This window comes from Mangifera indica, chromosome 19 (assembly GCF_011075055.1).
Source record: "Mangifera indica cultivar Alphonso chromosome 19, CATAS_Mindica_2.1, whole genome shotgun sequence".
NCBI classification, from domain to species: domain Eukaryota; kingdom Viridiplantae; phylum Streptophyta; class Magnoliopsida; order Sapindales; family Anacardiaceae; genus Mangifera; species Mangifera indica.
Window position 1 is genome coordinate 1,972,001 of NC_058155.1, and position 58,797 is coordinate 2,030,797.

General features: G+C 32.7%; 3 protein-coding genes across 3 annotated transcripts; 1 reads left to right on the plus strand and 2 right to left on the minus strand.

Annotated features, from left to right (window-relative positions):
* The first annotated feature begins 24,987 nt into the window (after window positions 1-24,987).
* On the plus strand, window positions 24,988-26,112 carry LOC123203416. The gene is made up of 3 exons (XM_044619778.1): window positions 24,988-25,187; window positions 25,305-25,635; window positions 25,684-26,112. The coding sequence occupies exons 1-3, from the start codon at window positions 24,988-24,990 to the stop codon at window positions 26,110-26,112; spliced, it is 960 nt and encodes a 319-aa protein (XP_044475713.1).
* An 8,079-nt stretch (window positions 26,113-34,191) lies between these two features.
* On the minus strand, window positions 34,192-35,787 carry LOC123203564 (chalcone synthase 2-like). Its single transcript, XM_044619987.1, has 2 exons — window positions 35,610-35,787; window positions 34,192-35,186 (listed from the first exon to the last, which is right to left on the minus strand). The coding sequence occupies exons 1-2, from the start codon at window positions 35,785-35,787 to the stop codon at window positions 34,192-34,194; spliced, it is 1,173 nt and encodes a 390-aa protein (XP_044475922.1).
* Window positions 35,788-55,387: 19,600 nt separating this feature from the next.
* Window positions 55,388-58,352, minus strand: LOC123203618 (GDSL esterase/lipase At1g33811). The gene is made up of 5 exons (XM_044620058.1): window positions 58,079-58,352; window positions 57,750-57,874; window positions 57,371-57,619; window positions 56,447-56,705; window positions 55,388-55,743 (listed from the first exon to the last, which is right to left on the minus strand). The coding sequence occupies exons 1-5, from the start codon at window positions 58,341-58,343 to the stop codon at window positions 55,526-55,528; spliced, it is 1,116 nt and encodes a 371-aa protein (XP_044475993.1). The 5' UTR covers window positions 58,344-58,352; the 3' UTR covers window positions 55,388-55,525.
* Between the last annotated feature and the right edge of the window lie 445 nt (window positions 58,353-58,797).

Genomic DNA, 58,797 nt, shown 5'->3' on the forward strand with positions numbered 1-58,797 from the left:
TTTTCTTGTTATTTGTTGTGGTATCTTGGCGCTTGGTTGGTAGAGCACCTTCGACAAAATCATTTTGCCTCATAAGTCTTCTTTGCTCTTGAGCTTGCAAAGTATTCAAAACTTCCGCCAAAGTGATCTTGGACAAATCTTTTGTGTTTTCCAAGGAGGTTATTGAAGCTTTATAAGTTTCTAGAATGGTTACAAGAATTTTTTCGACAATCCTAGGATCAGGAAATTCAGTATGAAATAACCTTACCTTGTTAGCTATGCTAAGCAATCTATTAAAGTATTCTTTGATTGTCTCTAATTTTTTCATTTTTTGTAGCTCAAATTTTCTTATTAGGTTTAGTACCTTCATGCCTTTTATTCTGTCATCTCCGCCAAATTCTTACCTTCATGCCCTTTATTCTGTCATCTCCTTCAAATTCTTTCTTCAGAAAATCCTAGATTTCTTTTGCTATTTTGGGAGACATAATTCGTGAGAATACGGTTGTTGAAACAGTAGTAAACAAACAAGCTTTGGCCTTTGATTTTCAGGTTCTTCTTTCCTTGTGATTCTTGATTTGAGCCATGGTGGGATTATCCGGCAGTGGAGGAACTACATAATCTTCTTCCAAAGCTTCCCAAAGATCTAGAGCTTCTTGGTAAGCTTCCATTCGAATAGCCTACATGTTGTAATTTTCCCCATCAAAGACTGAAGGTGCCAATGCAGAGAAGGTTGAGTCTCCTTCTGTGTTTAACATTTTTGTGTTTATGAGTAGTGTTTGATAGTCCTAACACTCACAAATCCCTCAAGAAATAAAGCTTTGATAGCAATTGTTGGATTTAGAAGAAGAACAAAAAATGAATGAAAATGAACAAAGTTGATGCAGCAGAGAAAACACCAAAAAAATTGATGTGTTTCAGTCGAGATCTTATTTTTTATTCAACTATCAGCTCATATATATAGCTGATTTACAAACTAAAAGTTGGTAAAGTTTACTAAAATAAAGCAAGTCAGCTTGATTATGATCCTGAAAATTGTAGCACATCTAACAAATTCCTTTAGAATAGGAATACAATTGACTAGGCAAGTTTATTTAAATATCTAGAGCAAAAATTAAAAAAAAAACAAAAGTCACGTGCATTCCATAAAGTAAATATTTAACAGCTTTAACGTGTTTTTTACTCTAATTGTTAAAATGACTTAAGCCATTCAAACTTGGATACCCATTCATTTTTACTTTTCTTTCCAATGTGAGACTTATATATGTCAACATTACCACTACTAATGCAACCAAACAACTAGGGGAAAGTCAGGTTACAGGGACAATATGCACCATACTTGCCATGCATAACATCATATACTCTAAAGCTGACAACAAGTAGATTGAAGCAACGACTGATCTGTTTTACAAAGTCCTCTATCTTGTCAACTAACAAGTTTTAACTAACCTTATATTTAACAATATCAAAGTTCGGACATCTAGCAAACAAGTATAGCTAGAAAGATTGTGAAGTTTCAGTTTGACTCATTCATATCTATTAGATGCTTACCTTAACTTGTAGATCATATAAGGCATACAACACAACAACTGTACTTTCTTGTGTCCTAGATATTGGCCTCACTACCTTCCCCCCATGGGCTGCAAAAGCAACTTTCACTAAACTCAAAACAAATATTTCCAACAATATAAGATGAATTCATTCTAGGATTTACAATGCCAAATCTATTTCATAACATTAACTTACAAATGAAAATACAAATGAAGATCCCATAAATCCATATAAAAGTCTTAGCATTAGGAAATTTTTTGGTTAATGATGAATCACGAAGAAACTAATTTGCATCAAATGAGAAATTCACAAGCATGCGATGATCATTACAATTTTCCTTAATATAGATTATAATGGGAACCAAAACCAAGGAGTGTGTGCTGGTCAAGGTGGCAATTCAAGTGCGAGGGATCCATTGCACATATAAGAAGGCCCGATGACAAAAGCAGGAGCCAAAAGGATGCGTGAGACACTTAATGGGTTGATTCAAAATACATTCACTTCAAATGCATAAAATATTATGAAATAAGCAAATTTGAGCTTGAAGGAGAATCAAGGCCTTGTAAACCTTATCCAAGTTTGTGAAGAGTCTGAAGGAGGCATGTGTGCTCACAACAAGGTTAGACCAGGCTTGTACATGCATAAAGAGTGAAAGGCCCATGCACACATTGAAATTATATAGGTCATGCGTTACTTATTTTATTTTATGTAATGAGTAGAACTTACTTATTTTATTTATATTAGGATTATTATTTTTCTTTATTATCCTATTTAGATTAAAATTATAATTATCTTATTAAGATTAGTAATATTGTTATCTTATTCAAATTAGAATTATTATTCAAATTAAGATTGTTGTTATCCTAAAGACTATAATTGTCATTATTCTAAAGATTAAAATTATTATTATTCTAGATATTAGATTTATTATAATTCTATTTAGACTAGGACTATAAATAAGTATGTAAGCCTTAGGGCAAATCATTCATATTTGCATAATGAAATTATGATATCTTTTCTCTTGGTTCTTTTAAGGACTTGTGAACTTATCAAGAATATTTTCATGTGGTGTTCAAATTTGACTTATCACTCTCCTTCTTATATGTTCTTAAGTGTGACATCAACTTATATCTTAGTTCGTGTATGTTATAAACATTAGGTTAAGATTTTGTTTAATTTGAAATCTTATTTAGCTTTTCGGGATTCCTAGGTTTTTTATTTACATATAGGGTCTGATAGTTCATCTATAAGATTCATATCATGTTTGAGCACAAAAATGAACTCAGTTTGAATGAGTCTAAAATGAACTCAACTCAAGCAAACTTGAGCTCAAACTTTAGGGGTCCTTAGCTAACCAAGCTTGTAAGCTTAGAAAATTTGGATACGAATAATCTAAAACAACATCTTTTTGACTAACACATATCAAAATGATATCGTTTCAATTATTTTTTGCTCGGCTACAGTACCGAACTGATCTCAAAACTCAATTGAAGTTAAAACTCAAGCTCAACTCCTCTGAAGTGAGCCAAACTTGAATAACTTTGAAGCAAACTCGACGAACTTTAGCTTAGGCAAGCTCAACTTCAGTTCGGCTCAAATCAAAACCTAACTGTGTTAAAGTGAATTATGATGTAATGTTGGCAAGATATGACATAGTTGAGCTTCGGTTGAAGTTAAAACTCAAGCTCAACTACCCTAAAGTGAGCCAAACTTGAACAACTTTGAAGCAAACTCGACGAACTTGAGATTAGGCAAGCCCAACTTAAGTTCAGCTCAAATCAAAACCTAGCTACGTCAAAGTGAATTATGATGTAATGTTGGCAAGATATGACATAATTAAGCTTAAAGTTATCCGAAATCTTTACAAGATGCACCAAAATCCCCAACTTTGCTACTAAGTTGCCTAAAATAAAATTTTAAGTGGCTCTACTATCTAGCAAGAAGATTACAACTTCCTTCCCTTTCAACTGTCCATCAAACTTTCTATTTTTACATGGCAATTGGTAATGGTAAAATTATACATAGTAAGCATGGTGCATAGTGCCTTCTATATCCTAACTTTCTCTTTTTGTGTGATTGAATTGGTAATGGTACAATTTATTCAAACAAGCACGTATTTTTTCATATTCCATATAGAGAAATGGAAAAAGAATAAAGGATACGCTTCTATAATGAGTTCCCCAGAAACACCATATATATTCATTGAGAAACAAACCATAATATAAGAACATTTAAGTACATTTACCTAGGAAATACATCTTTAATGTAGCTCTCTATGTCAGTGCAAATTTCATTTCTAAATATTAATATCAAAGATTTTGTCTTCTGATAGGTAGTTGAAAAAGCCATGTCATCAATTACCATGCCCTTATTTTAGCTCGTAACAAACTCATTTGTCTCTTTCAACTGCCTTCTTTATGCCTGTAAGGCCTTTGCACTTCGTACGTGATAGAAAACTACAAAAAATTTAATCAAATAGAAAACTATAGAATGTATAAACACACAAGTAGAAGGAATTTTATTGACGAAACTTTCACAGGGCAAGTGTTTACTATCCTATAAAAGAACATTAATAAAAACCATAAGAAATATACTGGCAGTAAAGGTGTTAGCTTTCTCCCTTTTTTGGTTGTAAAGCCCCTTTAAAGAATTATTGAATTATTGTTTGGCTTTGTTCTCTCAATCTTAGTTTGGTTGTCTAGCCTTATCGTTATCTGCCCTGATGTCTGGATTTCAACTGCAATTATATGCCCTAATGCCTTGATTTTTGCTGCCATTATCTGCCCTATTTTCCTTTTTTTGTTGTCTTTAAATTGCCTCCTGATTGTTTATTACTTTTTCTAGATGTTGTGTCTGAGATCTTCCTATTTTAACTCATTTGCTTTTCCCTTTATATAGGTACATAATTAAAGGCCTAACAATACCCCCAATGGGAGTCACCTTTTCCTCAAGGTGAAATGTCGGACGCCGTTCTTTGATCATCTGAAACGCCTCCCAAGTGTTTTCCTAAGATGGCAAATCCCTCCATTGGATTAATACTAGTAATTCATTTGAGTACTATCGAACTTCTAACACGTCTTGTGGTTACAACTTGAGTTCCATATCTTTCGTATGATAAGCTATAAGTGGCTGAGTGGTAAACGTTTGTTCAATTACCCTCTTGAGTTGTGACACGTGGAACATTGGTGTATTCTAGCATATGGAGCAAGGTCTAGTTTGTATGTGACATTTCCCACTTTGCCCATCATTTTGAATTGTTTGTAAAACCACGGACTTAATTTATCATTTGGACATTTAGCCAAAGACCACAATCGATACATTTAGCCAAGGATCGCGTGGTGGGGGGTTGTGTGTGAGATTTCAGTATGTGGTGGTCCTTTCACATTCCTTGTATGTCAATGGTCATTGTGTGTTAATCCACAAATTAGTCACAACTATATTAAAGTCGTTCGATTGAAACTTTTGTCGCATCATTGCATGATGTACGATTACCATTGCACAATATGTCGGCTTGCAAGTAGAAAATGGCCCATTTGAATAGTGTTTCCACCTAATACCATTTTGACTCTGAGCATTGAGATGGATGCAGTAGTAAAGTACTAGAGAATACACAACGCCAACCTTTAAGGTTCCAACGAAAGGCCTTACCAACTGAGTTACCACTGACCAATTGCTACAAGGCAGTCCTAGACCTAAAAATCTAATGTGGGTGATTTATGATCAGAATAAGAATACAGTTATGGATGTCACTAAGATTTTTGCCCAGGTTGTAGCGTAAAACAACAACATCACTTACTGCACCCAATTTAGAGCAACTCATCACAGTCAATACAGGAATAATAAAGCTATTCACCATATGTCGGGCCAACGGTAAACCTTTCAAGCTCAAAGTATCCATCACAGGTGGACAACACCATATTGAGCAAACTTGCCATTCATCATTCTTGGGTTTTGATTTACGCCCAAGCTAAACCGGTATCTTTGATCTACGTCATAGTGAATTATGATAAAATATTGGCAAGAAATGAAATAATTTAGCTTACAGTTGTCAACCTAGTTGTATAGTCTATTGTCAACATGTTCAGATCTGGGTTATACAAGAATTTTGAAAGACAAGAATTTTATACAGTTACTGTTGTTCCATCAAAAACATTCCCAACCATGTTTATAGTTGCCAAAGTCATCAACCCACCAAATGCACCTGAGTGCATGGGATCAGCAACTAATGTGAACGGTACTTGGGTTCTGGTGGTTTTCTGTAAGGCTAGATTCGAGTTTGAGCTTTAGGGGTGTTCAATGCACCAAGTGTGAGCCTAAAAAATTTATATACAAATCAACTAATACGTACCAAAACGAGATCATTAGAGTCCTTTTTGTTTGGCTATAATACCGAACTAAGCTTTAAGCTCGATTCAAACTCAAACTCAAACTAATTCCTTTCAAGCAAGCTTACCTCAAACAACTTTGTGAAGAGCTTAAGTTCAACTCTACTCAAGTCAAGTCGAGCTTGACTTGACTCAAATCTAACCCCAGTTTTGCAAATATAGATTTCCACATCCTCCACAATAAACCTGCTAAAATATTTCCCTTTTGTGACTTACAAATACAATATTCAAGCTGCTATCACAATATTTTCTCAACCATACCGACATCAATATAGTAATTTATTTATCTATTTCATTGCATATAAAATATCTAGAATGGATTTGCTCTCATTACAAAGAACACCAACATAATCACCAATGGTAAAACGAAAAAAGTAGCCTAATTACAATTCTAGTGAAACAATTCTACAAATATTCAGATTCAATCGTTATTTAGCATCAAGAGTGACACATTCCCGATTGTTTTCTAGTGACATGAATCTATTACCAACTTCTGTGATTTCAGTAATTGTCCAACATTCTTTTTGTTTCAAACCACCAAAACAATTTTTCTCTACCAAACAAAAAGAGAATAAGAATTGATACAGAACAAAATCCCAAACTCCAAATAATAGCTATACCATAGTTGTTAAAGGCCAAAAACACCTAAATGCAATGAGGGTTCCATTACCTAAGTGAAAAATTGGGGCAAAAACGTTGCTTTTGGAACAAACATGTACTTTAATCGAAATTTAAGTTTTCATCTTTATCATCAAAGGTCACTTCTTCTTCCTCATCATCAAATTTTTCAACTTCAACTTCATCCATCTCTTCATCAAAACATTCTCAATGATCAAAGGACTTGTATTCTAGATCTCTTTATTCTTAAACATTGGCTTAGGGTTAAGATTAAAAAAAGAAGAAATTTGGCCTTTTCTTTTCTCTTTTTTTTTTTGCTAAGTGAATTTTGCCTTTTTTGGCTGTTACAATGAGTGAGTTGTAAATAAGAGTTATAAAAAAAAAAAAATTTTAAAACCATATTTATATTATTAGGTTTAGTTAAAAGCGTGCTTTGTTGAAACTTTTTACTTCTTCTAAAGTGCAAGAAAAGCTCGTTTAAGTTGTACTTTTGGACTTTTGCTCGCCTTATATGTATAGAGGTGATGGACCTATTGCCATGAGAAGCTTCTTGCCTAAGCTTGCTTTTAACAACTATGAGCTATACTTCAGGCAACTCGACTCAAATTAATTGAGATAATTAATAATGTAACAAGAAAAGTAGAAGAGCAACATAACAGTAAGAGAAGGTAATTTCATTCATCAGTTGCAATACTCATTAACACTACATAGTTCAATACAATGTTCGCAGTATGAAAGCTGAAATTCAAAATGAAACAAATACTGAAAGCTGGCTTTTGAGAGGTCACTCCTCTCCAAAATGAATCCAACTAATGATTTTCCAAAATATTTCCCTGCCTTACTCCCCTCTACACTTCTCAGTTTATTCACACTACCAAAACTGTTTCTTGATTCTTTCCACTCATAGTTTACCACACGTCATCCCCTTGAGCTACTAAAATTGATAACTTTGGACCACCATATTTTCCATATCTTAGGTTGTCATTTTGTTGCATTACAAGTATAATAAATTAGGACTAGGAATAAATATCATTAAATTTTTATAGGATATTCTATTATTTACATAATTTTTATTTTGTAGGAGAGGATGAGAAAATCCAAAGGAAAATTGCTAAATTAAGGAAAAAGGTTGGACAAGTTTCATAATTGCATTAAGAAAATTAGATACGTAACTTAGGAATAGGAAATAAATCAAAGTGTTCAACATCAGCGCGAATCAGGAAGGACGCAAAATTGGCACTAGGTAAATCTAGAAACAATCTAGGATTCCTACTTCTGCTAAGGAAAGAGGACACTATAAAAGCCCTACAGTAGGAACAATAAGGGATCTCTAGATGCCTCCCAACTTCCTTAATATTGATCCTCAAGTAGTCAACACAACAATCGCTCTCTGAATTTCCATGCACCACCAAGAATTAGAAAGTTCAATGCACGGTAGCAATACATCTAGAGGTGACAACCAACAAATTGAGCACGTACAACAAAAGTACATTTTTTCTACCTCAAGTTTACAATGATTTTATATAATTGCTTTTGTGATTTTGTTTTATATATGCGTGGCAAATTCTCTTCATTCTATGAACTAAGAGGGATGTTTCAATCCTTATGAGCTTGTAGTACCTTATATTTTATATTTTAATAATATCGTTGATGTTTGATCTAATAAATAGAACTTAAACACTTATGTTGAGTTTAGGGCTTGACTTTGCACATGTTAGTAGGCTTACATGGACTATCAAAAGATAGGTACAAAGTTAGCACATGCATTCTTTAAACTTGAAACCTTAATACTGGAAATAGGCCAAATCTCTATGAAGTCATTGGAGTCACAAAACATAAAGGGTACATATTATCCAAGTATCACAAAAGTAGGTACCTGTTTGATACTTACACATTTGGTCAACCTCACAAAGAGAACTAGAGTAATTTAGGATATCCAACTATCAACATATCATGATTACGATAGGAGTTCAATATCATCTACAAGTTTGTAAGGGATTCTTGATGAAATCTTATTTCTTGGAAACATTCATTATACGAGTTTAGTATAGTGATGTAGGTGTGATTGTTAGTTGCATTAATTAGTCAAATTCATAGCAGTTTCATCATTTGAAGTAGTTATATTCGTGTTTCTATATTTTAGTCTTATACAACTAGATCTCTTTAGCTAATAAAGACCTCGAAGTGAAATGAACAAGTGGTCAATTTTCAAATTTATATGGGATCAATATCTATTATATTACTTGACAATTTGTGCACTTGTGAGCAAGACACAACACTCTTTCTTTTTTGTATCTCTCCCCCTTCGGCCTGTGTGCATAAACCTTGGTTATAATGGTTTTATCAAAGAGGCTAACATTCTCCTACTCCACATTTTCTTAAATTCTCAACTACTATTAATTAGTCTTTTTTGCTCTATTTTATTCTCTCCATAATTGTCAGGTCCTTTCATGGCTTGCCACATCCCTCCTCCAAGCTTTATGATTTTGCTCTAAAGTGATTGCCATGTGTTTCTTCCTTCTTACTGCCACTTGTAATTTCCAATCCTATCTTTGAAAGATTATCTTGTCTTTGTTTTTACTTTTTGCAAGATACATAACCATGGGTCATAATACTACCCCGCTTATCTAAAGGTACCTTGTCCTTAAGGTGAAAATGAGGAAACAAGCATTTAAAGGCTATGAAAAACTCCTATGAATTCTCATAGTCTGATAAGTTTTTCCACTTAACAAGAATCTTTAATTCCCTTTAAGAAGAACAATAGTAGTCAATGTTTGGAACTCAACTTAATCCTCTTCGATTAAGCACTCCAACAAGGGTTAACTAGCGATGGTTGAGCCAACTTATTTCTTCAACTAAGATACATGGAAAGTGGATGGATTCTCTCTGTCGAATGTAGCAACAAAGATGAATGAGAGGAAAAGGAAGTGGAAAAAACATGAAGGAAGAAGAAAATTTTCAGAAAAAGAAGACAAAAGACAAAAGATAAAGAGAAGGAATAAAAGAGAGAGAGAAAATTAGAAATAAAAGGAATAAAAAAAGATAAGACAACTATAGGAAAAAGGTTGTGTAAAACAACTAGTCAAAAGAAAATGTTTAGATAGGGAGAAGAGTTGGCAGGTGGCAAAATAGTGAAAAAAAAGTCAATGGGAAACAACAAGGAAAAAAAGAAGGTAGAAACAGTTGTTAGACAATGGCAAAGGGCAGAAAAAAGAAAGAATAGGAGAAGTATGAAAAAACAAGTGATGAAAAAATAATCAAAAAAGAAAAACAGAAAAGAATTTAAAAAATATATATATATAAGGAAAAAAAACCCACCTTAAAGACAAGATGGTTTTTTAAAGGGAGAGAAATGTTAGAATTGGGACATTTGTCTCATTTAAGATAGATTTTATTATGAAAGGGTATCTAGGTTCCAAATAGGAGAGAAAAAAAATTAGATATTTAGTTTTGAAGCAACCACTTGTGGTTAATTGTGAGAGGTCTCCAACATCTCAAACCATTGAAAAATAGGAGGTCTTGGACTCCTTGAATTATCTAAATTATCTTTGTAACTCCCTATTAATAAAATAATTTTTATTTTATTATGCAATAAAAAAATATGATGTAGTCGTGCAAGTTTCAATCCACTGAACCATCATATCAAGAATGTTTATTATCCGTAACCACAAAAGGATGAAGTTCTAACTCATTGTGACAAAGGCCTTATAAATATCAACCTTTAAAACACACTAAATAGGAGAACTCCTAAGATGATAATCATGCAAAAGCTCCTTAGTCAACAAAATATTATATGAAATTTGTCTCTTTGAAACAAGCATCAATGGTTAATGTTTGGACTTGAGCCTTAGAGGGTATAAGTAATTAAGTCAGGTTAAATACTTGGGTCCTTAGGTAAAACTAAGTAATCGAGGTTTCATGTTAGGCATTGATCACCTAGTTTTCCTCTTCAATCTCATGCTCCCTTCCAAATGCTTCCTCCAAACTTTTAGGACTAAAGAGTTTCTCTTTTGCTATGATCTCTTCTTTCAATTTGTTCATAAATGCTTCTAATAAAATCTCCTTTGATTTCTCACTCAACAATGCCAAAATTAATTCAAAGTAGTATTAGAATTATCCCTCAAATTTGTTCTACTAGAGAGACAATAACTTATACAAAAAGTTGTCTTATGATAGTCAAAATCACTTAAGCATACTTAGCATTAGATCATTCCATCTCATAAAAGATTGTCAAGATTTTATCCATCATAGCCAATCAACGCAATACCCTCCATTAACACTATCACTGTTGTCAGCTTCTTCTGTTTCGACAATGGAAAAAGTTGTTTGAGATTCTTATACAACTCTCACAAGTTCTTGTAGTCCTGAAGGTTATACCATTACTCAATTCACTTTAAAAGGAGTACTATAGTCCAAAGCCTTTCTCAATTGTATTTTTAATTCAACTTCATCACTTAGGTAGTGCGGTAGGGCCTAATCCACTTCTTTGGTTATGATTTATTGAATACATGATGTATTTTAGATTTCATGGAAAGATCCAACTTGTAAGCAACCTTGTCCACTCTTTCCACTATTTCATATGGGCTATAGAAAGAGAGACTTAGTTTTCCATTCGGATTAAAGGCTAACAAACAAAAATGATATGGTTATAATTTGAGAAAAATACATAATCTCCAACTTCAAACTCTCTTTCCTTTCTATCTTTATCCGTTAACCTTTCTATCCTACCTTGAGCTTTTTAAGATTATCTTTAAGTTTATCTAAGATCAAATTCCTCTTTTTTATCATGGTTTTAACCTTCTTAATCTTGGATTCATCCTTTACTAATCGTAAAAAGGGTGGCGACTCTCTTCCATAAACCACCCTAAAAGGGGTCATTTCTGTAAACCCATAAAATGTGGTATCATACAAATACTTTGCCCATATGAGTCATTAAGGCCATTTTCAAGGTTTCCAAATACAAAAACATCTAAGGTAAGTTTTCAAGGCTTATATTCACCACCTCTGTTTGTTTATTGATTCGCAAGTGATATGTTGAACTAAACTTCAACATGGTACCTAAAGAACTCTATCCAAATATGTTTCATAAGTAACCAGTCTCTATCTATCACTATAGTGCATGGAAACACATGGAAATGTACCATCTCTTTAATACAAATTTTAACCATATCATTTGTCATAAAATGGATGATGAATTGATATGGCATAATTGTTTATGGTTAACTTATCCACCACCACTAACATAGTGTCCTACTTTCGACAAAACCAAAATAAAATCTATGGAAGGTCATTCCAAACTCTTAACAAAATTTGAAGGGGTTGTAACAACCGTGCTAGTGTGGTTGTTTCATACTTTACTCGCTAACATATTTCACATTCGACTATGAACTTCTTTATATCAGTCTTCATTGCTTCCTAAAATAAAATTAAAGCAACCCTTTTGAAAAAAAAAAAAAAAACTCAAATAGCCTCCACATGGTAATGAATGAAATTCCTTCAAAAACTAAGGCATGTATTTAAAGTCCCTAAGAATCATTACTAGGTCTTTGTACAATAAGCTACCATTCATAAGAACGAGGCTCACCCAACAATTTTTTAATTATCCTCTATAACTTCTTGTTTTGGGTAACTTCATGATTAATGCCTTCTATCCCTACAACTTTGATAACCGAGACAACCCTCAATTTATTTTCAAATTTTGGATTTTGAGACAAGGCATCTACCACATTGATTTCACATCAAACTCAATACAAAATTTCAAAATCATATCTTAACATTTTTATGAACCACTTTTGTTGATCATGCCCTACTAATAGTTGGTTTGTCAAAAATCTCAAACTCTTTTAATTTGTTAGCACCTTGAAATGTCATCTCAAAAAATATTGTTGTGACTTTTGCAACGCCAAAAAAATCGTCATTAATTTCCTCTCATGCACTGATTTCCTTTTGTTTCATAGGGACAAAGCCTTACTAAGGAATGATATGGGTTTACTTTCTTATAACAACACCACTCTAAACCAAGATCCAGAAACATCCGTTTCCATTGCTAATTCCTTAGAAAGTCAAACATGGCTAATACCAAGACTATCACTATAGCTTTTTGCAAGGCCTTGATTGTCCTTTGAGCTTCCTCTTTACATTTAAATCCACTTTTCTTCAACAAATTAGTCAAGGCCTTTGTAATTCTACCATAACCTTGTACAAATCTTTGATCAACCCTAAGAATCCCTATAAGTCTTATAAATCTCGTGGCTCTTTCATGTCTTGAATCTTTTCTTAGGTCTGCTCTTTTATGCCTGAATGTTCAATCATAACCTGCCTAAACAAACACTCCATCTAATTTTCCATCAATTGATGAGCTTTGAGTAGATTCAACACCTTCCATAAATGCCTTAAATGGGCCTCATGCCCTCTATTGTATACCAAAATATCATTGAAGAACATAAACAAGAACTTATGCAACTAAGACCAAAATATCTCATTCATCAAGCTTTGGAATGTGATAAGGGTGCTTGATAGTCTAAATGACACTAACAATTCATAATGGTCATCATGTGTTCTAAAAGAAGTTTTACCTTGATTTCAAGACCAATTGACTAAAAATTATTACCCCTATTAACTCTTTTATAAGCTTGTCTATTGTTTGAATTGAAAATTTTTCAATAATGGTAACTCGGCTCAAGGCATTAATCAACACAAAACCTTCATCCTCTATCTTCCTCACCAACAACATTGGACTTGAAACTAGGCTCACATAAGGCTTAATCACCTTGCCAATAACATATCTTATATAATCTTCTTGATCTCAGTTTTTTGAAAATGGGTTTATCGAATGGTTATACATTAGATGGTTGGGCTTCTTATATCATTCGTGTGGCATGATCCCACCTTCTTTTTGGTGGGAGGCCATAAGGCTCACTAAGCAACATATCAATTTCCTCTAATAAATCTGCCCTTTCAGGTCATGATTCCCCTAGTCCTTATCCCTTTAGCACTATTACCCTTTCCAATTCCAAAATCCCTTCCTTCTATTCCATATGTTTTCATCATTGTTCTAGTGAAGATTCAAGTATGGTTAATGATAGATCTCTTCTTAATTCTACACGTTTGCCTCCCAATCGAACTTTAGAGTCTGATTCTCCTAGTTAGGTTTTACCCTTCCCAAACTAAATAACCAATTGATTATGAGAATAACATTATTGCTCCCAAATTAAAATGTAAAAAAATTATGGGAAATAGATATACCTTGAAACAATAATTCAATTTTTTCGCATCTTTTAAGTGTGTTGATTTTTTTATCATCTATTAATACTACAACAAACTTCATAAGATGCATTGGAATCCCCAATGTTGAACTAGTTAGATCATTCAATAAAAAGAATCCCTATCAGTCAATCCATCGCACCAAAGTGCTTGAAATAGAATCTTAAAGAATCACTGATAAATCTTACTACACTACCATTAACACACAACATATATTTAACATAACATGCTACTTTTCAAGCATGACTAGGATTACCAATCTATTACCAAAATAAGAACTGATAACCAATATCACAACATTCAAGTACCATGACCAAGATTTTATTCCTTCTCCCTTAAAGCAAAATCCAGGAACACAACAATTAAGATAATTTGAAATACAACCAAAGGGACATTTTAGTCATTCCAATAAATGATATTTATACAAAAAATATTATAAGCTCATAAAGTAGAAACTTATTGATTACCTGTTCTAGAGCTTCTGACATGTAGTAATGAGCTCAAAAGGAAGTGTTATCAATTATTTGAGTATTGTAGCAATCTCTTATAGCACTATAGGCATCGATTTTCCACTTTCATTGTAAAGAAGTAGCTATGACTTGTTAGAAATAGATTTCAATCAAAATATAGTTAATACGGTCTACATTCCTATATAAAAAAAAGGTATGTTAATTTATAATCAATCAACACACTAATAAATAAACAATTTTCTCAGCATCCATATAGAACCTAAGAGTAAAAACTCCCTCATTTTTTTCTCTCCTCAAATAAGATGCCAAATAAGGATTTCAATTTCAAATAAAATAAAAATACAAAACAAAAGATGTTTCAAACAAGCTTTGATGGTGTCGGAGTTCAATTAATACAATTAAAAAATAAAACACAAAAAACATAAAAAGCAAAGATTGGATCAAAGACCTCTAGCAATGACTTTGATGGTGATGAAGTTTGCATCATCACCACTTTTTTCGATGATGACACATAAGACAACTTCGTCAAATACACTCCTTGTCCTAAACCAAAAAAAAATCCACACAAACCCTCATATTATCAGTCAAAACAACCAAGAAACAATCATCATAAAATACAAAGCAAAATGTTGAATGTGTCTCAAACAGTCAAAGGGGTAGAAAGGTCTTTTTAGCATCTATGGTTTTTAAGAAAATTTGTGGATTAAATAGAGGCAGTATGGTCATTGTTGGGGGCTTTAACCTAGCTATAAAGTGTTTCTATTCTTCTTTCTAGAAGTGTTGATGAAAACCTAAGGATAAGAAAATTCTCTTTTATTTTTCTCTCAAGTCCAATGGAATTCTCTCTCATGGTGGTGCTTAGGTTGCCATCGATGAAGTCCAATCAATCAAGTTTGATCATCCAATGAGAATGTTCTCATTCTTTTGTTAAGTGTATTCTCAGTTAAGTTAATATTGCATTAATCTTGTAATTTTAGATGATCTATTATACTCGAATTGTTTTTTGGTGGATTAACTAGAAGAATATCTCTACCTTAGATATAGGATTTCATTTACTAAATTTGAACCAAGTAAATTCGTGTATCTTTGTTTCTTTTATTTTGTATCTTGCTATTGTTTGGGAAATTGACAATATTCTTAGGTGAAAATCATAACAAGTGGTATAAGAGCAACTTAACTTTGCCGATTTGCTCTATTCTTGATGTTTCTGATTGTTGTTGTATTTCCTTGTCTCTTTTGTTTGTTACTATTTAATACATAAAAAAAGAAAGAAGTAAAATCTTTCATACTTTACTACTGTTTTGTGTTAGTCTATAGTATACTTGGTACTATGTCCCTTTTCTAGTTTTATTTTTTTGTAGGAAATAGTATTTTAGTTACCATGGGACAAACAAGAATTGATATAGAACAGTTTGGTGGCAAGATTGACTTCAATATATGGAGGAAGAAAATCAGAGTTGTGTTAATTCACCAAAAATATGCAAAGTCTCTCAATGGTTTGGAAGTTTAACCCTTTGAAATGTCTAATGCTGATAAAGCTGAGGCATTAGAAACTACTTACAGTCTTTTAATACTACATTTGTCTGATAATATTCTTAGGCAAATTGATCAAGAAACACTGCTGCAAAACTATGGTTAAAACTTGAGTTACTTTATATGACTAAATCCTTTACTAGTAAAATTTACTTAAAAGAATGGCTTTTTGGTTTTAAAATGGATCCTAATATAGGATTTGAGGAAAACTTGGATGAGTTTAATAAGATTGTTATAAATTTAGCTAAAATTGATGAAAAGATTTCAAAGAAAAATTAAGTTATAATCATATTAAACTCACTTCCTACGACTTTTAAATATGTAAAAGCTGCTATTAAGTATGGTAGGGATTCCTTGTCCTTTTATGATGTGTTAGAAGCCCTAAGATCAAAGGATTTAGAAATCAAGTTTGAAAAGAAAACCATAGGTGAGGGGTTACAAGCTAGAGGAAGAACTGAAAAAAAATTAAATCATAGAGATAAAAGGAACACCAAGTCTAAATCTAAAACAAAAAGAGTTTGTTGGTATTGTCATAAAAAAGAGCATATGAAATAACACTGTCCTAATAGAAGAAAATGAATTCTAACATTAACTTTAATAATCTGGACACGTAAATTTATCTGATGGTTATGATAATGCTGAAGTGTTAGTGTTGATTGAGTGAATGTCGAGAGATGAATGGGTAATGGACTCAGGATGTACCTTTCACATGACACCTTGGAGAGATTGGTTTCTAGACTTAAAACAAGTAAATAGGGGAAAGATTTTAATGGGTCATGATGAGTCATGTGATATGACAGGTATAGGCTCTATAAAGTTCAGAATGTTTGATGGAACTATTAGAATTTTAGGAGATATTAGATAGGGGCCAAAACTTAGGAGAAATTTAATTTCTCTAGGTTTATTAGATACCACTGGTTATTCATATAAGTCTGAAAAAGGAACTCTGAAAATTATGAAAGGTAATCTAGTGGTTATGAAAGCTAGGCTAGTTAACGGGTAGAATATTTTAGAAGGGTATGTTGTAGGGGATAATCTAGCTTCAAAATCTGAAAAACTTGATGAAACTTTTCTATGGCATAGAAGATTAGGACATATAAGTCAAATAGGACTGTAACATCTCTATGAACAAAATCTAATTAATTCTAAAAGAATTGGTATATTAGATTTTTGTGAGAACTGTGTGTTAGGCAAGTCACAAAGGTTAAAGTTTATTACTGTCTCTCATAAATAAAAGCAGATTTTAGAATATATACATTTAAATTTATAGGGCTCCCCTTAGGTACCAAGTTCCCTTTCTAATGCTCATTATTTTCTGATATTTGTTGATGATTTTTCTAGAAGGGTTTGGGTTTACTCTTGCGACACAAAGATCATGCTCTTGAATCTTTTAAAAAGTGAAAAATTCTAGTTGAAAATCAAACAATTGAAAAGATTAAATTCTTAAGAACTAATAATGGACTTGAGTTCTATAATAAACTATTTGTTGATTTTTGTGAACAAGCTACTATTTTGAGGCATAGAACATGTACTGACACTCCAGAACAAAATAGCCTTGCTAAAAGAATGAACAGAATAATTTTCAGTAAAGTTAGATGCATGTTAGTTGACTCTGGCCTTAGTAAAAAATTGTGGGCAAAAGTTGTCTCCACAGCTTGTCATTTGATTAATAGGTCCCTCTCTTCTACTCTAAATTTCAAAACTCTCATGGAGATGTGGTAAAAAAGGCCACCTAACTTAAATCATTTGAGACCTTTTGGTTGCTTGGCATATGTGCATGTGAATCAAGGTAAACTAAATCTCTGGGCCTTAAGGGCAGTATTTTTAGGCTATCCTATGGGTACAAAAGGGTATAAACTTTGGTTAATTGAAGAGTTTAAGTGTGTGATTAGTAGAGATGTGATGTTTAATAAGTCTGCTTTTTATAAAGACCTATTTAATGCTAGTGCACAATCTAAATATGTCCACATTAAGCTGGAGAATTCTGATTTGAGTACTAATAGTATGTCTCAATCTGGTGATGATGCTGGTTTGGGCTCGAATCCATTTCATGTTTCAAAATATGAAGATGAGTGTTTAAACCAGCAATCATCATAGGGTCAGTTCTCTTTAGACAATGATAATGATCTCTCTAATTATCAATTAGTAAAAGATAGGACTAGGAAAGCTACCAAATTACCTTCGAGATATACTCAAGTAGATATGATTTCTTATGTTTTTCAAATTGGAGATTCTATTGAATTGAATAAACCTCTTAATTACAAACAAGCTTGTATGAGTAAGCATAAAATTGAATGGCTTAAGGCTATAGAAACTAAAATGAGTTCTCTACAGAAAATTAACACTTGGGTCCTTGTTAAAAGACCTGCTCATCAAAAAGTGATAGGATGCAAGTGGAGGAAGCCTGGTATTCCTAGGGTGGAAATTAGTAAATTCAAAGTTAGGGCTAAGGGTTTTTCACAAGTTGAAAGTGTAGAGTACCATAAAAATATTTTCTCTTGTGATTAAACATTTTTCAATAAGATTGATATTATTAGCTGTGGTTTTGTTCAATATGGAACTAGAGCAATTAGATATAACTACAGCTTTTCAAATTGGAGATTCTATTAAATTGAATGAACCTCTTAATTATAAACAAGCTTATATGAGTAAGCATAAAATTGAATGGCTTAAGGCTATGGAAACTAAAATAAGTTCTCTACAGAAAAAAAAACACTTGGGTCCTTGTTAAAAGACCTGTTCATCAAAAAATGATAGGATACAAGTGAGTTTTTAAAAGGAAGCCTAGTATTCCTAGGGTGGAAATTGACAGATTCAAAGCTAAGGTTGTAAATAAGGGTTTTTCACAAGTTGAAGTGTAGACTATCATGAAATATTTTCTCTTGTGGTTAAACACTCTTTAATAAGATTGATATTATTAGTTATGGTTTTGTTCAATATGGAACTAGAGCAATTAGATGTAACTACTACTTTTCTACATGGAAATCTAGAAGAATAGATTTATATGGAGCAACCTAAGGGATTTAATGCACTAGGTAAAGAAGATATGGTATGTTTATTGAAAAAATCTCTTTATGGTCTAAAATAGTCACCAAGACAATGGTATAAAAGGTTTGATGACTATGTGCTCTCTATTGGTTTCTCTAAATGTAGTTTTGATCATTGTGTTTATTATTATAAGAATGATAAAAACTGTTATGTCTATTTGCTCATTTATGTTGATGATATATTGATTGTTTCAAAAATATGAATGAGTTGATTAAATTGAAACAATTGTTGGGAAATGAGTTTGAAATAAAGGACTTAGGTCCTGCAACGAGAATTCTTGGTACGAATATAAAAAAGGATAGAGTTAAAGAGATTTTGACTCTTTCCCAATCTAAATATATTAAAAAAATCTTGAATTGATATGGTATGACTACTACCAAACCTGTGAACACCCTTATAGGTGCCTATTTCAAACTAAAATCCATTATACATGAGTTACCTACTGATGAAATTGAATACATGAGATGCGTGCCTTACTCAAACATTGTAGATAGCATCATGTATGCCATGATAGGAACTAAACCGGATATTACTTATGCTATTAGTCTTATGAGTAGATTTATGAGTAATCTTGCTAAAGATTATTGGAATGCTGCCAAATGGTTAATAAGATGCTTAAAGGGGTCTTGTAATGTTAGTTTAAACTATTGTTTTGATAAGACTAACATGTTTCTTATGCAAGGTTATTATGATTCTAATTATGCTACAAATTTAGATAAGAGAAGGTCATTAACAGGTTACATTTTCACTTTTGGTAGGAATGTGGTGAGTTAGAATAGTAGTTTGTAACATATTATGGCTTTATCTACTATAGAAGCAGAGTATATGGGTTTAACTGAGGCTATAAAGGAGGCTTTATGGCTTAAAGGCATAACAAATGAGCTTGGCTTGGTGGATTCTGCACCTACTATGTGTTGTGATTCTCAAAGTGCCATTTATTTGTCCAAAAATAGTGTTTTTCATGGGAGAACAAAGCACATAGATGTTAGGTTGCACTTTGTGAGAGAGATTATTAGTACAGGTCAAGTTAAGCTTAAAAAGATTGCATCTGAAATTAATCTTGCAGATGTGTTGATAAAGCTTGTACCAATTAACAAGTTTAAGTCAGTCTTAGACTTGTTAAATGTTGGTGAAGTCTAGTGTAATAGGATGCAATAAGGTATTTCTCTGGTCAATATTTGTCTATTTTTGACAAGGTAGAGTTTGTTGAATGTGTCTTAAACAGTCAAAGGGGTAGAAAGGTATTTTTAGCATCTATGGTTCTTTAGAAAATTTTGAATTAAATAGGGGCAGTATGGTCATTGTTGGAGGTTTAACCTAGCTATAAAGTGTTTCTATTCTTCTTTTCTAGAAGTGTTGATGAAAACCTACGGATAAGAAAATTCTCTCTTACTTTTCTCTTCAGTCCAGTGGAATTCTCTCTCACGGTGGTGCTTGGGTTGTCATCGGTGAAGTTTTGTTAGTCGAGTTTGATCGTCCTGTGAGAATGTTCTAATTCTTTTGTTAAGTGTATTCTCAGTTAGGTTAATATTGCATTAATGTTGTAATCTTAGATGATCTGTTGTACTTGAATTGTTTTTTGGACTTTGATATAGTGGATTGATTAGAGGAATACCTCTGCCTTAGATGTAGGATTTTATTTACGAAATCTGAACCAACTAAATTTGTGTATCTCTGTTTCTTTTATTTTGTATCTTGCTATTTTTTGCGAAATCAATAATATTCTTGGGTGAAAATCATAACAAAAACCAAATACATAAAAATATAAATAGAGATTGAGACTTATAACACTTTGTTTAAATACTAGCGTCGAAGACGAACATAGGATAGGAGAGATACTAGAGAGAAGACGAGTTCCTGTCGACCATTGTCAATGCTCTAATGAAGACAAATAGTTTGATGCACTAACGATCCGAAGGTAAGCTCCGAAGAGTTCGTCCAGATTTCAAGTGCTAGAGAGGAGACATTTGCGACGCTGTAGTGGAGATGACTTTTGACATTGGACTTATCAACAGAGGATCGAAACATTTGCAAGTTCTAGAAATTAGGGATCTTGATTGGAAATTTTCAATTAAAAAAATTAACTGATTATAATTTAAATTTTGGCCTTTGATTTTCTCTTAATTTAAAAGGATTTCGATTTTCATTTAATTTAAAATTTGATTTAAGTTTCAATATGATTTTAGGAGAAAATTAAAATTTTGTCCCCTTAAATTATTATTTTGGAATAAAAATAAAATTATCCCTAAAACTATTATTTTGGGTCGAAAATAATAATATACTTAAAAATAAAATTTAAGTCCCTAAAATTATTATTTTGATATGACATTAAAAATGTTCTTAAAAATAAATTTTATCTGACAAAATTAAGATTTCATCCTTAAAAGTAACAATTTGTAAAAATCGTTTCTAAATATTTTGACCCTAAATTAAATATTTGTTGCAGTGATTTCATTACTTGAAGGAGATCCTAAAATAATTATTTAGGAATAAAATTAAGATTTTGACTCTAAAAGTAGCATTTTGAAATGAAATTAAAATGGTCTCTAATCTAAAATTATAATTTTGAGACAATATTAAGAATACCCTTAAAAATATATTTTAACTTATTGAGAACGAAATTAAGATTTTGTCCTCTAAAATAATCATTTAAGGATAAAATTAAGATTTTATTTCTAAAAATAACAATTTGAGACGAAATTAAAATGTCCCTAAAAAATAGTCCAACTTTTTTGGAACAAAATTAAAATTTCATTCACTAAAATGATTATTATGGAATAAAAACAAAATTGTCATTAAAATTATAATTTTGGGACGATATTAAAAAATGTTAAAATAAATATTAAGTTATTGGGGGCAAAATTAAGATTTTATCACTAAAACTAATATTGTAGGCGAAATTAATATTGTCCTTGAAAATAAAATCTATGTTTTTGGGATGAAATTAAAATTTTATCCATAAAAGTAACATTTTGAGACAAAATTAAAATCATCCATAAAAATAAATCCTATGTTTTTTGGGACAAAATTAAGATTTTGTCTCCTAAAATTATCATTTTGAGACAAAAATAAAATTGTCCCTAAAAGTGACATTCTAGGATGAAATTAAAATTATACGTAAAAATAAATCCTATGTTTTTTGGATGAAATTAAAATTTTCTCTCTAAAAGTAATATTCTAAGACGAAATTAAAATCGCCCTTAAAAATAAACTCATTTTTGGATATAAAATTTTAATTTCGTTCCCTAAAATTATTATTCTGAGACAAAAGTAAAATCGTCTCTAAAAGTGACATCCTTGGACGAAATTAAAATCGTCTTTAAAAATAAATCTTATATTTTTTGGGATGAAATTAAGATTTCGTCCCTAAATGTAACATTTTAGGATGAAATTAAAATCGTCCCAAAAAATAAATCCTATTTTTTGAAGATAAAATTTTAATTTCGTCCCCTAAACTTTTTTTTATAAGAGAAAAATAAAATTGTCTTTAAAAGTGATTTCTATGATAAATTAAAATCATCTATAAAAATAAATCCTATATTTTTTTAGATAAAATTAAGATTTCATCTCCTAAAATTATCATTTTGGGACAACAATTAAATTGTCTCTAAATTTATTATTTTGGGGGGACATTAAAAATATCCTTAAAAATAAATTTTAACTTATTGATACAAAATTAAGATTTTGTCTCTTAAAATAATCATTTTGGAACAAAATTAAAATTTCATCTTTAAAAATAACATTATGAGACTAATTAAAATCGTCCTTAAATATTTTGTCCATAAATTTAATATTTGTTGCAGTGAACTCTGCTACTAAGTTACTTGAAATAAAATTATGGGTAGCTTTGCTATCTAGCAAGATTACAACCGACTCTGCTATTAAGTTGCCTGAAATAAAATTATAGGTGGCTTGACTATTGAGCAAGATTACAATTTTCTTCCCTTCCAACTAGCTAACAAACTTCTTGGTTTTACATAGCAATTGGTAAAGACTGATTGGAATCACTCACAAAATTTGATTCTGTTCAGCGTGTGTTGGGTAATATGCAACATATGGCTATCAGTAGTGGAAGGTGCAACAGAGTTTGCTGAGATATTTGTAAGACTAGTTATGGAGGATCCAACCATGGTTGGTGTTGGTGGTTTCTAGTTGTTTTTCATGCTTTAAGGATTATGATGCCTCTGGTTTTGGTCGCTGTTTAGTCACGAGAACCACGGCTTTGATACCATGAAATGAGAATTTCTCACTTATTTACTAATTAATAGGGAAGATATATAAGATTACTTCCTAAAATTAGAGCACTAATTTTAAGGGATGAATTTACAAGGATTAATAGAATTAACTAGGAAACAAGTCAGAAATAACTAATTGCCTAAGATAATTATATCCCAATCCCAACATCTAGTAACATCAAGACACTTAGGCAAATAACTAATTATGTGGCTATATGATCAATCCAGACTTCTAGAATTCTACTTCAGGCCCATAAACTGAAGATTAAAGAAAATGCTAATCAAATCTGGTTGAAATCAAGCTATGTTTGGATTTTGCTTCTTGTGGATCAAATTTATGACTTACATCCAAACTTGCGGCACCAAATTATTCTTGAAGCCTATTGCTATTAATTCAAGCATATCTTTATTCAATAATCTGATAGATTACTTGTCAAAGTCCAGATTACTTTTAAAGGTACATAACAACTAATAGTTATACAAAATCATGAATACTACTGTTTGAATACCAAGTACAATATAATAACAATAAGTTCCACAATATACATAAAAGTTGCTTACCCTGGATTACTTCAAATGATGTTGAATTTTTGCTCTAAGTAGCAAGTTTTTTTCTCAAGAGCTTGGATACCTCCTTTACATGTTGGGATCTTGCATGGACATATGCCAAACTTTTTTAAGCAGATGAACCATTTTTAAGGACACTAGGAGTCACACGTACTTTTTGCATTGCCCCTCACCCTGAGTTCAACATTGAATTTAGATTGTAGAAGTGCTAACAAGAGGATTCTACTTTTACCATTGACGGCTTAAAAGATGAAAAGCTGCATGAGGGAGAACTAAACCCATTTTCACTTTATGCACTATGAGATGAATGCGATGTTTTACATTTTCTAAAAACTTTATATATTAAAATTTAAAAAGAAAAAATTTCAATGAAACTACTAAGGAGAATATAAAAGTACCTTCAATCTTCACCTTCCCATAAGTCTTCTAAGGTTTCGTAGTAGCTTCTTTGCAGACTAACTCAGGAGAAGTTTTTTCCAGTAATACTTTATGTAACCAATGATGTCAAGGGGTAAAGAATAATATGGTTAAAATAGGCACTTCAAGAAAAAAAACAAATTCATGTGGGTACTACTAAACAATACCAGAATTTTCAAGCACAAAATAATTCAATTCACGTGAGAAATGCAAAGAACTATCAAGAAATTATAATTTATTTCAGCATATATTTAATTTTGGTCATCTTGTCTTGGTACAACCATCTTCAATATGCAAAAGAATTGGAATAACACAAGAAACTTGTGTCCAAGATATACATATATATGTACACATATATATTTGTGTGTGTGGGCGTGTGTGTGTGTATACACATATACACATATATGTATGTATGCATAGTGGTCAACTTTATTGACTAAACGCTATTTCTAATGAAGCTGAGTGAAGTATGCAGCTGCTGGAATTTATTTTTGATATATTGAAGATGTTGACAAACTTTCTTATCCATTTTTAGTTGTTTTAGTTTGTATTTAGTTGGAATGTAACCAATGCAGTCTTGGAGTTGTTAGAGCAGGTAAGTTTTTGGTTTGCTTTGTAAGAAATTGGATGGCTTAGCTTAATTTGAGCTACTGTGTACTTGTATTAAGTAAGATAGGATGTATATAAATATATTATTGAAATGATGGAAAGCAGAGAAGTGACTTTTTACAGCCAAAAAGACTTCTTCCGTTCCAGCTCTGTTTTTTCTTCTTTTCTCTGCTGTTTTTGCGTTTTTTCATGCTTTCTTGGCATACAAATCTCCATTAAAAACCAACAATTGGTATCAGAGCCTTCTGTCTTTGTAAGGACCTGTGTCAAGGAAGATTTGTAGAAGTGTTAGAAAGAAGGAACTCAGCAGTAACTATGTCTTCCAGTAACTTTACAGGAGTGACTGCACCAGTTTTTTCTGGTGAAAACTATGCAGCCTGGGCAGTAAAAATGAAAGCCTATTTGAGAGCTTCCGATTTGTGGGATGTAGTTGAAGTGGATAAGCAACCAAATCCACTGCTTGAGAATCCAACACTGAACCAGATTAAACATCACTCTGAGGAGACAGCAAAGAGGTATAAAGCTTTGTCTTGTATCCATTCTGCTGTTTCAGAAATTATGTTTGCAAAAATCATGGTCTGTGAAACAGCAAATGAGGCATAGGATAAGCTAAAACTAGAGTTCCATGGCAGTGAAAAATCAAAGCAAATGCAGATTTTCAACTTGAAAAGAGAGTTTGCTTTACTAAGAATGAAAGATGGAGAATCAGTCAAAGGTTTCATTGATAGATTGATGAAGATAGTGAACCAGCTCACTTTTCTTGGAGAAATCACTTCTGAAAGTAAGGTTGTGGAGCAAGTGTTAGTAAGTTTACTAGAAAAATTTGAAGCAAAGATTTCCTCCTTGGAAGATTCAAAGGATATGAGCACTATGACCATTTCAAAATTGTCTAATTCATTGCAAGCTGTGGAATTGAGACAAGCCTTTAGAGATAATGTTACAGTCTCTGAAGGAGCATTTACAGTAGCCCAATCATCAAAAACATAGGCTGGTTTCAGTTCAAACAAGTAGTATGTTAACAAGAAAGGAAAGGAGAAGAAGGATGGATATGTTAAGAGGCAAAGAGGAAAGAAAGGCAGATTCTCACCTTGTCTGCACTGCAAAAAGACTAGCCATACAGAAAAGTATTACTGGTATAGACCTGAGATTCAGTGTAGAGGATGTAAGGAGTTTGGTCATATGGAAAAGGTGTGCAAGAACAAAGGAAAAACAACTCAGCAGCAAGCTAAAGTTGCTGAAAATTTGCAAGAGAAACAGGAGCATTCTGAAGAGCAGTTGTTTACTGTAGACTGCCATAATGCTCAATTTCATCCTCGAAATTGGCTACTGGACAGCGGATGCACTAATTATATGACTTTTGATAAAAGCCTTTTTATCAACCTTAGAAAGAGCAAAATTTCCAATGTCAAAATTGGAAATGGAAAGCTGTTGCAAGTGTAAGAAGTGGGCACAGTGGCTATCAAAACAATTTCAGGTACAAGATTGATCAATGTTGTGCTACTTGTTCCTAATATTGCCCTTAATCTACTGAGTATTAGTCAAATGTTAGAAAATAATTATTCTCTAAAATTTGACAATAAAAAATGTCATGTGTATGACTCAAAAGGAGTAGAAGTAATGATGGTAGATATGATGCATAGAAGTTTTTGCTTAGAGCTAAATGATGTGAATGCTCAAGCACTTGTTAGTAGTGATGATGAATCAATTAAATGGCATAAAAGATTGGGCCATTTTCATGAACATGGACTCAAATTGATGACTGAGAAAGAACTTGCTGTTGGAATGCCAAAGGTGGCAATGATGAGGAAAATTTGTGAAACTTGTCAATTGGGAAAGCAAACAAGGTTTGCTTTTCCAAGGAATGAAGCATAGAGAGCCAAGGAGAAGCTCCAGTTAGTGCACACTGATGTGTGTGGCCCTATGTCAGAAAATTCCTTAAATGGCAGTAAGTATTTTGTATTGTTCATAGATGATTTCAGTAGGATGTGTTGGGTGTATTTCATTAAACAAAAATCTGAAGTTATTGATGTGTTTGTGAACTTCAAGAAGTTTGTAGAGAATGAATGTGGATGCAAACTAAGAATGATAAGAAGTGACAATGGAGGAGAGTATACTAATGAAAAATTTGAGAAATTTTGCAAAGAAAATGGTATCTAACACCAGCTCACTGTCCCATATACTCCTCAACAAAATGGGTTGAGTGAGAGGAAAAATAGAACTATTATGGAAATGGGAAGATGTCTTTTGTTTGAAAGCAATCTGCCAAAGAAATTTTGGGCAGAAACAGTAAATACTGCAGTCCATTTGCTCAATAGGCTGCCAACAAAAGCATTAAAAGATAGAACACCTTATGAAGCTTGGTTTGATTCAAAGCCAAATGTAAGTTATGTAAGAATATTTGGTTGTGTTTGTTAGACTTTTATTCCAGAAGTGAAGAGAGAAAAATTGAGCAAGAAGGCTGAGTTAGGTATATTAGTGGGCTATAGTGACAAGTCCAAGGCATATAGAGTACATCATCCTTCAAATGGTAAAATTGGCATTCACAGAGACTTAAAGTTTGATGAAGAATCAGTATGAAATTGGGAAATAAATGCAGCCCAAAGGAAGATAAAAGAGGAGCCAATTGTGCACAATGAAAGAAAAACAGAAAGTGAGCAGCAAAATAGTAGTGATGATGAAGATAAAGCAGTCAAGATGAAATCACTTGCTGATATTTATAGCAGGTGTAATTTGGCAATGACTGAACCTGCCAATTATGAAGAAGCTGCAAAGTTTTCTGGTTGGAGGGCAGCCATGCAAGAGGAGATAAAAATGATACAGAAAAATGAAACCTGGAAATTGGTTGAAAGGTCACTTGATAAACATGTTTTAGGTGTCAAGTGGATTTACAGGACAAAACTAAATGTTGATGGTTCTGTAAACAAGTTAAAGGCAAGGCTTGTAGTGAAAGGTTATGCACAAAATGAGGGTGAAGATTATTCTGAAACCTTTGCACCAATTGCAAGGTTTGATACTATTAAACTTCTAATTGCATTGGCTACTCAAAAGGGCTGGTTTCTTCATCAATTAGATGTCAAGTCAGCTTTTCTCAATGGTGACTTGAATGAAGAAGTGTACATAGAGCAAGCTCCTGGGTTTGTGAGAAAAGGAGATGAAAGGAAAGTGTGTTTGCTGAAGAAAGCCTTATATGGCCTGAAACAGGCTCCAAGAGCCTGGTATAGCAGAGTAAACACTTATTTGGTGAAGCTTGGTTTTGTGAAAAGCTTGAATGAAGCTACATTATATGTGAAGTCAGAAAATGATGATGTGTTAATAGTGTCCTTTTATGTGGATGATCTTTTAATTACAGGTAGCAATGCAAATCTAATCACTTGGCTGAAACTGGAAATGCAAAATGCATTTGAAATGACTGACTTATGAAGACTCAATTTCTTCCTTGGCATTGAAGTTTTGCAATCAGAATCTAGGATTTTCATTAGCCAACAGAAATATGCTAAGGAATTAGTGAAAAGGTTTGGTATGGAGATTGCAAAAGGGGTTGACAATCCTCTTATAGTAAGTCAGAAACTGAAAAAGAATGATGGATTTCCAGAAATTGAATCTGCTGTCTTCAAAAGTTTGATAGGATGTTTGTTTTATCTAACAGCAACTAAACCTAATATAATGTATGCAACAAGTTTGCTTTCAAGGTTTATGCAAAGACCAAGCCAAGAACATTTTAAAGCAGCAAAAAGGGTCCTCAGGTATGTTAAGAACTCTGCTGATCTTGGAATATTATACAGCAGAAATTTGGAGGTCAATTTACATGGGTTTGTTGATAGTGACTGGGGTGGCTCAATGGATGATTTAAAAAGCACCTCTGGTTACATTTTCTCTCTTGGATCAGGATCAATCTGCTGGAATTAAAGAAAACAAAGTGTTATTGCTCAATCTACTGCAGAAGCAGAATATATAGCTGCTACTTCTGCAGTAAATCAAACCATTTGGTTGAGAAAGATATTAGGTGATTTGCATGAAAAACAAATGAATGCAACACCTATTTATTGTGACAACAAGTCTGCTGTGGCTATAACTAAAAATCCAGTTTTTCATGGCAAAACAAAGCATATTAAGATCAAGTATCATGCAATAAGGCAAGTTGAAGAAGAATTTGAAATCCAGCTAATTCATTGCAGTTCAGAAGAGCAATTGGTTGACCTGTTGACAAAGGTTGTTAGCACAAATAAATTTGTTCAGCTAAGGAACAAATTGGGAATGGTAAGTAAGTTTGTCAAGGAGGAGTAATGAAGCTGAGTGAAGTATGCAGCTGCTGGAATTTATTTTTGATATATTGAAGATGTTGACAAACTTTCTTATCCATTTTTAGTTGTTTTAGTTTGTATTTAGTTGGAATGTAACCAATGCAGTCTTGGAGTTGTTAGAGCAAGTAAGTTTTTGGTTTGCTTTGTAAGAAATTGGATGGCTTAGCTTAATTTGAGCTGTTGTGTACTTGTATTAAGTAAGATAGGATGTATATAAATATATTATTGAAATGATGGAAAGCAGAGAAGTGACTTTTTACAGCCAAAAAGACTTCTTCCGTTCCAACTCTATTTTTTCTTCTTTTCTCTTCTGTTTTTGCGTTTTTTCATGCTTTCTTGGCATACAAATCTCCATTAAAAACCAACAATTTCTACCATTTTGCCAGTAATTAAACTGTTGTCCAAGCCTCCTCTACTTGGGTACATCGTAAAAAAGATACTAACCCTTCACCTCTTTGTCCATAAACAGTTGGAAGATAAAGAACTCCTTGTTGAGGTCCTATAATGTGGCTATAATATTTGTGTTGTCACATTCACGTCTCTACTTGTTATGACCTATAGTTGTAACTGTATATCACAAGCAATATGCATGAAAGCTACAAGATTCTTCCCCCAAAAAGTAATGACATTTCAAAATTTTAAAAAAACTGTGAATCTTATTCACCTACACCATAATATTTTAAAATTTCTAAAACCGATTGAACCCATCTTACATATCAAAAATATATGAAAAGAAAAAAAAGGTCGAAGAGCATTCACCCAAATTCACTTCGCAACAGTGCCCACTCATTATTCAAGAAGTAAGAAACTTCTTTCTCACAATCCTTTGCTCATGAGTTTAAGCACAAACGAATACATGCATCATAGAAAATGACAGCACACCATGGACATGGCCCACTGAGAACAAAGCATACAGAAAAAAAAGAAGAGGAAATTAAAAATAACCTGAGAATTGGATGGTATTTACAGTGCATTTGATAGTATTTGAGTTAAGGTTCATAAAACGCGTTAAAAATCCTGAGTCAACAAATTTGCCTCTTACTAGTATAGCAATCTAACCGACCTTGCATGAAAAGTGGGTAAACGAGTACGCAAGGAACTTGTGAATAAATCTAATCCGATGCCATAATCAGTCCTAGATGCAATTGCAATTTAGTCACACCATTCAAGAAAATGAAAGCAAATACACAATTATGAACACGCACAGTCTAGTAGATAAGTCAAGAATCTCATATCGAGTGCTACCTCGTGTGGGATAGCAACAAGAGTACTTTACGTTTTTGGATAATTTATAATTTCATATTCACTTGAATTTGCAGAATAAGGTCACTCCGCCCTCTAACTGTTGTGCTCACCAACTTGTTCTATTTTTGAACCAGTGTCAACAAAGGGAGGTGCACTAGAAATGCCAAAATAAGAATGTTTCAAATACTGTCATTGTCAGCCACCCAACTCCTGCAAGCACATTTTCATCTGAATACAACAGCACGTCAAACTTCATATGGATCCAAATAGCTAAAAAGGAGAAATTATTCCATATGCATGTTAACATAAGTTCAACAAAGTCTTACACTAGCAGTCTTTAAGTGATAAAACACAACTAATTCAATACATCTTCTGTCTACTAACCGTTCGATGCAGAGCCAAGAACCAAAAACTTGTAATATATGCCTGAAAAATTTAGTTTGGTGACGTCTCTTAGTTATCGCACATCATTACTTAATTGGCCAAAATTTTCTTTTCTTGATTTTGATTTATTGTTCAAATTATGTAGTATTTCAATTATTTATTAAATTTAAACATTAATTACCTTTTCTAATTACGAATTGGGAACAGAAATTGGTTAGTCTATCAATAATTTAATAGTTAACATAATTATCCGAAAGCATTTTCACCAGTTTTAGGGTTAAAAAAGTTTAGTATGATAATGTTTTGCTAGTGAACCTAAACCAATAATTAACCCCCCAATTTACCACAGTATGTGTACAAAAAGTTCCAATGGGTCGTAACACAACCAAATGTCTCCTAAAATTCTTCATCTCTATATCACCGTCGGAAGCTCAAAAAAGAACTGATAACAAAGCTTAGCTTCCCCAAAGCACGTACCAATCAAATAATTTCTATTACATTATATCTCCAACCTAGATTATAAGCTCTGCATATGGTGAGGAGAAAATTAGTAAGAGCAAATTAACAAGTTCTCTGCTATAAGCATGTTCAACATATAGAGCAGTACAAACAACCATTCAACATGTAGATGCCTTGTTTATATCGTCGGGCATTGGATACTTATATCAAAGAAAATAACTTCATTTCAGCTCCTTTGTGAGTAGTTTCTATTTTCTATTACCAATAAGTCACTCATATTTTCGCCATAAACTGTCCAGATAATGTTCATCAATTCTTATATAATTGTAATTCCACACATTCATATTTACATGCTTACAGTTTGACTCACATTTGTAACAAATGTTAAATGTAGCTTATACGAGACTCATTCGGCTTGATATTGCTTTTACTATAAATCAGGCCACTCAACACTTATCTGCTCTTACCCATAGGGACATACGTGCAGTCAAACACATTTTCCGCTATATTAAGGGCACCCTATATCATGGTCTCACATTTCATCATGACTCTACTACTCATCTCCTTGCCTATTCTGATGCTGACTGGGCTATTGATGTTTCAACACGTCGCTCTATCACTGGTGGTTGTGTGTTTCCTTGGTCATAATATTGTTTGTTGGACTGCCAAGAAATAGGCTACTACGTCCTACTCTAGTGCTAAGTCTGAGTACCAGGCACTCGTACATGTGATTGCTAATATTCGGTGGTTTTGTTATCTTCTACGAGAGCTCGACATTCCACTACACCCATCTCCACTTATGCTTTGTGACAATTAGTCTGCCTTGCATATGGTTGGCAATCTAGTGTTTCATGCTTGCACACGGCATATCGACATCGACCTGCACTTCATTCGTGATTTAGTTTCCCATGGGGCCATTCGACTTCAACATGTCCCTACCTTTTCTCAGCTTGTTGATATCTTTGTCAAGAGATTGTCTCGTGAACGTTTTCTTTCCTTATGTGTTCAATTACAACTTCAAGTGCTACCACAGCAAATGCGAAAGGTTGTTAAATAATATTTACTTTCCCTTTCGATCTGATTTTGATTCTTATTGGATCTAATTCTGATTTGATTTGATTTGATATTGATTATGATTCTAATTTGATATTATTTTGATTTGATGTATATTAGTTTTCGCAGGATTAAGTTAAGTAAAACACATCACTATATATTAGGCTTAATTCCAACAGATCTAGATATTCCGTCAAATCATGCAAATCAGTTCATCATGGCCATGTGTACCTATTTAAACACGTATCTCAATCAAAATCCACTATATTCCAAATTATACAAATAATTCTTTTTAGATTCCATAAACCAATTTAAAATTCATCAAACATATATAATTTGTAAATATAATAACTACTCCTACTTACCTCTCTTCCAAACCAAAGATATTGTTGCAGAATTCCTTCTTCTCATCGGAAAATCACCTCTAGAGTGTTGCAATTCACATTGCTAACCGAGGTATATGTTTATCAATTTTTTTCAAAGAAAATGTTGTGTTATGGAAAGGTAAATGACATACGAAAATGTGTCTTCTTAAATAAAATTCAAATCAAATAACTATTGAAATGGCCATGCATTGTCACTGAATGGTTTTTCAGCCTCTTTAATTATCTAACATGACTCAATATCCATTTTTTCCACCTGCTATGGCATGAGTAGGAGTGCACCTTCATGTATAACTGTTAAAAAATCTTTCATTTTTTCAACACTTAGACAATTTCACATTTCTCAGTATCATAAATAACTCGTAAAATAGTAAAATGACTAAAGTAACCTTGCTACTTACTAGTTAGTGTTACACTTCAACCTCTGGTCTTGAAATCCCTTCAACTACTAGCCTAGAAATGCATTTTATGATTTGATCAATCAAACATCTATAAAAAATAAATAAATAAAAGGAATAGCTAAGACCAAGTATGTCAGAATATAACTACAAAATTCTTTAGAAACAATCTAACCTAAGCTCAACAAGATCAGTTCCAAAAAGTGATACTGTTTAGGTTATATGAAATAGAGAAGAAGTTTGATTTAAATACTCAGGTTTGGAAAGTAAAATGATGACACATGTACCAATGGTAACAATGCACCTATAATTTAAAAATCAAATCAAATAAGGAAAAAACAAATGCAAATTGTTCATGTAAAAATCTACATTAACGTGAAATATGTAAGATAAGAGGTATTATTTCATGAAGGGAGTGAAAATGAATGGAATTGACATTGTAATTATAGGTAGTTTTAAGCAATAGAGAAAAGAAAAAGGTTTTTAAATGATTCACTGCTAGGGAGTCTATATCCTTTGTTATCTCATTGATTTTCCTAGCCAAAATTTGATAAAATAACTATAAATGATCCAAAGTGCTCTTGGAAATCTTTTTTTTTCAAATTGATCCCTTCAACCGGTGTACAATTCTTCGTTTATAAGACCAAGAGGTTGACTTAATTAAGTAAACTACATAAGAGATTTGTTCTAAATCTTAATAAAATCAATCTAGTTTTCTAGATAGAAATTATTGATCAAGTTATCTCAGTAAAATAGGGGATAATTACACCATGAGCATTATCTCATATCTACTAAACATAAGGATAGAATGTGATTAATTACATCACAAAATTATTAAGATTCATCCATCCAGTGTTTGAGTTAATTTGCAAATAAATGATGTGTCAACCATAATATGTTGCTTACATGGCTAGCTAGCTCTAGGCACCAAATGGAATCAAAATAGAAAATAAAAACTATTAGAACTATGTTAGAAAGAAAAAATGTTGGGGTTTGTTCAAATATTTATATATCCCTGGAACTCTTAACGGGTAAATAACAACTTTGATTAATTGCATATTTAACACACTTTGTGACTTTGTGTGCATTATCATTAGGGCCAATTTTCCGATTGCTCGTATTCGGTTCATGAGTCTTTTTTATGCATTCACCACATGTTAAAATATATTAGGCCACGTCAAATTATAAATTTGACTTTAATAGTTTCCTTTATTTGCCAAAGTTCACAAAACGCCACACAAATACAATTTCTTTATTGTAAGTAGAAAACAATCCCAAATCAAATCAAATAAGCCCTTAAGCAACATTAATACTATGGAGGACCAAAGTCTCAATAGTAAGCCCAGGACCAAACCCAAAAAGCACTCCCCATTCCAATCCCTCTCCTGTAGTCTTTGACCCATTTTCAATTGAGTTCTTTCTCATTTCATCCAAAACAAATAGCACAGTCACACTGGACATGTTACCATACTCTGCAAGCACATGCCTAGTAGCACGTAGCTTCTCCGGTTCAAGACCCAACTTTGCCTCTATTTGGTCTAAAATTGCAGGCCCACCAGGATGTGTTGCCCAAAAGATTGAGTTCCAATCAGAAATACCTAAAGGTTGGAATACCTTATTCAACCTCTCCTCGATATGATTTGCAATAAGGTCAGGAACTTCCTTTCCAATGTGAATGGTAAGCCCATGCTCACGAATACTCCCACAAATAGCCCCAGGGCAATTAGGCACTAATGTTGGGGCTGCAGAAACCAATTCAAATATAGGTTTTTCGAGATTAGGAATTGGATCTGCACCAACTATAAGTGATGCTGCGCCATCTCCGAACAAAGAATGACTCACAAGAACATCGAAATCAGTTTCAGTAGGACAATGGAAGCCAACAATAGTTACTTCAACACAAACAATGAGGACACGTGCATCTTTAGTGTTCTCAGCTAAGTCCTTAGCTATACGAAGTATAGTCCCACCACCATTACAACCTTGTTGGTATAACATAACTCGTTTAATAGATAAATCAAGGCCTAAGAGCTGAACAATTTGATAGTCATACCCAGGCATATATGGTCCCATAGTGCTACAACAGATTAAGTGAGTGATTTTTGATTTGGGTTGCCCCCATTCCTCAATGGCCTTGATTGCTGCTTGCTTCCCTAGTTCTGGTATCAATGTTGCTGCCATATCTTGTCTAGTATCCAATGACGGTGCCTTGTATGTAGCAATGTTTGGGTTTTCTTTCAAAACTTCTTCTGTTGTGTACGAATGCCGTTTTTTTATTGTGGTTTTATCACCTGACATAAAATCATAATGTCATTATTTTCCTTTTTCGAATTAAATTTAACAACTCGAATATTCTCAACACAGAGAGATATAAATGCATACAATAGTACCTTTCAAATTAAGTATTATCTTGGATTGATAACGTATTGTATCTTCTTGTGAGTATAAAAACCCTTCAAAATTCATGCACTTTGGTTCTAATTCATCTTGTTTACATAAAATGATTTTCTATTTTTCAAATTATCAAAAAACAAGAAGTGCATTATCTAATGGTTATTAATGGTTTTAAATAACCATTGCATTGATTCTAAGATAAAAGAGGTCGTCAATGTATATTCGCAAACTTAAAAGATTATTAGATAATTTGTGTAGCAAAATACTTAGAACAACAAAAACTAAAGAAAATAATAATAGAGAAGAGTAATATTTCTTACACATGCGCTGCATTTTGTTTTTGACTGATTTCAAGTGCTCAGAATTGGTCATACGAAAGTAACGATCTGGATATGTGCTGTGCTCATGAATAACTGGAGGATTTGCCGTTCCAATTGCCAGGATGGTGGCAGTGCCTTGAGCACGTTGAGCCTTGCGAACTTCCTCCACAGTAACCATTTTTTCTCTCCAAGAATATAATTAATGCTACTGTGTTGAAGTTCTTTGAGCCTTGGTGAGGAGGAGAAGGAGGAGGATTCATTTATATACACAAATAGATTGAATTTTAAAATATTATTCATGCATCATGATGTTTGTTTAATAATAATTCTCAAATAACATGGAGAACGACTCCAGTTAGAATATCTGAGAATGCAGATTCGTAGCATTAATTTTAGTTCAAGTTAAAGAGCTGGTTTGCAGAATATTTTTGTATTAAAAATTTCTCCATGACCTACCATGATTTCATAAAGAATAGTTTACCAATTCTCCAAATATGTATGCCTCTAATTAAGTCCAGCCAGATCAAATGATTTATTTTATAAATTTAACTTGATTACTTCTTAGTTAAAGGTGACAATTTTTAACATGATCCGTTAACTTGACATAATATAACATGAAAAAAATTGGGTTTGAGTTGAGTTTTTTAAATACAATTTATTTTGAATCAACTTAACATAACTTGAAACTAAATCGAATAGTGTTAGAGTTGATATGAAAATAGTCTGAATTTACTCGCATATTTGAGGAAATGTTATTTTGATAGATTTTGTTATGAATAAATTATAGATATATTGAAGTACAATATCAATAATAATTGAAATTTTTACAAATTAAATATAATTAAATTTTTTTGATAATTGTAATTATTTATATTATTTTTTATTTTTATTTAAATATATTATTTTATTATTTGTTATTGAGAATGTAATTTTGTTCATAATATTATTAATGTGCTCTAAAACTGTTAGTATGTAATTTTTAAACCACTTGTAAACATGATAAAATATTATATTATGTATTTTATTAATAGTACGTAAAAATAACTTCTAGAAAGAAATTAAAATACTAAAAACATTTAAAAGAGTGGCAACCATAAACAATTTTAGCTTAATTTAGGTTTATCAGATCAACCTGAACATTAAAAAATAGATTAGAATTAAAAATTTTGATACAATTGTAATTTAAATTAGATTAAAATTAAAGGTTTTTAATTAAAAATTTAAACTAAAACAATACAAATATGGCTCACTAACATAATCTATTTGGCCTATTCCTAATTTTAGTTTCCAAGATAGTTTTCTTTTTTTCAAGCATATCTTTTTGGATATTTTTCTTTATTTTTTTTGGAAATTTTGTGAAGTTAAGATCTAAAGAATTTCATAAATATAATGTTGCCTTAGCAATAAAGCGGTGGCAGCACATGTTTGTAGTCAATGGCCCATAAATTGTGTCATCCGTCTCTTACACGTGGCCAAGGGTAAAGTTTGTCGTGAAGTATAATTAGGCTTTAAAAGTTGTCTAATTGAAATGGCTAAAAAGTGACTTTTATCCGAGTTTTAGTTTAATTTTAAAAGTATATTCATAATAAATAAAAAATTTAAATACTCATTTATAAATTAGTTTTTATTAAAATTTTTAGTTAGAGACAAGAGTAAAATTATCATTTTACTATTAAATTTTAAAATTTTAAAAATTAATATTATTCCCTCATAGATTTTAAAAATAAATACTTCACCGAATTCTTAAAGTTTAAAAAATTTAGATTTCATACGTAGAGTTTGTTTCCTTTCTCTTGCCACCATCTTCATCTTCAACAACCATTGAATCCACCATAAACTGTTGCCTTCAAAGTTTTCTCACCTCTCCAATCATGCGTCGACAATGATATCCAGACAAATCATCTGGATGCGTTATTGTCCAAACAAAGAGATCTGGATTCGCAGTAGAGAGTACAGAGAGCAAACATGTAGCAGAGAGCACAAATTTTGGTCGAAGATTCCAATATTTGGATTCGGTAAGATGAATGAGAGAGTGAAGTCGAATCATCAATTGAGTGTGGTTGCTATTCTGTCGAAGAGGAAATTTGTCATCGGAGAGGATGGGTGGGAAGTGGAAGCTGGCCGGAGAGGAACTTCATTGTTAGGGACGCATAAAAGAGAAACCCTAGAAGAAAAAATGTAATTTTTTAACATTTAATTATAAGAGAAATTATTTTTTTTTTTAATCTAAGAGAGAAAATGATATAAATTTTTACAGTTTTAAGATTTAGAAATAAAATAACGATTTTACTTTTATATGTAACTGAAAATTTTAATAACAATTAGTTTATAATAGAGATGGCAATGAGGAGGGGCGGGGAGGGGATATCAATCCCCGTCCCCGTAAGGGATATCAATCTCCGTCCCCGCCCCGTCCCCGTTGCAGGGATAAAAAATAATCCCCGTCCCCTCCCCGCGAAGGAAAATCTCCTCCCCATCCTCTCCCCGTCCCCGCGGGGAAAAATCCCCTCCCCATCCCCGCCCCGTCCCCGTGGGGAAAAATCTCCTCCCAATCCCCGCCCCGTCCCCGCGGGGAAAAATCCCCTCCCATACCCATAAATATAAATTTTAATTCTTTTATATATTTCAATAAATAAAATAAATCATATTTTTTCAAAATATCACTTGCTACAAGAGCTATAAAATATTCTTTGTTATTTTAGTTCAAATATAAAGTTTTCATAAAATCTAACAATATGCAATAATCAATCTCTTCATTAGTAGCTCTTCATGTATGTGATTTAGGGTAATTTTATAATAACATTAAATTTAACACTTTTCATTCACTTCAATTGATTTTATTAAGTTTATAATTTATTATTTTTTATGTGTAAAACCTAGTGGATTGACTAACTAAGTTTTGAAGTTGAAATAAAATTAATTTGGTGCATTTACATTTTATGATAATGAAATTCTAGGTTTTTTTTAATATATTAGATTAATAGTTTAGAAATTAGTAAAAGCTAATAATTGATAATTCAAAAATTAGTAAAATTAAAGTTATAGTTTTAATAAATCATAATGTAAAAATTTCTAAAACTTAATAGTTTAGAAATTATTATATTAATATATTAGATTTAGGGGGTGGGGCGGGGCGGGGCGGGGACACATGTATCCCCGTCCCCGATTACAGAGATTTTTTTTGTCCCCATCCCCGCCCCTTTCCCCGTTTTTATCGGGGAATCCCCTCCCCGTTGGGGTCGGGGAGGGTCGGGGCCCCTAAAGTCGGACCCAAATTGCCATCTCTAGTTTATAAATAAATATTTAGATATTTCATTTATCACAAATATGATCTTAAAATTGAGTGAGAAATACTCGTTTGGCCAATTTAAATTAGTCAACGACAGCCCCTATTGTCCCGACCATTTTTGGCTGCGACCAAGGCTCACCCCATTGAATGGGTTAATTTTTTGTTTACAAATTTATCCCTAAATTATTTCTACTTCTCTCACTTTATTTTTCTCCACAAATCATAAAATTTTCTAGATTTCAACTGTCATCGTTTCTCATTACTACATTTTGTAGGTAATTAAATTTTATTTTCTTGAAGAGAGATTTTTCATGGTTCTAAAAGAATGAAAAGATCATTTCAATAAATTGATTATAAAATTAATTTTTCCATAAATTGTTTCATTAGGTTATCAATCAAACAAAAAGTATATTCTTTTGCCGACCTTTGAGTGAAAAATCATTTCAATGAGTCAATTAATGTGTTGTTGACATCATAATAATTTTGGTGGGAGTGAACAATTTTATTCAAATTTTTATTTAAGAATTATGGTAAACAATTGCTTTTAGCTGTCTCTTATTGGTTTAATTCAGTTTAGCCAGACTTTGATTATCGTAGAATGATTATCTATATTTATTAGTTTTTTTATCTTCATGTAATTCTATTGATTTACAATATTTTCTTTATTTTGGTTTTTAATTTTATTAATACATAGTTGATTTTTTTTCATTAGCTAAGTACTATATTTTGTTACTTGCTTAGTCAAGTGAAGAACATGAAGCACATGGGGCTAATAAGTGGAAAGAAAGCAAATGGGTTCTATGAAAAAATGTTGAACGAGTTTCAGTGCAAAGAATATCCCTGCATGCAAAGCAATGTGTTTTACATACTAGAAAGTAAAAACCTATACAAAAAAATAAACAACTTACAATTTTATTAAATATTAAGATTTTTTTTTCAATTTTATCAAATTATATAATTAATTAATTAATTAAACAAATTTTTAAGTTGTTTTCTTACTGTTAATATATTTTTTCTTACTTATTATTTTAAATAAAAATAAAAATATTTTCAATTAAAATTATTATTAAGTATAAAATTATAACAATATTAAAATTATCTTTATAATTTTTTAATATTTATAATAAAGATAATAATTAAATTATTATATATTATTTGTCACATTTTCTTGGTGTTATCAATATATTTTATTACCTTATAAATTATATAAGATAATGTTTATAATAAAAAATATATTATTAAAATAATTTTTGATTACCTTGAGCTAATCACCCTTTAAAAAACTTTAAAAAATAGATTATGAAGAGATTTGTACAGATATGCGTGGCCACAACTTAAATAATTTTAACCATCAATATTTTAAAAAATTGGAATGGTCAATTCAATCAGTTGAACCAAAAAATAAATGGTGATCCAATTTAATTTTTATATTATTGTTGATCAATTAAAGAGTCAATCAAAACTCTATTAAAACCAATAAACCGCCTTATTCCTAAAACCCAAAAAAACCAGGTTTCGAACTTTACTCACAAACATTATTTAATAATAAAATGGCCAAAGGACTATTTCCCACCCAAAATATATTGATTTCTCAAGGTCTTTTATATTAACTTTGAAAATTTTATTTACCTAACTATAGGCAATTAAAATTAATAGTTTTAAGGACAAAATTATTATTTTATCTGTAATATTAAAAATAAACTTAAATTTTATTTTATTTTCTCCCTTTAAATTCTAAAAACTAACAATTTCTCCTAACCCAAGTTTTTAAAAACAACATTTTCCCCCATAAGGTTTCTAAACTTTTAGATTTAAATTTTTCGATGACGATCGATGACTTCTCTTCCTCCCTGGCATCTCTTCCTTCTAACCGTGTTCCTTCTTGTCCTCTTTGATTAGGAAATTGCTAGTTTCTAGCGTTTAAAGGAGGAAATTGATATAACTAATGAACTCAGTTAATTTTAACTATCTATAGATAGATTAATGAGATTTTCAAAGTTAACGGAAGAAAATTTGGAAAATTAACATACTTTGGAGGGGAATAAGCCTTTTGGCCTAATAAAATTTAAAATATAAAATTAATTAAAGGCCAAAGGACTATCTCCCACCTAAGTTTAGGTGCGATTTTAAAGTCATATCTGTAGGGTTTGAAAATCTCAAAATCTCATCTATTGATTAATTGAAATTAAAATTTCTAATTAAATACAAGGGTTAAGTCGTTATTTTATTAATAATATTAAAAAATATAAAATTTATTATATTTTTCTCTCCTAAGTTTTAAAAACTAACATTTCACCCCTCCAAAAGCTTTTAAACTTTGAAAAATCACATTTCCCCCCCAAAACCTTTGAATTTTTTTCTTCCCCTCCCACCACTTTCTTTGGAGATCTGGAAAGGACGATGATGAAGCTTGTTCACAGACGAAGAGACCTGGATCTTTTCGTCAGCAAAGAACGAAGAGATCTAGGCGAAGAGATTCCAGATCTCTTCTCTCAGATCTCGCCAATCTCTTCGTCTCCGACGAAGAGATCTGTTTCAGATTTGTCTGCGTGCGTCGACCATCAGTTTAGGGTGGAGAGTGAAAGTTAACGGCGTCAGAGATGGTGGCCAGAGAGGTGAAAAAAAAATTTGAAAGGAAAATATAACTTTTTAAAGTTTGAAAACTTTAGTTAGGGGTGAAATTGTTAGTTTTTAAAACTTAAAAGGGAAAATATAATAAATTTTATATTTTTTTAATATTATTAATAAAATGACAATTTTGGCCCTCTTCTTAATTGGAAATTTTAACAGCGGTAATGTCATAGGTGAGATTTTGAGCTTTTTAAATTTTGTTGGTGTGACTTTGAGAATACACTTAAACTTGGGTTGGCAATAGTCCTTTGGCCTTAATTAAAAGTTAAAAGTCTAAAACCTACCATCAAAAGCCTAAAACTTATTAGGTTACAATTAGACTTGCCAGTAAAGCATAAATTCAAGAATCAAAAAGTTAAAAGAAGTCTAAAAGTCTAAATTCTAAAAGGACTTAAGACCTAATATGTTAACTGCAAAAGTGCCGAGCTCGATACCAACAGCCATCAGCCAGCTAGCCTTAATCTTTTGATGCAATTGAGGTCAGCCTTATTCTTTTTCATGCAATTAAGGTTACTCTTCTTTAATTTGCAGTGATTCTGCTTTGCTTTGTTTTCTGTTGTTTTTGTTTGATCTTTCTTTTATCTTTGGACGTGATACAGTTGTGCTTACGTGTATGATCAACTGGAGGAGCTTGAAGAATCAACTGAACTCTGGCTTTTGGAACTTTCTCGATTAAAGGTCTAAATTTATGTTTCAAAGAAGAAAGTAGACTTGGTTATTCCAAATAACTGTGCAGAGTTGCATTTAATGAAATTTATATGATTTACCAAAATTTGTTATAGAGAAAACTTTAATTTGAAAGAATTTCTAAATACATAATGATTTGTGCTATTAAAATTTAGAATTAAGAATTTATAATGAATCAAATACAGTTTATGTGAAGTATTTGTGCTCTAATATTATGTATTGTATTATAAATAAACATATTTAAAGTCGTGTTGGTTTTTTATAATAGTAAATTTAAAAATATTTGATAAATAACATTTATATTAATTAATTAAATAAATGTATATTGTGTTATGAAATATTAATTCAATCTTTCATGATTATTTATTCAATTATATTAGGTTAGATTAAAATTGACTGATTAAACCAATTAAACTGTGAATTAATGAGATAACCAATTTAATTACCTATCCAATTTTAAAAATATTAGTGACAATAAAAAGTACCTTAGTCACGAACTCTAATTTATTTAGTGACACATAAATAAATAGTAATAATTATTAATACTCGTGAAGATTTTGATTTAAAGAGAGAGGGGATTACTTTGTTAATAAATATATAATAATAATTCATATTTGCTTTAGAGTAAATAAATATTATTCTATTAATTTATTTTTTATTATTGATGTTAATTTATTTGATAACTTTTTATTAGTAATAGTAATTTAACAAATAATATAAACAATAATTTAATTATTATCTCTCCCTCATATATAAAAAAATTATCAAAATTATCATAATTTTAATACGATTCTCACTTTAGTTATTAATATTTTGAGACAAAAATATTCTTACTTTCATCATCAACCACATAAAATATTTAAATAAAATAATATTTTAATAATCTTTTATTACATATCATCAACCACAATAACTTTATATATATATATATATATATATATATATATATATATATATATATATATATATATATATATATATCTTTATTAAATATAATAATAATAATAATTTATATTTAATAATATTTTAAATAATCTATTTTGTTTTGTGATAATAATTCATTTGTTGTAATATAAGATATTCTCCTAATCAAATGTAACTTTATGAAAATAAAAAATTCCGATAGAATCATAACGATTAATTCACTTATATTCATTTGAGTACACTATAGATAGATATGATTTATGAGTTCCAAAAGTTGATTCCAGCAAGAGGAAAAACAATAACTAATTTCAATCATACATATATTTATTTATTTTTATACGTAGAGCATTATTCATTATTATCATTTAGCAAATCAAGAAAAATGAAATGTCCCTATTGTATTGTGTGATCTTAATTAATCACATATCTGAAATTTCTATACGTATAAATTGAATTTATCTTATCTTTCTAGTGAGCATATTTAATTATATTATTTATTGAATCTATTCGATCTAGATCCAATATTAGAATAGAATGGCCACTGTTACAGTTATTATTATTTCTATTGGCTTGTGATGTGAGACATTTATCAGTCTCCCTCCGATCTCCAAGATGCAGATAAAGAAAAGAAATTGGAGGAAGAAGTCAAAGTCAAACTCATATATGCAATGTGCGTTAGTCTATCTATATCACATGGACAGTACCTGAAGTAAAAGCAATCATCCAAATACACTTGAATGTTCCATTATTCAATGAAGGTGTTGATAAATGATGTCACCATAATAATAAAAGGAGGAGTAGGAGTTCCTCTCACTTGCTATGGTGAATATATTTTTGGCATATGCTGAGAGAGACGACTGCCAGTCTATATATTCATTCATTGCTTAACATTAACATGGTATGCCCATCAAGTTAATTAAATAAATCAATATTTAAGGTTAATTTGTAACGCTTTAATAGAGTTAATGTAATTAAAATAATTTAAATGTGTCATTGATTTGGGATTTCTTTACCATTATCTCACTTGGCCTAATTAAAAAAATTTAACAGATTGGTCCCAAGGAAAGACAAGAACAAACTAAACTCACCCAATCATAAAAAGGAGGGCAGCGAAATCTAAATGGCAAAGCCAAGACATCAAAATAATCACTTCTTGAGCTACCATCTAAGATGCTCCAAAGATGGGCCTCAAGAGGGATAAGAGAACTACACACAAACAAACAACGAAGAATAAACAAAAGTCTTGCCCTTCGAGAACAACATATTCAACATGTACATATCAAAAAAGTAGACAAGGTGCACTTGGATGCACTTAAGGGCACGAGAGAAAAGCATCTTCACAGAATTTCCTTTGCAGAAAAATACGTCTTAACATCCCTTCTTCTGCACAAACCAACGCGGCAACGGAGCCCAGATTACTTTCTGCAATTCCAGGAAGATTTTGGAGTAGACTGGCAGCGGGATCTGGCATTTAAAGAACTCTGGCAGCATGGAAAGCAGAACTGGACATAGTGAGGATTATACTTCAAAAAACCTGCAGAATCTGCTGCATAAATTCTAGCAGTTCTAAATTTGTGAGCAGATAAAATGCAAGAGGTGGAGAGCAACTTCCAGAATCCAAATCCAGAGAAGGCAGAGATGCAAAGATCCGGAGCATGTTGAACAGGCAAGACAGAGCAAATTCCAGCATCCAGGTGGGAAGGTAGGGGGCAGAGTCCAAGAGCAGGTTGCATAAAGTGCTCTGCAGAGACCAAAAAAGAAAGAGACTTGGTCGGACATTGGCGACAGAAACCAAATCTTGAAGACTGGGAACTTGGAAAGAAGCAGGCTGCAGGGGGAAGGTAGCATCACAGCACAAACTAACAACATGTTTCTGGAAATTTGGAAACTACCAGAAAAACTGAAGCTTTGAGTAAGAACCTGCAAAACAGAAAAAATGTTAGAAAAAAAACAAGAGCAAGACCATCATGATCGCTTGAAGATGTAATGCGAGAGTCCCTAGCTTCTAGCTATCTCCTCACTGCTACTTGGTAGGGAAATGCTAGAGAGCTTTGCACCTTTATCCCTCACAATTCTCTTAATATTTTCTTTGACTCTTTCCTTGGAGAGGCAATTTCTTGTGAATACTCTATTGTTTTTTTCTAGGTAGCACGGAAACGAAAATGTGGAAATGTGGAAACAGAAACGTGGAAACGTATTTTCTTAAAAAAGTAAGAAACGGAAACGTAGGGAAACGTGCAAATAAAAAAATATAGGGTTTTTTTTATAAATATGAAATTTTTATAAAAAATACAATAACCTATATTTTAATTAAAAAAATACAACAATTTATTTTTTCCAACCAATTTAAAATAACATATAACAAAATAATTTTATATCAAAAATAAATTACAAATTCAAGTTCTTGAAACATGTATGTATAAATTAAATTAATACTTATATATTCATCTTTTAAAATGAAAAATAAACATGTATATAAATCAATATATTTTATCAAAATATATTAAATGTTGTCCTATTTTCAAAGAGAATGAATGTTTCCAGCGATAATCTTGAGGACAAGCAGAAAGAAAATTTTGTTTCAAAGATGTTTTTTTATATTCTTTCATTTTTACCAATTCCTATAACATTCATTCTCTTTGAAAAACATACATTGTTCCATAATTAGCTTTTTTATGTTTTCTTGGTGAGTTTCTCTGCTAATATCCAGTATTATATATATGCTGCCAAAATTTACATTTTTTTTTGCTGGAACAAATTAATTTATTGAGACACCCAGCAGAAGAAGAAGACGCCCAGGACAGCAAAGAAGAGAAGAAGACGCCCAACAGATTGACGACAAAGGAGATTGACAGCAAAGAAGAGAAGATGCCCAGAAAACTATTACGCACAGGAAACTATTTTTTTTATTTACTTTCAAAATCCTATCAGAATCCATTTATGATACACTTTCAGAATCCTGGTATGCATAGGAAACTCTTTCTGTTAAAGAAACGCGTTTCCCTTTTATCTAAAATTATTGAAACGGCCCCGAAACGTTTCGTATCAGTTTCGGGCCGTTTCGGAAATCGAAACGTTTCGGATTCGTGGAAACGCACACTGCTATGCGTTTCCGTGCTTCTTAGGTTTTTTTCCTTCCATATTGCATAAATAGTTGCTCTAAGGATAAACTTCCCCATAATATGCTTTAGATTGTCTTCTTTCCAATCCAAGGCTATGTTCTCTATATAATCTTCCCAATCATGTTTACCGTAGTTCATGTCGTTGATCAACAAAATGTTTCTCCAAATTTGAAGACAATGATCACATTGGAAGAAGAGATGGTTTAAACTTTCCTTCTCGTTATTGCATAATACACAAGAAGCATCATTGGTGATTTCGATTCTTAATAATTTGTCCCTAGTAGTGAACCTTTGTTTAATGGAAAGCCAAAGAATTATAGCATGCCTAGGGATGAATTTTTCGTACCCAATAAAGCTAGCCCAATTAATCTCCCTTTCCTTGCTTCTAAGCTCATTCAAAGTTGATTTAATAGAAAAGTTGCCTTTGGGGCTAGGCAGCCACCAAATGCAGTCCCTTCCTCCTTTCGGATGGTCATTCATCACTACTTTGATATCCCTAAATTTCCTGTAATTGGTTAGCGGCCATTTCCACCTATTGTCCTCAATAATCACCTTTACTTTTGTATTTCTTTTGATACCAGATGCATAGATAAACCTATTCCCAAATCTTTCTATAAGGGGGCCAAAAGGATGCCAATTGTCCATCCATAAGAAAATGTGCTCCCCGTTACCAATGATATGCTTGATTTTATCTCTCAAGCTTCTCTCAACTTCAAAAGCTTCCTCCACCACCATTGGCTATTACTAAAAGGACAAAACTCCTATATACACTTTTCTTTGAGTCTTACTTTTTCCACCCACTTAGCCCAAATCGAGAAGGAATTCAAATTGATGAGATCCCAAAGATGCTTGGACATAACCGCTTTATTCCACTCATTGCCTTTCGTAAGGCCCAATCCACCTTTGGTCCACGGCAAGCAAACATCTTCCCGAGCAACCTTGGCTTTTTGGTGGTTAAGATCTTTACCACTCAAGAAGAAGGCCATAAGTTTGCCATTAATCTCCTTAAGGATTTTGGAGGGAAGGAAAAATGGAAGGCCCAATACACTCGCACACTAAATAGGATAGCCTTAATAAGCATCAATATTCCCGCATAAGACAAGGCTTTGCATTTCCAAGAATTAATCCTAGCAAGGATGTTGTCCACAAAGGGTTTACAATCTTTTTTTAAGAGTTTAGTAGAAGACATAGGAACACCCAAATATTTGAAAGGAATAGATCCTTCCTCATAGTTCAATATTTTTTTTAAATCTTCCCTTTCTTGAGCATTCACTCTAGAGAAATAAATATTGTTCTTTGAGTCATTAGCTTTTAGCATGAGCCACTTTTGGAAGAGGATCAATGCATCTTTTATGAGTCACAAAGAGTTTTCTTCTGCCTTACAAAATATGAAGGAGATCATCAACAAAGCATAAGTGGGTTATTTTATTTTCCTTACACTTCCAATGTTACTCAAAGCCTTTCTTAATTGCCTTTTCCTCAATTATTCTTGAGAGGAATTTCATAGCAATCACAAACAAATAAGGATAGATAGGGTCCCCTTGTCTAAGACCCCTCAAGCTCTTGAAAAAGCCCTCAAGCTCACCATTGATGCTTATTGTGAAAGCAAGAGTAGTTATGCATTCCTTTATCGATCTAAGAAACTTGGGGTGGATACCAATCTTTTCAAGAATAGCACCAACGAAGCTCTTATTTACATGTCATAAGCTTTCATAAGGTTTATTTTTATAGCACATTTCTTCAAGTTCTTAACATTTTTGTGGTAATTATGCAAGAGCTCACTACATAAAAAAATATTATCACCAATTCTTTTCCCCCCAACAAAGTATCATTGGGCTTTGTTAATGATTAAAGGGAGAATGATCTTCAATCTATTGGCCATGATCTTCGTGATATATTTATAGATTGTATTGCAACAAGATATTGGCCTAACGTCTTTGGCCCTCGAAGGGTTTTCGTACTTAGGCACAAGAGCAAGAATGGTGCGATTAACCTTACAAAGGAGCGAACCCAAAGTGAAAAAGAACTTTATAGTTTCAATCACATTCTCACCCACCACCTAAATAAGCACCAAACCCATTGGGTCTCAGAGCTTTGTTGTTATCCATGCCAAAAAGAGTATTCCTTATTTCTTCACTAGACATCTCCTTGATCATGTCTTGGGCAAAATCATGAGGGACCTCAAAATCAAGCAAATCCCCAATATTCCCATCAAAGTACTCCTTACAATGGCAAGAGAGAAGAATCTTAAAGGAAGACACCAATTCCTCCTTTATTTGCTTCTTGTCACTAGTGAAAGACCCATCTCAAAGAATAGACCATTTATGGTAATTCTGTTCCTTCTGCTCTTAATGCAATTAAAGAAGTAGATCATGTTTTGATCCCCCTCCTTAAGCCAATCAATTCTTGATTTTTGTCTCATTAACGATTCCTCCATCCAACTAAGTCTTCGATATTCTCTAGTTCTCTCTTTTTCTTCTTCCAAGAGGTCATCATCAAGAGGAGACCTTTGCAATTTCATTTGAGCACTATTAAGTCTTTCCCTTGCAATTTTAACACTTTCTGAGATGTTCCAAAATTCTTTTTTGTTAAGCTCTTTTAAGGACAATTTCACTTTTTTGAGCTTATTGACAAGACAATACATAGGGTTCCCATGAATTTTTTCTTTCCAAACCTTCTCCACCAATGGTAAGAATTTTTCATAATCCGCCCAAAAATTGAAGAATTTGAACGGGCTCTTTCTTTTTGCTGTATTATCACCTCTAAAAAGCGCACAAGGACAATGATATGAAAGACCACAAGGATGGAATAGTCCCATGGATCTAGGGAAGGAGTCAAGATAACTCTCATTCATGAAAATTCTATAAAGCTTACAAGCTATGCGGTTTTCCCCTTCGCTCATGCTGCTCCAAGTATAGAAGGTCCCATGAATCTTAGGTCCTCTAAATGGGCATCATTGCAACATATGTTAAGGTCCTCCTTACAAGCATCCCATCTAACTACCCCACCTAATTTTTCCTCCTTACTTTTTATAGCATTAAAGTCTCCTATAACCACCAATGGAGTTCCCTCAGAAGCCATTTTGTAGTGATTTATATCCTTCCATAGTTCTCTTCTTTCCATATACCTATTGTGGCCATACACAAAGGTAATAAAGGCCCTAGGCTATTCTACATCCCTCTCAATTTCACAATGGATACTTTGCTCCATTTTCTCAATAACGTTCACTCTAATTCTATTTATATTCCATGCCATCCAAATGAATTATTATGAATAAACTCCCAATTACCAAAGGTATTGCTCCTAATTTTCTCCACATTGTTGTCTCTAACTTCAATTTCCAATATATCACTTAAACCAATTTTATTTTTTGAAATTACCTCTTTTCGCTTTAGGGGATTGTTGAGGCCCCTAATATTTGATGATCCGGTATTAATCATGAGAATTACAGTGATTCGAGGACTCTCGGCTGCTCTTGTTAGGCCTCCCCTTTTGGTTCTTCCCCGATCTCTCTCCCATGGTTTCTTTGAGATCTTTTTCATCAACTTTAAGAAATTTGCCAAAGGGTTTCACATCTAGAGAAGTACCATCCTCCATTGAGTTCTTCACCTGACCTTCCCTATCGGTAATCTCCTTATTCTCACACTGATTTTCCTTTCCAGCATATTCTGTTTCAGTAGCTTCCTTCTACAAGCCTGAACAGTTACAATTCAGAGACTCACTTTTAGATCAGCCACAATGGTACTAATATTAGCAGGAACTGGGGGGTAATCTTCCACAAGCGCTGGATTGCCCCCTTGAGATAACACCTTCTTTAGGAGCTTTTGAGAATCTTCTGAAACCTACACAGTGCTTCTATCTCTAATATTTTCCTTTCCTGGGACAGTAGCCTCCTTTCCTTTCCTCTGAGCAGAACTAACTGACTGATTTCCATTAGCTGAACCAATGGTTTTACTACCTTCAGAGCTCGAAGAATCTTTCCCTTTATCTCCTTAGTCTTCTAAATTAGCAAGGGCAGCGAAACTATTGGTTACTTCATCAACCTTGTTGCATTGGCCTTCATCTTGCTTCCCTTTTCTCCAGGAAGCAACTGGAGCTTGGGATTGGCAGGTGTCTTTTGGCTTCTTTCTCCTTATTCTCAAGAGCAATTAAACAATTGTTTCTATGGTGGCCAAGCCTCTTGCACTAACAACAATATTTGGGCTTCCATTGATATTCAACTGTGACTGCCACCGTATCTCCATTGGGTAGCTTCAAATCAAATTCGCCCGAAAATCTCGCTGCCAAATCAAACTCAATACAGACTCTAGCAAATCCAATCTTAGAGGCTTCTTTAGTAACTTTGTCCATATAAAGTGGCTTCCCTAGAGCACTTGGAATGTAGCTCATTCCTTGAAAAGTCCACAGCTTAAGAGGCACACCAAATAACTTCACCCAACGTGGCATTCTTGTGAGAGAGTTTTGGGTTAAACTTAGGTTGGTTGTCCATTTTTCGATCACGAATGGTTTTCCGCCGATCATCCAGAAGCCTTCTTCAAGGATTTCTTCCATCAACGATTCATTTCCCAACTTGAACAAGAAACATCCCTACCCGTTTGCCATCAGTTCAACTTTCCTGAAATTTTTCTTATTGGATTCCAGATAGCTTTTCACATATGAGAAGGGTACTTTCGAATCCACAAAATATCGTACAAGCCAACATTCCCATTTTCCAGCCCCAAGCATAGCAATATCCAGCGGGGGAGTAGCTGAAATTTGGCCATTTTCATCCTTCTTCTATTCAACAAGAGGTTTAGAAGCCAAAACAGATTTGAAACCAGCTAGAGAGGCTACAAAAGCTGGAAACACCGACGATTAGTTAAAGGGGTGATCTGAGCCATAGGCAGCCACCCCAACCAAGGCGCTCACTTGTACTGGAAAGCAAGAGAGTCGACGCCCAACAAAATAAAACATAGCACTCACAAAAAAATAAATAAAATACCCAAAGAGGAGACTAAAGAAAGGCCCAAACCACAACACTCACAAAAGAAAACTCACCACTTAACCTTTAGCCCACCACCCAAACCCACGACGCAAGACCGAAACACCAGACCCAACCAAAAAGCCCACAACACTAAACACTCCACCTCAGACTCCACTCCAGCAGAGACACCTAGCTAAAATCCAGCTCAACATAGAAAAGTACCCGCCACCTCACCACTACTCACCCCAGAGAAAGAAGCTACCTTCGATAGAAAAGCACGACACCGATTCAAACAAAAAGAGCCTGCCAACGACCACTGCACACCACTAGACCAAAAGAGAGCACACCACTAACCAGGGAGAGGCAAGGAAAAGAGGGAACCCACCCTTACACCAAAAAAAGAAGAGTAGGAACAACCACGAAGGAAGGAAAGAAAACAAGAAAAGAGGACACACGAGACAAAAGGCCAACGACCAGGGGAGGCCGGACCAAGAAACCATAACCCAAGAGGGGCACCTGATGGACACACACAAAAATCTTCTTAAAATGACCCTTTTTAGAAGTCTTTCAAGGGAGACACAGACCGCATGGTATAATTTGGTAGTTTAACATTAATTAAGGTAAGATTTAGATAAAGCTCTTGGTATGGTTCTTCCTATAAATTGAAAATTTTTTATTATTAATAAAGGAGATTATTAATAAAGGAAATGTCAAACTCACATGAAGAGCACCAAAAGCCATTCCCCTGTATTTTGACTTGAGATTCAATTAGACAAACATTCTTCCTATTTAGTCCATTGAGAAAAGTTAAGATGAAGATTAAGGTTAGAGTCAACAAAAAAAATGGCTCTAGGCTACAAAGGTTCATAGACAACTGATGACACACCCATATAAGAAAAACCATAATGACGAACAACACTCCTATCAAGTTAAGAAAATGACAAGTATAATGGCAAATAGACACAAACCACTTACCAACAAGCATCTCCTCTTCCATGGAGGACCCAGTCCATTAGATCTAAAAGGAAAATTTTAAGGAAAACTTATGAAGCATATACAGATTAAGTCAAGAAAGAAACTTTATGTGATGCATACAAATTAGTTCATTTTTCCCCGCCTTTTATAGCTAAAAAACAAAAAAACTGAAGGATAATCCATCCTATCTATTTTATTTTATTCACAATCACATGTCGGTAATATCAAGATGTAATAGTGAATGTCCAATTATATTTTATAAGTGAAACGATAAAATAGACACATAACTCAAAATATACAGAATCACAATAATGTTAATTTACATAATCTAAAAGATATGGTGAGATCTTTATGTGATAAAAGATTCTTAAAGTTCTTAAAGTTCATTTTATAATCCAAGAATTGAGAACAATTTTTGTAAGAGTCAAAAAGTCTTCCCTTAAAATTAACTCTCGAGTATGATTAGATATGATGACTACCAAATAATAACTAAACAATATTCTAGGTTAAAGAACCAAATCCTGAGAAGAATGATTTACCTTCTACAAGTATTAAAGCAAGATAAAAAAACCATTCAAATCATGATTCCGTGATAAACGGATGCCTCGATTTTATGGGTCCTAGCCGACTAAAATCCTATTCAAAGTATAGGCATATGTAGGAATGACTAGCAATTAGGTAACTCCTATTTGATAGTCTACAAAGTGAAAAAGTCTCTTCAAGTCCAGATCATAATTGTAATCTTCCTTAAAAATGGAACCCACTTGAATTCTTTGACAAAACATCCTCATAACACTTAGCCAGTAGGACATTAACATTCCCCATAAACAAGATACCATTGATAAAAAACAAGTGAGCATGGAAGCGGTGTAACAGTTGGTACAAACCCTTTTTTTATTCCTTCTAGTAAATAGTGTGCGTTATTTTGTCCCTAATGACACAGTACTCAGTAGCAAATTCCACAACAACGTTGTTATCCTTAGTTATTTTGGAGATATTGACTAAATTTTTGGCTATATGAGACATAGAGAGAACATTTTTTAAATGTAAAGCTTTTCAAAATGAGTAACTAGGCAAAACAGTATGTCCAATGAAGGATATGAGAAGATGCCAACATGTAGATGATCTAAACCCTGATATGAGGTAGCAACTGAGAGTTGAGACAAGTCTGACGTGACGTGGTCTGTTGCTTTAAAGTGCATGTACCAGACTTTGTCTTGGATGGTTGTAGGTGTTGCAATGAGGGTTGCAGGGTTGATCTAGGGTAAGGTTTGAGTGTAATTTGAGTCTGAAGGATGTTGTTGTGTTATGTAGGCTTGAGTATATGTATGTGTTTGGGATAAAAGTAATTGGGACATATGCTGGTGAAGGTGTTGATTGGTGCAATTGATTGGGTAACCTGAGGAATTGTTGAGGTAGGTTTGTGTTGGAGTTTTGGGTTGATAACTTGGTGCATATGATGGGGTGTAGATATTTGGTGTTGTGTACTGGTTTGGGTCCAAAGGTGATTGTGTTTGTTGAGTGATAGGTGCTCCAGGTTGTCCAATGGAATGATAAAATTGAAGAGTGGCTGTGAGTATACTGTAGGCTTATTGAACATTTGAAAGCGCTGGTGTGCCACGTGTCTGGGTTTTCCACATACTTGGCAAATTATCTTTCCTATACCATACCCTCTACCCTTGCCTCTAAGGTTGATGTATTGAAAATTTTGGTCAGGTAAGAGGTTGTAGGATAAGTAGGTACTTTGGACAGAATTTGTTGGGACTGGAAACAGTCCAAGGGTAACAGGATTTCTATGCTGGTTGTTGTGTATAAGTGGGAATTATAAGTGTCATGTGGTTGAGGAAAATTAGGAGTATTAGGTATTTTTTCAGAAAATTAAGCTTGCTTTTCTAGACTCACGATATTAACAAATCCCCACTGGAACTCCATGGCAATAACATAATTGACTATTTTTTAGGATTTTTCTACCCTTAGCTCATTCTTTTGTAACAAAAATTGTGCCTCTTAAAGTGAGAGAGCATCAACTTTGGATTCCAAACCCCTAGTGGAGAACTTGAGTGACAAAAACTTTATATATAAAAAAATATAAATTTAAGTCTTTTCTGATAATATATCAATATTAAATTCTTGTTTTACTTAAGTTAATAGTTATAAGATCGATATGATTGATTTGATCTCAATATGATGGTCCAACTCGAGTGGGTTCCTCTTTACCAAAAAAAAAACTTTAAATTCCAAATTGTAGATACAAATTTACTGTCAAAGATTACACTGAACATATTTCCTAATATAGAACTTAATAACCAACTAACTAACAATTTATCAATTTATTTCCGTATCAAATACTCAGGATTAGGTTTTCTGTGGATGATAGAAGCATCAGTAACTCCTTTGAAACTGTATACATGGAGGAGGACAGGGGACAATGCCAATAAGGTGTTTTTTTAGGTCATGTGCTTTGACAGTGAATAGAACTTGTGATTTCAAGAACCTATAATTAGCTCTTATAAGTTTGGGTTTGATTGATTAAAGGTTTGAGATAAGAGTCAGTGAACAAAGTGTTTGATTTTGTGCGTCAATGGTCGGATCTAGAAGATTGATGAAAGAATTAATTTGAGTACTCAATGAAGCTCTCTCATCAACCACGAGATCGACGCCAGTCATCTCTAATTTTGATACCATGAGCAGCAAGAGGATCAACCGAAAAATTAAAATCAGGAACAATAAGATTTAAAATCACAAAGAATGAAATATGTAGAAGCTAGGGTTTATAGAGAGAAAACTGACCGAGAGAGTTCTGCATAAAATAAGAGAATAACGTTTGAGTGCCTTTGATATTTAACGGCAACTCAAACTGTCATAACAGAGCAGTGTCTTTAACAGAAAACATAAAAAATGCAATACTAACTCTCGATAAATCCTTTTTCTCCAGTGGAAATTACATTGACAGTGTCTTTTCGATTTGATCTCAAACTTCTTTCTCTTGTTAGTAAATTTCTAAGTAGCTGATCAGAATTTTTTAACATTCCTCACTTAAACATATGTGTGTATAATACATAACCTCGCGTTAATCTTTTTAGTTATTGGCTTTGAGTATAGCTGTGTCAACCCTTGGTGAAATAATTGAGATGAAGAAAGAGGAAACTTTTGCAAACATTTAAGTAGAAATTTCAGAAGCCATTCATTGTCAATAAACGATGAAATAATCTTTTATTCATTCCATATGTTGATCCGACACAAACAACAAACAATTCGAGAAACAAGAATTTTTTTCTTTGCTGCACCTTCAATTCCGAGAAGCCCAAGAGCACTAATGAATTAGCTAGAGACTTGCCAATTGCTGAATGTTGATTGGATAAGTGTATGATTGAGTAGAATACGTTGCTCTAGCTAATAAATTGTTAGCCATTTCAGAGGGATGAAAAGCATCCCAAAACAAGTACTTTCTGCGATCAGCACAAGGTTGTTGAAGAGGAAGACAAGTAATTTGCCCATTGTTCCTACCTACTCCACAGCATCCCTTGTCTATCACTTCAAATCCTGCAAATTATCATTTAAAAATCTCCAAACATTTAATATAAAAATAGGTAAGACAAGAATATATAAAGATTGCTCCAAAATGTACCAAAGACAAGTTCTATCTTTGTTGTTTCAAGATACTCTTAAAAGGTCATGCATGTCCTCAAGTGGGATAAACCTAGGAGTGCCAGAAAACACAACGGTCTGCTACCCAAAACAAAATATGCTCTTACGCGAAGGTACAGAGATCTTCCTCTAGTATTGGAGACAAGTGGTTGAATAACTAAAGTTTTTTTTTATTTAGCATATGATTTATATCTTTCTTTGAATAATTTTGAATTAATAATAAATTAACAATTAATCATATAATGACAATCATCTATGAATTCAATTATCTACTCAAAAGTGTATACACATAAAATTACTATAATTACAAAGGACTGAGTATGAGTGCATGGTGGATTTTGCCTCCTTTATGCGGGGATACCGGCCCCAATCCCTAGACACCAAATTCTGTGGATGGGGTGATTTGTGAGGGTTAAGTTTAATGTCCAGAGACAGGGACACAGTATTAATTCTAATCCAAACAAAATTTTTTAGCAAACAATCATATTGAGTTTAAAGACTAAAACAGGATTAGGCAAGATAGATTATGTTATTGCTGACTAGTTTATGTTAATAAAAAAAAAATGAAACATATGAAAAAGTAGTAGAATATTATTACCATAAGTAGATCCATTCAAATATAGATCGTTGGAGCTTTGGAAGGAATCAATTAAAATGAACTTTGCTCCAGGAAGCTGACCACCATTAAATTGATCAACCAGCTTGCGGAGGCCTGAGTTGAAGAAAGAAATGGCCTTGTTGATATTCTCATTGCATCTGGTGTTGTTACCATTGAATCGTGCTAGCTCATACGGTATGCAACCGATTGGTCCAACTAATGTCACAATTACTTTCCGAGCCCCCAAGTTATACAATTGCTGAATAATAACAAATTCAAGTAACTTCATATCAGGTTCAGAACATGATACGATTGACACTCAATTGATCTAAGTTTAGTTTAAGAATGAATATTTTATGTATGAATCACTTATAACCTAATAACATTGTTTGTTCTTCATTAATTAATCTTCATTTGCTTCCTTTATATTTTTTATTAAAATACATGTGTGAATTCAGTATTTAATTTTTAATTTCTATCATAAATCTCTTCTCCAAGTAGAAGTATAGTTTTAACCTTCTATAAACTTTATAAATAAAATGAAGGGTTAATGACAATGGTCTCCCTAAAATTTGATTGACTATCAAAAAGTCCTTCTGAGGTTTGTAAAATAATGAAAATGCATTTGCTTACTATGAATTTTAGATATTAATTAAAATAAAAAAAAATAGTAATTATGTTTTCATAACCAAAAAAAAAACAAAAAGCTACGAATTTAGACTAAGGTCTCTGCCATTAAAAAAAAAAAAGAAAAAAACCTCTATACACCCACTAACTTAATCACATAATTTCTTAAAAATAATTTACTCAAATTATTTTTTAAGAATTTTAATTGCAAAATCCTATTATTATGAGTCTTCTTAAATTTGTCGATGTTTTCTCTTGTGGTGGAAAATTATCTAGAGCTGAAAGACATAAACTAACCGTTAATTGGCGGGTGTAATCATTTAGAAGTAAACCAGCGAAAGCTTTGGGAGTATAAGCTGAATGAGATGAATAGAAATCAGTCATAAAATAATTGTTAAGATAGTCGTTACTTCCCATTCCGCTGTAAAATATGCATTTGCTGAGATAGCTGTTGAGTGCATTTGCGTCTCCTCTGTAAAACCTCCTCATTTGAATCACTGTTTCTGCAAAATCAGCTACTTGCTGGTTCATGGAAGTGTGATCACCCTATCAAATTCAACAAACGTTAATTTATCACAATATAAGAGACTAATATAATATAAATTTCTTAACAATCTAGAACGCTCGCGCCTAAATAAATTATAAAATTAATAGGGTTTCTTTATCATCAAAGTACCAAATTGTTGCCTGTAACATCAAGAATGCCAGCTGCTCCAGATGCATAATTCACTCCCCTCAACAATGATGGGCCCCGAGTTCTTGAATACGGTGGAATGTAAAATGGGAATCCCAAGAGTTGAGCTGCAAAATATTAGGTGGGTTAGGAAAACATTCACAGCAGGGAAAATGTGTTTTGGTGACAGAGTCATCTTTTTTCAAAATAGTGTTGCAATAAGCAATCACGAAAAAATTAAAAAATAAAACCAATAAAAAGTAAAAATTAATCGTACAAAAATAAAAGATAAAACTTTAGAAGAAAATCTATTTTGTTAGTAGTGTATATACCGAGCGCATCGACATAAGTTCGGCCATTGGTGAATCGACCAGTAGTACCCTGAGGAAAGTCGATGCCATAAGGTCTATAATTAGCCCTAGCGAGTGTGAGTATCCTGTTGTTGTTTCCATTATCCACCAACGAGTCTCCAAAGATGAAGAAACAAGGCACTTGGAGCCCCTGTGGCTGTGGCTGTGGCAACTGTGACCAAACCCTACATGATAACCACCCAAAAACCAAACATATCCATAAAAATTCCTCTCTAATTCTCATCATTTTTTTGAGTAAATATTTTGGAATGAAACCGCCATCCATGAATGTACATTTATAGCATTGCTGCTTCGATTGGTTGGTGTGGGTTAGATTGCTATTATGGAAATCATGTTGCGAGCCATATGCCTTTAAAAATAAAGTTGATTTGGGATAAATGATAAGATGTCTTTTGAGTAAACTAGCTGAAGCTTTTAGCTGTTATTCATGAGTTTTTGTATTGAAGCAGCGGTGATGGAACTTGCTAGAATTCTCGTGAATATACAAGTTGCTGGCTACAAATCATTTCTTCTGTGATAAATGCCACTGTTCATTCATAAATGTGTATACGTACTAGTGATGGCTCAGTAATAAAAGCATAGATTAAGAACTATTGCGTATAACATCGAATCAACTTTTTGTTTATCTATTAAATTGTTTTTTACTATTGTTAATTATCTGCATAAACCTTTATTTGTTT

Bases quoted from the DNA above. Each gene is read 5' to 3' on its own strand.
- LOC123203416 (XM_044619778.1), top strand. From the start codon at position 24,988: ATGTCTTCCAGTAACTTTACAGGAGTGACTGCACCAGTTTTTTCTGGT. The intron at 25,188-25,304 runs GTATAAAGCTTT...GTTCCATGGCAG, and splicing joins TCTGAGGAGACAGCAAAGAG to TGAAAAATCAAAGCAAATGC. The intron at 25,636-25,683 runs GTAGCCCAATCA...TCAAACAAGTAG, and splicing joins TCTCTGAAGGAGCATTTACA to TATGTTAACAAGAAAGGAAA.
- LOC123203564 (XM_044619987.1), bottom strand. From the start codon at position 35,787: ATGGTTACTGTGGAGGAAGTTCGCAAGGCTCAACGTGCTCAAGGCACT. The intron at 35,187-35,609 runs GTAAGAAATATT...ATTTTATGTCAG, and splicing joins AAACAAAATGCAGCGCATGT to GTGATAAAACCACAATAAAA.
- LOC123203618 (XM_044620058.1), bottom strand. From the start codon at position 58,343: ATGATGAGAATTAGAGAGGAATTTTTATGGATATGTTTGGTTTTTGGG. The intron at 56,706-57,370 runs GTTAGTTTATGT...GTTATTATTCAG, and splicing joins ATTACACCCGCCAATTAACG to CAATTGTATAACTTGGGGGC. The intron at 55,744-56,446 runs GTAATAATATTC...GATAATTTGCAG, and splicing joins TTTGAATGGATCTACTTATG to GATTTGAAGTGATAGACAAG.